The 72,089-nt window shown below is 35.1% G+C and overlaps 4 protein-coding genes across 9 annotated transcripts; 2 read left to right on the plus strand and 2 right to left on the minus strand.

Moving 5' to 3' along the window:
• Window positions 1-19,007: 19,007 nt before the first annotated feature.
• On the plus strand, window positions 19,008-24,836 carry LOC107816927 (interactor of constitutive active ROPs 2, chloroplastic-like). 6 transcript variants are annotated; one of them, XM_016642674.2, is made up of 5 exons: window positions 19,008-19,193; window positions 20,788-20,888; window positions 21,846-22,026; window positions 22,907-24,532; window positions 24,632-24,836. In XM_016642674.2, exons 2-4 carry the CDS (start codon window positions 20,869-20,871, stop codon window positions 24,509-24,511), a joined length of 1,806 nt encoding a protein of 601 aa, XP_016498160.1. In that variant the 5' UTR covers window positions 19,008-19,193; window positions 20,788-20,868; the 3' UTR covers window positions 24,512-24,532; window positions 24,632-24,836. The 6 variants fall into 6 exon arrangements, with proteins under 6 accessions (XP_016498160.1, XP_016498161.1, XP_016498164.1 ...); XM_016642675.2 differs by having other exon boundaries at window positions 19,037-19,220; XM_016642678.2 differs by lacking the exon at window positions 19,008-19,193 and adding an exon at window positions 19,419-19,557.
• Window positions 24,837-27,918: 3,082 nt separating this feature from the next.
• LOC107816928 (small ribosomal subunit protein uS12) lies at window positions 27,919-29,722 on the plus strand. The gene is made up of 4 exons (XM_016642679.2): window positions 27,919-28,057; window positions 28,896-29,051; window positions 29,147-29,273; window positions 29,422-29,722. The coding sequence occupies exons 1-4, from the start codon at window positions 28,053-28,055 to the stop codon at window positions 29,560-29,562; spliced, it is 429 nt and encodes a 142-aa protein (XP_016498165.1). The 5' UTR covers window positions 27,919-28,052; the 3' UTR covers window positions 29,563-29,722.
• Window positions 29,723-31,897: 2,175 nt separating this feature from the next.
• LOC107816926 (uncharacterized) lies at window positions 31,898-40,467 on the minus strand. Its single transcript, XM_075222634.1, has 9 exons — window positions 40,141-40,467; window positions 38,543-38,704; window positions 38,227-38,466; window positions 36,308-36,342; window positions 36,087-36,215; window positions 35,502-35,649; window positions 34,750-35,405; window positions 32,398-34,600; window positions 31,898-32,203 (listed from the first exon to the last, which is right to left on the minus strand). The coding sequence occupies exons 1-8, from the start codon at window positions 40,274-40,276 to the stop codon at window positions 32,426-32,428; spliced, it is 3,681 nt and encodes a 1,226-aa protein (XP_075078735.1). The 5' UTR covers window positions 40,277-40,467; the 3' UTR covers window positions 31,898-32,203; window positions 32,398-32,425.
• A 3,781-nt stretch (window positions 40,468-44,248) lies between these two features.
• On the minus strand, window positions 44,249-47,342 carry LOC107777668 (PWWP domain-containing protein 5-like). The gene is made up of 2 exons (XM_016597756.2): window positions 47,183-47,342; window positions 44,249-47,024 (listed from the first exon to the last, which is right to left on the minus strand). The coding sequence occupies exon 2, from the start codon at window positions 47,013-47,015 to the stop codon at window positions 44,505-44,507; it is 2,511 nt and encodes an 836-aa protein (XP_016453242.1). The 5' UTR covers window positions 47,016-47,024; window positions 47,183-47,342; the 3' UTR covers window positions 44,249-44,504.
• Between the last annotated feature and the right edge of the window lie 24,747 nt (window positions 47,343-72,089).

Here is a 72,089-nt window from a genome sequence, read left to right on the forward strand (position 1 = left end):
AAAACCGTTGAGAGTTTGACTTAGTTGGAAGTCATAGGTTCAAAGTAATAGCTCCTAAATAATGCTAATTGATTATGATTGTTCTTTATTCTTAGAGACCAATAAATAAAAAATCATATTCGCTTTAGGATATCCTTGAATAAAAGGAGATGAGCCTCGCCGAATAAAAAAATATAAAGTTGTGGGGCCCTCAATAAATATTTATTTTAAAATACTTAGACTTAGGGACGGGTCGTTTGGCGAATTTCACGGCCTTCCCCAAAAGATAATAACACGCTAGTCGTTTTAGGCGCGTATTTAATAAATGTTACCTTCTTAAACTCGGGTGCGCATTTATGTGACCCAAATCCAAATCTCAACGAAGTCGAAATATGTCGATAATCATGGGTACATTGATTGTGACGTGGTTCGAGATGCATTTTCATGACGTTGCAATTCTTTTTCTTAAATCATGAATGAGACGAGCCTCGACAAACGAAATACATAAGCTGCGGGGCCCTCTATAATTATTTGTAAAATTCCTTAGACTTCGGGATGGGTCGTTTAGCAAAAGTTTACGGCCTTCCCCAAAATGACGATACGCTAGTCGCTTTAGGCGCGCCTTTAATAATTTACTTTCTTAAACTCGGGTGTACATTTATGTGACCTAAATCCGAATCTCAACGGAGTCGAAATGTGTCGATAACCACGGGTACATTGATGTGACGTGGCTCGAGATACGTTTTCACAACGTTGCAATTCTCTGTTAAAATAATACTGATGATGATAAAAGCGGTTAAAAGTTAAAATTTGCACATAGGTTCATAATTGTATAAAAATCAGATAATTAAGTTGAATATGACAGTTGAGCGACCGTGCTAGAACCACGGAACTCGGGAATGCCTAACACCTTCTCCCGGGTTAACAGAATTCCTTATCCGGATTTCTGGTGCGCAGACTGTTAAACAGAGTTAATCTTTTCCTCGATTCGGGATTCAACCGGTGACTTGGGACACCATAAATCTCCCAAGTGGCGACTCTGAATTAAATAATAAATCTCGTTTCGATTGTCCTTTAATTGAAAAAACTCCCGTATATATTCCCTTCTCGGGGAGGTGTAGGAAAAAGGAGGTGTGACAGGAGGTAATTCATATAGGGCAAAAATCACGTGCTCACAATCACTTAATTATGATTCAATTAGTACTAGTATCAGTACTCGCGCGATGCACGGACAAATTATTTCAAATTGCGATGTAGGTTGTTTGAATCATGTACAAATAACCTTAAAATATAAACCTCTCAAATAAAAATTATATAACATGAGAATTTAATTATGAAACATGATATGAAATTATTGTTCAAATCTCATAGTGAACAACCAATCTTTTTAATATATATTTGTAGCAACCTAACCCCTTGATTTTGGTACTTCTATTTCGTTCCGCTGTCGATATTAAAGAATAATATACATGTCATATTGTGATCTATCTTGTTCAGGCACATTAGATCATATTATCTTAACAAAATTCTTATTATCACTTTATTTTTATTTGGAAGTCAAATATATCTTATTCATCATATTACTTTTACATAAATTCTTTTTTTTTGTTCTTTTCTTATAGTTATTGTATTATTTAATATTTAATATTGTTATACTATCATATAATTTGTTTATTAACTTATAATTAAATTAATGTCTTTCTTTTTATCCTTTTAATAGTATTTAATAAAAATAAATATTTTATTCTTGAAATTTATTATATTTTTATGCTTTTATCCTCTATTCATAATATTTTAATCATTTAAATTTATCAATAATATTTTTAAATATAATTTAATTATTTTATTTTATCTATTTTTAAATTAATTTAAAGTATAAGTATCCTCACATTACTTCTATTTTTTTTATGTACATTCTCTTCCCTACTACAAATGTTAATTAGTTTTTATATTAATTTTTTACCTAGAGCCAAAATAACGGTATATTTTATTTTAAATTATAATTTTTAATTAGTCTAAAATATTAATACATAAGTTATTTGATTATCATGTTCCAAATGTATTGAATTCTCTTATAATTAATTTTGTATTAGATGCAGTTAAATTTTCTTCCTTTTTTAGCTATAAGATACAATTTAATTTTTAATTTTCATTAGTAAGATTACCAATATTAGAAATTTATTTTGTATTTTTAAAATTTTGTTTAATCATAGAAAAAAATTTCTTAATTGTTTGAACACATTATTTCTAAATATTGTAGTAATATTTTTACTGTCATTTTAGTTCTTTACGTAATATTTTAAAAAATGAAAAAATAATCTCATCTCAAATTCAAATAATTCTTATCATTATATTTTCTAAAATGGACCGCATTTTTAAAAAATTATGCTACGCATTCAAACTCAAATTAACTGCACTCGATTCAGATATTAATCATAGAAAAATATTTTCTTAATTGTTTGAACATATTATATCTAAATGTTGTAATAATATTTTCACTGCCATTTTATTTCTTAACATAAATTTTCTTTCTTTTTTAGTTTTAAGATACAAATTTATTTTTTGTAAAATTACATATATTAGAAATTTATTTTGTAATTTAAAAATTTTATTTTTTATTATTGTTTTATTTTTCATAAGTAAGACTTCAATTTCGTGGTATTATCCATAATTTGAGCATTCACATTATAGTTTTAAGAACTTTCTAATCTCAAATTCAAATAGCCTTTTCTTTTAATTTCTAATAGTAAATTTCTAATAATTTAACATAATTTTGCTATTTTTTTAATCTAATATATAGTCTTATTACATTTTATGTGGCTTTTTATTAACTTGTAAATTTATTTAATATCATTATCAACTACTTTTATTTAATAATATAAGATAAATATATAATTTTTTAAATTATGAAATAAATATTGATTTTGTTTTCAAAACGTTGCTCGAAATTTTAAATTATTTAAAATTTAATAATATTTTTAAGTATTGTATATTTATTTTATTTTCTAAATTTATGATTTATAAACGTCTTTACATTATCTCTAATTTATTTTTATTGTTCAATTTTTTTAGTTTTTGATTTTAACTATTGGACTTGAGTTATGTGGACTTATATTATGACTTTTCTTAGTAATATAAAAAACTTTCTCATTTGAAAATTAAATAAGTTTTACCATTTTTCCTATGATAAAAAATCTAAATTTTTATTTTTTTTCTCTATTTATTCGTTATTTTTGATTTTATATTATTCAATACCTAATATTATTACATTGTCATGTGAATTTTTATTAGCATGTTTAAATTTAGTATTTATTTTTACCACACTCATTCTAATATAATATAGATAAAAATTTAAATACTTTCTCATCTCAAATTTAAATAATTTTTATCATTCTATTTTCAAAATTGGACCATATTTTTAAAAAATTATGTTATGCTTTCAAATTTAAACTTACTGAACTTAATTCAAATATAATCATTGAAAAATATTTTTCTTAATTGTTTGAACACATTATAACTAAATGTTGTAGTAATATTTACGTATAAAATATTTGTTTGCACGATTTATCAGTATTAATATGAATTTATTATTCTTGTTATTAAAATATCTTTTGTTGATTATTTAATTTTTCTATTACCTTATAAATAATTTGTATACTTTATGTAAGATTTATTTTGCTGCTTGAAATTATTTAATTTTTAAACTCAATAAATCCTTAATATCTTAAGTAAATTTTAGTTTTATTCTATATTTTAACTTACTCCAAAGTATAAATAATTATAGGTTATCTCAATTTACGTCTTTATATATTTTTATTTTTTCTATTATAGTTTTTAATTAATTTTTCACCTCCATATTTCTAGCTAATATAGAAAAACAATCTATTAGTAGATCAATATATAAATATAAATATAGATATAGATACAAATATACATATAAATTTAATTATAGATTAGATTTGTCTAAGATCTATTTAGATTCAACAACAACAACAACCCAGTATAATCCCACTTATTGGGGTCTGGGGAGGGTAGTGTGTACGCAGACCTTACCCCTACCCTGGGGTAGAGAGGCTGTTTCCAAATAGACCTCCGACATCCTTCCCTCCAAGAACTTCCCACCTTGCTCTTGGGGAGACTCGAACTCACAACCTCTTGGTTGGAAGTGGAGGTTGCTTACCATCAGAGCAACCCCTCTTGTCTCTTGTGGGACGAAAGAATATCATTAAACTACTTCTATTAATTATGTTTTCATTTATACTTTGTAATTATAGATATTGACTTAAGATTGCCAAGTGGCTTCATTTTAGCTTGCCACTTGGCTTAACCACAATGCATACTACTCTCCTTTACAAATATCAAATTAGAATTTGAGTTATTGGAATTACCTTAAAATTTAAAACTTCCAGATAACATGTTTCTTTTTATTTATATTTTTATTTTATATTTGTGACAATCTAACTCCTTGATTTAGTATTTGTATTTTATTTTGTGGTACTTATTTTGTCCTGAAAATTTAAACTAAAAATATAAATTTAGGATAATTCAGGACATTTGTGTCCCGAAAAATTAAACTGAAAAATTGAAATTTAGAATATATTGGCTAATTTCTAAATAGCAGCCTTTTAGACTGGCTATTTGGTGTCATTTCTACTAGTTTATGGGCTCTTTATACGAGTTCAAATGGGAGAAATTCAAAAATAGCCAGATTTACAAGTGGTCATTTAAAAATAGCCACAGTTTCAAAAGAATCAAAATTTAGCCACTTTCCATGTAAAAATAAAATCTGGACGAAAACACTATTCAAAATCCGAAAAAATACTCCAGTATATTATATTGGAATTCCAGCATAAGTACACTGAAACTCCAGTATATTAAACTGGAGTTCCAGTATAATATACTGGTACAACATAATATACTAGAGATTGGAGCACTAGTGCTCCAATATACAGTATATTATACTAGAACTTTTCGCGTGTTGGAGTTCCAGCATAATATGTTGGAAGTTCATACACAGGTGCACCGATCTCCAGTATATTATGCTGGAACCTTCCGTGTTGCAGCAAAACAGTGATTATTTTTTAATAACTTTATAACCGCTGACTATTTTTGAATGACTAGTCCGAAAACTGGCTAACCCGTGCTATTTTTATGTTCAAATGGCCTTATTGGGCCTTTAGGCTAAAAGACCACCCAGATGTCCTTGCATGCAATTCAATGATATAAACAAAATTATGATTTACTCTCATCTAATACAGTCAAACCTCTCTATAACATCATCCCTATATAACAACACTTTACTATAAAAGTCAAGCTTTTTCGGGACCAAATTTTATGTTATGTTATAATATATGTTCTCTATAACAGTGTTTCGCTATAACATCCAAAAATATTTGGAACAAACGAGACTGTTATAGATAGGTTTAACTGATAGGAATTTCAATTTTCAAGTATGGAATGTTATATACTCACTAATTTATTAAAAATATTTTATAAGGTTATAACAAGTTATTACCATCTAATATTTTGGACACGAGCTAGACAAAAATGAAAATACAATAAGATACAAGCATTGCTTGCAAAATAGTCACTTTCCATAAATCGTAACATATTAAAATTCTTTCAATTAGATTTTTTCTTAACCAATTAAAATTTTAATTTAAACTTATCTATGATGAAAATACGTTGAAAATATTTGCATATTGGTTAAATATTGCATTAGATAATAAGGATTCTAATTTAATGATCATTTATTAAAAGGAAAAAAAAATCATGGATGTTATAAATATATTATATTATGGATGTTCATTTAGCACTCCGTTGTAAATAATCTTCCTGAAGAAGCTTATCCATATGGGACTCCACCGTAAATATGTTCATCTATTTAGTACTCTATTGGAAATAAGCTTCGTGAAGAAGCTTATCACTTCGGTACCCGGTTATGGATAAACATTACCCTAGGTAGAAGATTATCCATACTGGGTATAATAAGCTTATCCATTCAGTACTCCGTTATGGATAAACATTACTCTCAGTAGAAGATTATCCATATCTGGTATAGTAGCAGCTTACACAGCAGCTTGCAGTAGCTTACACAGCAACTTGCAGTAGCAGCTTACACAGCAACTTGCGTAGCAGCTTACACAGCAGCTTGTAATAGCAGCTTATACAGCAGCTTATAGTAGCAGCTTACACAGCAGCTTGTAATATCTGGTATAGTAGCAGCTTACACAGCAGCTTCATTTCTTCTATAAATAGAAGAGATTTCTGTTCATTATGTATATCAGTTTGAATTCGAATAATATATCAGTTTCTCTCTATACTTGTCTTTACTTTATAGTCTTTATTTTATAACACGTTATCAGCACGAGACTCTGTCATCTCGAGCAAATATTTTGAAAGTATCTGAGGTAAGAACTTTCTTTTCCTAAATAATGTCAAATCTTTCTAAACTTGAAGTTGTAACCCTGGATATATCGGGCAAAGCTACATGTCTTGGGTGTTTGATGCTGAAATTCATCTTGATGCGATGGGTCTGACAGACACCATCAAAGACAAAAATCAGGCATCAAACCAAGACCGTGCCAAAGCAATGATATTCCTACGCCATCACCTTGATGAGGGCCTGAAAATGGAATATCTTACTGTTAAAGATCCAGTCATACTGTGGAATAATTTGAAAGATAGATATGACCACCTGAAGATGGTCGTTCTTCCACAGGCACGATATGATTGGACTCATCTAAGGCTACAAGATTTTAAATCTATCAGTGAGTATAATTCTGCTATGTTCAGAATTATTTCCCAATTGAAGTTATGTGGTGATAATATTACTGATCATGATATGTTGGAGAAAACTTTCACCACTTTTCATGCCTCGAATATGCTCCTGCAGCAGCAATATCGAGAGATGGAATTTAAAAAGTATTCTGAACTTATCTCACATCTTCTTATAGCCGAGCAACATAATGGGATATTAATGAAAAATCTTGAAAGCCGACCTACTGGTTCTTGTCCATTCCCTGAAGTGAATGAGACGAACTTCCACCAGGATAAACGTGGAAAAGGTCGTGGCCCCAGTCATGGTCATGGTCGTGGTCAGGAAAGAAACTCTAATCATGGTAATAATAATGCACCAAAGAACAATCCTCACCACTAGCAGTGGAAAAGGAAGGAACAAAAGCATGAAGCGGTGCAAGCACCAAATGCAGAAAATATATGCTATAGATGTGGAGAAAAAGGGCACTGGTCACGTACCTGTCGTACGCCAAAGCACCTGGTTGAGCTTTATCAAGCCTCCCTAAAGAAGACAGAGAAAAATGCTGAAGCAAATTTTATTTCTGAAGATAATTTAGACTTCATGCATTTGGATGTAACTGATTACCTTGCACTCCCAGAAGGAGAAACAAGTCATGTATTCGGTGGTGAATCTGTAGAAATGTAAATATTTTAATTTTTGTTATTTGTAATAGATAGTATGGTTATGTAATTGTTGTGCATAAAGAAAAATTATGATTTGATAATGATGTTTACTATAATATATCTTGTTTATGTCATTTTGAAGAATATGGATAACATTATTAGATCAACTTAAACTCTAGCAGAGTTTGCAAGAAATATACAACCACAAGAAGCGGTTATATTTTGTATATCTCATTGTAATTATATTTTGTTAACTACCATAAGTGGTATATGCCTATGATCACCAGAAGAGATAATTTAAGCTTTCTATGGTTACAATTGAAGATAAGCTACATAAATATTCTCTATATTAAATGCACGCCTCGATTTGCTCCTGAAGTAGTAAATATTTTAAAAGAGGTTGAGGCATCACAATTTGATGTGATTAATGCGCATTCAGATAATTATGTTCGATTTCCTGAAGGATGAGAACTTTTGATAATATTAATCCATTCCCTGAAGTGAATGTGACAATACTAATAAGTCGGGTAAATATGAATGCGCTCTTGATGTGAATACATTACAATTCACCTCCAGAAGAGTTAATATAATTGAGAGAATATATACTCAATATTTCGTATTTTAAATTTGCTCCTGAAGAAGTAACACAATTGAAATTACCTCCTGAAGAGGAAAAATATTATGAAGAGGAGTTTTCGTGTGCTTAAACAATTGTTTTACATTGTTTATTTGATTGTGATTTTCTCTCATGACACCAGTAGTGTCTGAGCAATATCTGATAGTACAAAATGTATCAACAACTCCTCAAGAGCTAAATGTTTGCCTAAAGAATACATGACACCAGTAGTGCCAGATAAATATTAGATTGTGGATAATAAATGAAGGCCCTCGAAGAGCTTATATACAAATATGTCATTCATATTATATGATTATGGTCAAAACATATGTTGTAGTAAACCTGAAGTTTACTAATACAAATGGTTATCATATTGAGACTATAAATGATTGGAAGATTGATAATCTTCATGTTTCCACAATCCTAGGGGCTAAAATAATATGTATATGAGAAGTTACCCACCTTATTCTTTAATTTGTACTATATCATGTATCACAGTAAACCAGAAGTTTACTAAAGCAAAAGTTTATGTCATAGTAAACCAGAAGTTTACTAAGAGATAACACATGACATAATAAACTTGAAGTTTTCATTTGCCATTTTTAAATGAGCTATTTGAGAATTCAGATAAGCATATACTAAAGAACTAGAAGATTCTTCAGGAATTCTCATGTGTTGCTTGTTCTCATAATGAATTGATTATACCAGCTAAAGTTGGGACTAAGACCCCTGATTCTGAAATATATAAAAGGTGAATATGGGCCCGTTCACCTATCATGTGAACCACTTATAGGTGCATATATGAGATGGTTACATGTGTAATTATTGTCAACCTACAGTTTGGCATTTGGAATTGCTTTTCTCGATTAAGAGCATAATTTTCAGATTATGAAATCAAGACAGTTCATCTTGATAATGCTGGTTTATATCCAAGCTGGTTTAGCATTGAATACCTCCTATTAATGGCTAAACCATTGCTTATGAGAACAAAGCTTCATGTGTTGGTCTAAGATTTTCTAAATTGCATATAGCAACACTTGTATGCATCAGATCAACAATATATGATAAGTCATCCCATCACAATTGGTTTAGGATCAGAAACCAAATATTTTTACTATCTTTTGTTGTGTGGTATATGATTAATTTCTCTACCATAATACACAAAGATATGTTTCCCAAAGATGATTGGGGATATATGTTAGTTTTTCTAACATTTGGGGGATGGAATAAACAATTGAAAAATATGCTATATGAATCGAATTATCATGATCCTCACTTAGAAGATAATTCAAGTCGAATGCCAGAAGCATTTGCTGATCCAAAATTAAATATCATATTTCAGCTGCAAATGCTCATATTAAAATTAAAGCCCCTGAAGGATAGAGTTTACTGTACGCATGAAGCGTGGTAGACCAATCGGTTCCAAAGGTAACAATCCTTGAAAAATAGTAGGAGCTAATGATCAAAATGAGCAGGAAATAAGCTCTAGAAGAGCCCACGACATAACATTTCATGAAACTCCCGAAAAAGTTCAGGTACCTGAAAATAAAGAAAGTGATGAGATCTCCACAAGTTATGTCGCTTCGGAACTGACACAAAATGATCGTCGACGATATATTTAATACAATATAGTGCACAATATTGTAAAAGATTGTGAGGATCGGACTAGCAGTCCAGACACTTGAAGATGTCATACCATTTAGATACAAGTCTTAACCTATATGACTTATTTGGCTAAATATATATGAAGATCCTTGAAGGATTGAAAATGCCCGAAGCATATAATTCAAAGTCTTGAGAAATGTACTCGATCAAATTATAAAGATCTTTGTACGGTTTAAAGCAATCTATGCGCGTGTGGTATAATCGCCTCAGTAAATATTTGCTGAAAGAAAGTTACATAAATTATGTCATTTGTCCATGTATTTTTATAAAGAAAATGTCATCAAAATTTGTTACACTTGTTGTTTATGTTGGTGACATAAATCTTATTGGAACTCCGGAAGAGCTCCAAGAGGGTCTTAAAAATACTTTTACATGGACAAAGTGTACCCATTAAGTACACCAATGAATATTCAATCACTTGAAGTGAATAAGGATCCGATCCAACCTCTAGAAAAGGATGAGGAGCTCCTTGGTCCTAAAATACTCTATCTCGGTGTAGATGGTGCACTTATTTATCTTGCTAATGCTAACAAAAGTGGTGCAGATCGTATTGGTAATGCAGATGCAGGTTATTTATCTGATACACATAAAACTCGATTTCAAACCGACAAGCAGGGAGTACATATGATTGAGATCAGTGATTCATTCGAGAAACATGTGGGTTGGAATGTGATAAAAGACCCACAATATTATACGGAGACAATGTTTCATGCATAGCACTATTAAAGGGAGGATTTATAAAAGGATATAGAACGAAGAACATTTCATCAGAATTATTCTACACACACGATCTTCAGAAAAATGGTGACATTGATGTGCAACAAATCCGTTCAAGTGATAATCCAGCAGATTTATTCACTAAATCTTTGCCAACTTCAACTTTTGAAAAGATGGTATACAAGATTGGAATGCGGAGACTCAAATATTTGAAACAAGGTTTTCATCATGGGGAGTAAAATACGCGATGCACTCTTTTTCCCTTACTAAGGTTTTTTCCCATGGGGTTTTCCTTATAAGGTTTTTAATGAGGCACCTAGCAATGTGTATTACTAAATATGTGTACTCTTTTTCTTTCACTAGGATTTTTTCCACGTGGTTTTTCCTAGTAAGGTTTTAATGAGACACATTATCTTTTAATGAACATCCAAGGGGGAGTGTTATAAATATATTATATTATGGATGTTCATGTAGTACTCCGTTGTAAATAATCTTCCTGAAGAAGCTTATCCATATGGGATTCCACCGTAAATATGTTTATCTATTTAGTACTCTATTGGAAATAAGCTTCCTGAAGAAGCTTATCACTTCGGTACCCGGTTATGGATAAACATTACCCTAGGTAGAAGATTATCCATACCTGGTATAATAAGCTTATCCATTCAGTACTCCGTTATGGATAAACATTGCTCTCAGTACAAGATTATCCATATCTGGTATAGTAGTAGCTTACACAGCAGCTTGCAGTAGCAGCTTACACAGCAGCTTGCGTAGCAGCTTACACAGCAGCTTCCTTTCTTCTATAAATAGAAGAGATTTCAGTTCATTATATATATCAGTTTGAATTCGAATAATATATCAGTTTCTCTCTATACTTGTCTTTACTTTATAGTCTTTATTTTATAACAATGGATAGTATATTTCTTATTGTTGTATTTTCTCTAGCTATTGAATACGCAAATTTTATATATCTGAACTTGAGCTCAATGAAAAGAATACGAGAGAAAGACCAAAAAGTAATGAATTAAAAATGTATTGCTGTATGGATGTATATATCTTGAATAGATTCTTGTTTCTTTTGATTTGGGAAATTTATTTTACCTGATCTCGCCCAACTATGCCTTATAAAAAGGACACGCGGACGTTGCAAATATAATCTGAGTATTTCGCCCAGAGTCGAACCCACAAGGAATTAACCTATCAATTACTCTCGTTAGACTTACGAAATTCTACGTAATCAACTTCCCAAACGTTTTGAATAACAATTGAGGATGTTTCTACTAACTAAGACTGGCTGTAAATAAGCAAATAAAGACTAACTATGATTAAGTTATAAACAATTAAGAGAAGGATCTAAGGTTATGATTTCCCCTATTGATGGAATCCCTTCCGGTTATGTTTCACATAGATCCACCTAATCTTCTCTATCAATCATGAGCACTCTTATTACCGTAAATCTCTCCCGAGTAATCACGATAATTTACTAGACGTACTCTCCCGAGTTACGCTAGCTGACTTTGTTTATTACAGCTCACTTTAGATTGCACCCAAGGCTTCGTTATCCCTAATCCCGCCTTTAAAGTTTCGGTTATTGTTCCCTCATATACTTTGAGAGTGGTGTTGTTCAACAATTACCTAAATATGCACTCTCTCGCGAGTTATGCACACTAAATAGGCAGAGCTAATTGAGGATCCTATCAATTAACTACAACAAGAACGTAGTTGAACAAATAGAGATTAAGCCGGGCAAACTATATTAACATAACAAGAAGTTCATCCTTCAATAGGTTTCATCAAAACGCTAGACTAAGGAATTAACTACTTATAATAAAACAACATAAAACTACTAAATTATTCATAATGTGTAATTGCAATAATAAAGAGAAGACAGAAAAACTCTAATACTTGGTTGCTCTTCTCACACTTGTTCTTGCCTCCAAAGTAGTCTAAAAACAAGCTTGATACTTTCTTGGGCGAGCTTCTTGAGTTTATAAGGGTTTGGAATAAGTTTTCTCCGAGTTACACTTTGGTCCCAAAAGTTCTGGGCAACTGCACAGTTCACCACGGTCGGGGCAGAATGCGGCGCGACCGCAGTGAGAGACAAACATTTTGCCTCGCGTCTTTGGCCTGCCGCGGTCCAACCGCGATCCACCGCGTTCGCGGTGGATTCCAACTCAGTCCACTTTTTGCTTCGTTCCGCTCGGGTGCTTCTTGATTGGACGTTTTCTTCACATTATTGACTCCAAAACACTCCATAGTTCTTCCTAACTTGGATTAGTCCCTGCGACGCAAAAGAACACCAATTAGAGCATTTTGTTATCATTTAACATTCAAAACAACAATAACGCATGGTACATTTAGGATGTAAATATCGTCTATATAGCCTAATATCATTGCCCAACATGCATAATTCTTATAAACATCTTTTTGAAAAGTCTTAGTTTTCTTACAACAACTGCGACGATGACCCAGTATAGTTCCACAAGTGGGGTCTGAGGAGGGCAGTGTGTACGCAGACCTTACCGCTATCCCGTTGGGGTAGAAAAGTCTTAATTTTCTTGATATGTTATATTTTTAAGAAAATATAACTTATTGTTATTATAATAATAATAATATGGTTCATGATCTCCAAAAATCCGCTATGATATTTGAAAATATTTCTATAGGGTAAGAAAGGTCGACTCAATATATTTCAATGGCAGTGAAATGCCTCTGCACCAGTTATTCCTTCGTAAAAATTGATACAAATTTAACATAAAAACATTTTGTGCTATACACACACACATGGAGTATATGTTATCAAGCTTCAAAACCAAAATATGTATTCTTCTTTTTCTCTATCATTTTTATTATCTTAAGCTATATATAGCCATCAGGGGCGGAGCGGCCAGCCTTTCGGCTATAGGTTCTGCTGAACTTAGTAATTTCCGTTTAAATTTTATATTTGTCTTAAGAAATTCATCGAATATGCACAAATTATAATTTTAAAGTCAATAACTTAAAAAACTAGAATTTTGAACACATAAGCTTCAAATCTGACTTCGCTTCTATCCTTGAACTTCCTTCTCTAAAATATTATATCCTAATTTAAAAAAGTGCTGATTTTTTTTTTCAATTTTTGCATAGCTGTTTGGATATATGGAAGTTGGCTTAGCTTACATCAACATAACCAAAGAAAGATCCTAAGACTTTTGCCTTTGATTCTAAGGTACTATTACCCCTAAAAACAAAAACAAATAGAAGGGGCCCTCTTAACAGACAATTCACTATCTGTAAACTGCCTAATCTAATCTGGAAATTGTATTATCTTAATAGAAATAGGTTGGTGAAGATGGGATTTCCTTATTTTTGAAATTATAGACCCTTTTCCTGTTATACAGTTAAACCTCTTTATAACAGTCTCGTTTGTTTCGATATATTTTGACTGTTAGAGTGAAGTGTAATTTTAGAAAATATATATTATAACATAATACAAAAAATTGATTCCAACGAAAATTTGGCCACTATAATGAAGTTCTATTATAGAGAATGATTGTTATATATAGGCTTGACTGTAATTAATGTTGAACAACTTTTTCTTATTATTTTCTTTAATTCATAATATTTCCATGCATGTGCCTAATGTATATCTTGTTAAGTTATGCTTCATTGTCAGTTAGTTGTCAAGATTTAAATAATGTAGTCTATGTCTATTCTTTCTAATAACGACTAGTTACCAACTAAATTTTGATCTATTTACTCGAAATAATAATTTTATTTACACTTTTAAACTATCTACACTTAAATTCGAGACGGAATTTTAAATCTTACCTTAATAATCATACCAAAACAAATTAAGACATTTTGAATATAATTAAGACATCTAAAGTATATAAGTTGAATATGCTTTCATTAATATTGGCTCTCACTGAATTCCCTTCTTCTTCTTTTTTGTTTTAGAAAAATCATATAGGTGCAACTATTAAATCTACTCATAATCTGGATATAGTCGGGTTTCAATGCGGGTACCGGACACCGAACACTGAATACCAGACGGAAAATCAAAAATAAATAAATAGTAATATGTACCAGTAATTTTTAAAGTTTTCAATTATTGTCATATGATTGCATAACCACTCCTGATTGATCTTTAACTGAATTGGGAAGAGGTCAAAATGACATTTTTCCTTTAGCTGGCCCTCTACTGTATCTATAGGCCAGCAGTTTAGCCATAAATATTAATTAGGCAATTTCTTTCCAAAAGTTAGCAGACAATGTCGTGGAGTCCGTTATTTAAATGGTCATTCAACTATTCGAAATTATCTTGTAAAGTCATTTTTCTTTCTATTGTAATGGAAAAGTCACTTAACTACGCCATAGCACTTAGAAGGTCACTCAACCAGATTTCTCAAACTTTTAATTGTGAAATAGCTATTTTACCCTCTAAATTATCAACTTTTATTTTCTTCTTTTTTTTCATTTTTTTAAACTTTTTTAAATAATGATTTTTTCTCTTTTTAATCAACATTATGGACTTACCTATAGAACAAATAAATTTTATTTAAAAATAAAAAAATTATTATTTTTCTAGCATATATAATATTAGAGTAATAATATAATTGAGCATAATTTTTAAGAATATATAATATATATTAAAAAAATACCTTTATTTTAAATAATTATTTTCTATAGTACATGCATGGAATATATATTTTAAACTTTTTATTTTCTTTCATTCTCAATTATGTAAATAAATTATTGAGTTTTGTTGTTAATATCAAAATTATTATTATAAACAAATTATTCTCATTAACTTTCTATTATGCTCATTATTTTATTATTCCAACATTATATATGGTTAAATACTATTTTTATTTTTTTAATTTATAAAAAAAATTATTTATTCTAAGGTAAGTCCATAATATAAATTAGAAAAAGAAAAAAATTATAATATTAAAAAGCTAAAAAAAAGTAAAAAGAAGATAAAAGTTGATAACTTAGAGGGTAAAATAGGTATTTGGCGATTAAAAGTTTGAGAAATCTAGTTGAGTGACTTTCTGAGTGCTATAGGCATAGTTAAGTAACTTTGCTGCTACAAACGAGAAGAAGATGACTTTGGTAGATAATTTCGGATAATTAAGTGACCATCTGAGTCCACTAGAACGAGGTACTTTACTTTAGTTTTATGCAATTTGTAAACAATTACTATATTACAATAATTTTAGCAGCTCACTCTTTAGTCAGAGTGATAAATCAAATAAATGCTTATACAAAATGATTGAAAATTCACAATTCGAAAACCTCTGTAGGGTCGAACAAAGTTTCACGTGGTAGCTGAAAATATTGTGAACATACGTATAATTGGTGTGAGGCTTTTCGAAGAAAATAATGCCGGTTTGACCCAAAACGGATAATATAACACCACATTAAAAATATTTTTGAGCGATTTTAGCCCAATAATCTCTAACTGAATAAAAGATAGGAGTCATTAGTTTATAATTTTCTGTCGATGTTCGTAAATATTTTGTTTTCAAGATAAACGTTAATCATGTTGGATCCAAATTCGTGAACTCGTGGAATATTCTTCGTCAATAATTTTGCAAGAATAAAGTGTAAAAGAAAAATAAAGATGGAAAGTAAACAAATAAGAGAAAAGTTGCTATCAAATCCTTAAACTTTACTTAGAGTGAAAGCAACAAGCAATTATGCGATTAATTTTTGAACAAATCAATTAGCTATTAATTATTGTGACATTAAAAAGCTATGCATAATTTAGCTAGCTATTTGTGAGTTGATAAGACATATTTACAAACGTTATTGTCGTTGACACATGCAAATGTTTCATTAATGTTTTTTTGACAGTCATTTTTATCCTAATTTGGTTGTTTGCCATAGTAGGACTGTTTGGTACCAAGTTGTCACATTTGCTTCAATGAACGAGAGCAAAGAAGTTGTCATTTAGAACTCTGAAAATGACTCTTTTTATGGCATAAATCTGAATTAATTTAATAAGTAGATTCTGACCTAGTTTTCAATATACATCGAAGGTTCGATTAATTATATTTACGCCACGTAAGGTCCATTAAAGAAAAAAATATTTTCTACCAAAATTCTTTCTATTTATAGGTTTGATACCTTTAGTCAAGAATGAAGGAATATTATCCATACATCACAATTTGTGAAGTCTTAAACCCAACTCACGTATAAATAATGTGATTTTTATATGGTCATATTCATTGTTTATATTTTTTAGCCATATGCATAAATTATATGGTAATTATATACAATTATACACATATAATACATAAATTATGCATATATTATACCTCCAGATCCTCCACTGGTTATTTTTAGTTTAAGTGATTGGGGGAGCGGCTATTTGGGTTAATTCTTCTAATTTATAATAATAGCATGATATCTACATATGCCTCATATTTATTACACCATTATGATTGTGCGAGTCCGGTGCATTAAACTCTCGCTATGTGCACGGTCCGGAAAAGGACCAAACCACAAGGGTCTATTGTACACAATCTTACCCTGTATTTCGGCAAGCGGCAAATGGGTGAAAGAAATAATCTTTTGTATCCACTTACAGTATGAATAGAAGAAATTGTCCTTATAAAAACTTTTTATTTTATTTTTATGAAATATTTTTTTTACTAATTTCCGATAAAATTGATAACTATAATTGAAAAAAGCATATATAATAAATTATAAAATCGAATCTTCAGTGTGTATGTTACTTAATTTAAATGGACTAATTTAAATGGACTAAAGAGAAGTTTTCTTGACCAACAAAGTACAAAATAAGCGAAAAAAATTGAAAGTAGAGTTACTGTCAAAAGGACTAGAAAACAAGAGGGAATCTATCCAATCTGTGTTTGGTTTGTGGTAAAAGACATTGGAAATTTCAGGAAACAGGAGCGGACTCATTAACTGACCCGTTCCTTCTTGTGGGGCCCATCACATCCAGTAGAGCGTTACCAAGCGCGTGTTTCTCGAGCGTGAGCATTAAATTTTTCCATATCAGCTCTTCCGATCTTTTAATTCCCCCCCCCCCCCCCTTATTTGAGAAATACAAAAAAAAATTGAAAAAGCAAAAAAAAAATTCAATTTATTATTTAAAATAAACCATAATATTTATACAATTATAAATTAATTTAGAATTAAATTATCTATCATTATATAATGCACTTTGACATTTGTGTGATTGTAAATACAATAATAACAACCTAGTATAAAATCTATATATAGACTTTACTTTTACCTTGTGAGGTTAATTGAGTTGTTTCCAATAGACCATCACCCGAAAGAAGCAAAAAGAAATTGTAACAACAGTAAGGTAAGATGGTAAGATAACTAAAGACCAAAGAAACAAAAACTAGTGGTAAAAATCTCCGAGTAAGAAAATATAAGAATATACAAATATCAATGGTATTTACAAAAGACTCGCTCGACTACTTAGTAACCTTCTATTCTAATTCTCGGCCTTCACACACTCCTAATTAAAAATAAAATAAAAGGCAAACGAGCAAACGGTGCACTAAGTTCTCGCTATGCGTGAGGTCCGAGAAAGAGCCTGACGACAAAGGTCTATTGTATGCAGCTTTACCCTGCATTTCTTCAAAAGATTATTTTATTTTTAATAAAAATAAAATAAGAAGTTTACATTTGAATTGAGACAAGAGACTATCATTTTTTAGTGAGACACAAAAAAATAAGTGCATGAAATAAATTGAGTTGAAAGAGTATTTCTTGTTTGGTTCCTAAATCCCAACTAGGGGTGTACAAAGGAAACCGACAAACCACACCAAATCGATAATCTGAATCATACCGAGAAAAAAAATCAGACTATGGTTTGGTATTGAAAAAAAAACTCGATCATAATTCGTTTGGTTTGGTTTTAACTAAATAAAGTCAAACCGAACCAAACCAACCCGACATTACATGTATAGAAGTCTAAGATATATTTAATACATAAAATTATTTTATTCCTGTGTAGTTTATAAATATTTCTTAAGCATTTTTATAATTTTATATTTTAATGTATTATTTTAGACTTGGACTTATAATTCTTTAATGCTACAATAAGTTTTATAGTCAGTATTAATGCTAACAAAAGACATTCAATTAAATTGTACTATGAATGACAATAGTGTTGGATATCTATATTTTTTTTTATTTTTTCTATGGTTTAGATAAAATGCACAACTTATTTTTTTTATAGTGTTTAGTCTTGTAAAAATAGTGTCGTACAATTATTTTAGTAATTTTAGATTATGTTTATTTTCATTATGGTATATTAATAATATTTATTTTATGCAATTTTAATATCTTTATTGCTGAATATTTTAGTACAATGACATAGCTCATCTCATATTTTATGTTATTTTCTTGAAAAACACCTTATATAGTTATGTCTTTCTAGGATCAAAAAAATATTTGGAGCAGAAATTTTATGTTTTGTGCTATGAAAACTTTATGAAAAAAAACCTGAAATAACCCGAAAATCCAAAATTAAAAAATTCGATTTTTATTGATTTGGTTTGATCTTTAAATTAAATAACACGATATAATTAATTTGGTTTAATAATTAAAAAACTCAACCAACCCGAGCGTAGTAGCTGACAAAAACAAAACTACATAGAGGAAGAGAAAGAAGAGAGGAAAAAATAAAGAGAGTTTTGTGTCTTGGGAAACAGCATAGAGCTGAGTTGAAGCTACTGCTCTCTTTCTCAGGGCTTATTGTATGCAAATAAAATAAGCTAACCCCTCGAGCTCTTCACCTCATTTTCTTTCTCCTCTTTCTAGGGTACTTCTTCTTCTTCTTGGAGCTTTAGTGAGTTTTTCTTTTCTTTTCTTAAAGAATATTATTAGCTGCTGGTTTGTATTTTCACAAGAAAACTTTAGTTTATCTTTCTGGTTTATCTAAAGAATGTTCAATATTTACATGTGTTATTGTTGTTGGGTCTTGTGTAGCTATATTTGCTTATACCATTGATTTCTCTTTTTTGGGTTGTTTTTTTTTTTGATAAAGTTTCTATCTTTGAGGAAATATTGGTTTTGTTTTACAATGTGGGTTGAGCTTTTGGCTTCAACAACAACAACAACAGACCCGTGTAATCGCACGAGTGAGGTTTGGAGAGCTGTATTTGCTTAGAGCATTGATTTCTCATGTGGGTTGTTTTCTTTTTTGATAAAGTTTCTAACTTTGAGGAAATATTGTTTTTTTTTTTTTACAATGTGGATTGAGTTTTTGGCTCCAACAAAAACAACAAACCAGTGTAATCCCACGAGTGATGACCCGAGAGGGTGGAATGTAGGCCACCTTACTCCGACCCTTCTTGAACGGCAGAGAGGCTGTTTCCGAAAACTCAAATGCTTTAAAATGAAGTGTTTGTAGTTTCTTTAGATCTATATAACCTCAGTCAAACATGAAAAGTTGAAGCTTAGTTTATGAAAATGATTAAGTACCCAAAGCCCAACTAACTCTTTTCTTCTTGAAAACATGAATTTTCTGTTTTGTAGTTGAGTTAAATGGTCCTGTTGCATCTGTTGTCTTTTTTAGTATCTTCACGGGTTCTCAGTTGTCTTTTCTGCTTTATCCTTGTACTAATGTTGTTTAGTTATAAAAGAAATTCTTCCCTTTACTTTTCCCTTGTTTGTGTTTTTTGGGTTTATTTTAATCATTTTGTCTAAATTTTGAAGTAGGTTTCTTTAGTTCAAGAAATATAAAATAAGAAAGTTTCCTAAGTTTGGAAATCATTTCATCTGATTATGTCTCAAAAAAGTCATTTGTGATTACTATGTTTTATGTTCACTTTTGAGATATTTGTTGAAATGTGGTTTCAAATGTCATATTCTTTATGCACAATGTTGTCCCAAAGATGTTATTTTTATACAGTGTGAGAACAGGAGTAAAGATAAAGAAAAAGAAAAAAAGTGGATATATGGCTTAAGTAATGATATTTGATTGCAACTTTTCTTTTTCTTTTTTTTTCCTTTTTTCCGAAGAAGAGTCTTGGCGTAATTAGTAAAGTTGTTGACATGGAAACAGTCTCTTGCAGAAATGCAGGTTAAGACCGCATAAAATAGACCCTTGTGGTCAGGTCCTTCCTCGAACCCAGCACATAATAGTAGCTTAGTGCATCTGGCTGCCTTTTTCCATTGTATTTTTTTTTGGTCCTTTTTTGGTTTCTTCTTTTTCCATTGTAGGTTTGGTTGGTGGAGTGGAGGTAGTTTATCTGGAGTTTCTTTGAAGGGACAGTGTTTTTTGTTTAGTTTTATTTCCAAATTTGAATGTGGATTAAAGTTTACAGATTAGTCATCTACCCTTATTTGTCTTTTGCATATGTACACACATAACAATTTCTTTCTCAGCTAAGGAATCCTCTGGATTATTTCAGGTGTTGTGGGTCAGCTGGTCTTTAGTACAAAGCTCATTCAGTTTTTCACATTTCTACATTTACTGCTGAGAGTAAGTTAATATGCAGACACCAAAAGCAAGGTATTACTATTTCTAATTCATTCATGTTGTTGTTTATGACCTCCTATTTTGCATCTCTTGATCTCTTGCTGATAATTCAAATGCCTTGCTTTTGTTTTCCTTCTTATTTTCCTCTCCCTTCATGAGACCGGAACGTTGGTTTTGTTAGTTTATCAACTATAGGTTTTCATGTTCAATTATTGCCTTCTAGTTTTTAGTGCATTCGTTCACAGTCCTTGACTACTAAGTCGGAGGATGCTCTTTGTCTAGAGCTCAGTGGTCCTTTAAGCAAGAGTTACTACAGTGGTTTATGATTCTTTTTTTTTGATTGTTAAGGTATAATGTCATTGACAGTTGTCTATAATTCTACATTCTAAGGTTAACTTATTCAAGAATTATATTATCGAAATGCTCATAACTGAATTGTGCTGTGAAATTCCCAAGCTATGAATGTTGAAGATCGGGAGATCAACTTTTTCTGTATGGGGAATGAAATTATGTGCAGTTACCCTGTACGAAGGAAGTTAAAACATTACGTTAGTATCTAATATCACATCTATCATCTTGCAGTTTTTTAGATATTTGATGGCTGATCATATTACAAAATTCACATTGAAACTTCTGTAACATATTGGTACAACAAATAGAACAGCTGTAAGGCTGATTGTGCTCTAAAAGAAGCCAGTGGTAAAGTTTTCGCGGAAACAACTGGCATACATTAAAAAAAAAGTGGTGCTAATCTGCGAGCCTGTATTGGTCCATGTCTTTTAAGAACTAGGTTATTATTTGCCATTATCCTTTGAGCCGAGGGTCTATTGGAAACAACTCTCTACCTTCACGAGATAGGGGTAAGGTCTGCACACACACTATACTCCCCATACCCCACTTGTGGGATTAAAATGAGTTTTATTTTTTTTGTTGTTGTTGTCTGCAATAGCTGTTTGACTATCTTGTTCATCTTCTCCCGTGTTGCTGAAGGACTGTTTCTGTGGAGGTGCCACAAAGGACATCTCCTGCTACACCAAAGACAACTCGAAAACTCAAGACTCCGGGTTCAGATGCTGATTCTGTTTCATCTCCAAATCCAGCAACCAGGACACCTAAAGATAGGAGTCCTAAAGTTGTTGGTCGCCGGTCGCCTCGGAGTCCAGTGATAGAGGTAATTGTGTTATGTGTTAAGCTTGGATATTCAGTACTTCTCAATTGGATTTAATGACTATGCTTGGAATGTCAAATTTTCTTAAATGGCTTTTCTGACTAATTGGTACAACTGAAATTATTTCTTTTCTGTCACAATATGTATGGTATTACTCTTGTTACCATCCCTAAAAAAAATGTTTGGTCTTACTCAAAGAGAAAAAAGCTTTTATTTGAAGGTCTACAAATAGTTATGTCTACTAGGATATATGTAAAGTTCCTTGAGTCAAGGGTCTCGCGGAAACAACATTTCTACTTGCACACGGTAGGGTTAAGGTCTGCGTACACACTATCCTTTCCAGACTCCACTTGTGGGTTATACTGGGTTTGTTGTTGTTGTACTAGGATATAGGTAAAATATGTCTACTCCCAATAAGCTTTTGATCCTTGCTCGCCATTCATGCTAAAAAGACTAGTCGTTATCATGTCCATTCTTGATTAAACATATTACATTGGTTAAAAGTGATTGGGGTTGTTATCTTCTTTCGGTACATGCACAACCCTTTGCTTCTGACGCATGATGCCCTCTCATATTTGATGGCCTTTGTATGTCACTGTTGTCAATGAAGAAACTCTCTTGCTCAGTTACTTGTTAGTCCAAGGCACTCACAGTATTTGCTAGCAACCAGGAGGTCACGGGTTCAAACCGTGGAAACAGTCTCTTGCAGAAATGCAGGGTAAGGCTGCCTATAATAGACCCTTGTGGTCCGGCCCTTCCGTGGACCCGCGCATAGCGGGAGCTTAGTACACCGGGCTTCACTTTTCTAATCTTTTGTTCTTTTCCTTCTTAAAGGTACCTAATTTTAGTGTGATGCCCATTGCTCTTATTTTGTGTAATACAGAAGAAGCGTCCAAGCAAAGTATCCGACTTGGAAGCCCAGCTTGCTCAACTCCAAGAGGAGCTGAAGAAGGCGAAAGACCAGCTTAATTCTTCTGAATCATTGAAGAAAAGGGCTCAACAGGATGCCGATGAAGCCAAAAAGCAGCTCGCCGTCATGTCAGAAAAGCTCGAGGATTCTAAGAAGCAGCTACTTGAGCTCTCAGATTCAGAGGAAGCTCGACTTCTGGAGTTGCGGAAGATCTCACAGGACCGAGACCGAGCATGGGAATCCGAGCTTGAAGCTATCCAGAAGCAGCATGAGTTGGACTCTGCTGCTTTGGCATCTGCCTTGAATGAAATTCAGAAACTTAAAATTCAGTTGGACCGAGTGGCCGATTCTGAAGCCACTCAAGCTCATCATGCTGAGTCTGCTCACGCTGAGATTCAAAGCTTAAGGGTTGAACTTATGGAGACCCTTACATTGGTTGAGAAATTGAGAAACCAGCTTAACGATAGCAAGGAATCCGAGGCTTGTTCGCTTGAAGAAGTTAGCAAAGCTCAAATGCAGCTTGAAATGTCCAAGATGACTGAGGATACTCTACGTTCTGAAGGTCTGAAAGCGATGGACGCCTGCAGAACCTTGTCTTTGGAGTTGGAAAAATCAAAGGATCGAGTGGCTTCTTTGGAGGAACTTGTCAGCAAACTCCAGTCTTCAGAAAGTTCTGTAGCTGCAGAAGGAAATGGCGTAACTGTGGAAGCTGATGAACTAAAAGCTGAGGTAAGTGAACTAAGAGCTGCTTTAGAGGCTTCCGAGAGAAAGTATCAGGAAGAATACATACAGAGCACCTTGCAGATAAGAAGTGCTTACGAGCTAGTGGAGCGCACAAAATCTGAATCGACTCAGAGGGAGGCCGAATGGGAGGCAAAATTAAATGAAACAAAATCTGAAGTGCAAGAGCTAAAAGAAAAACTGATGAACAAAGAAGCCGAACTGCAAAACATTTCAGATGAGAATAAGGGGCTAAGTCTGCATGTCGAGCAAATGCAGTCAGCTGATAAAGAGTTTGAACTATCTGCTCAACTGAAGCAATCTGAGTCAATTTCGGGAGATCTAAGAGGAAATTTATTAGACAAAGAGAATGAGCTGCAGAGTCTTATGGAGGAAAATGAGCTGCTGAAGTCAGAGATCGGAAAGAGGGAATCAGAGAGTACCAAAATGAGCGACGAGGCACTTGCCTTAGTAGAAGCGGCAAAAACTGCAGAAAGTGAGGCTCTAATAAAGCTGGGAGATTTGACTGAGGAAGCAGATAGGAGCAGTAGAAAGGTAGCACGGGTCACTGAGGAGTTGGATGCAGCACAGACTGCAAACTCAGAGATGGAAACCGAGCTGAGGAGGTTAAAAGTGCAATGCGATCAATGGAGAAAGGCTGCTGAAGCAGCTGCATCTATGCTTTCAGCTGGAAATAACGGGAAATATGTCGAGAGAACAGGTTCTTTAGACTACCACACTATAGGCGGAAAGCTTGGTTCTCCACTTTTGGACGACTTGGAAGATGACTCGCCAAAGAAGAAGAATAACAACATGTTGAAGAGAATTGGTGTTTTATTGAAAAAGGGGCAGAAGTAAATAATGCCTCGTATCATGCAGGTTGCTTTCGCATGATCATCGCTCCATTTCTCCAGTAATCTTAACCGCGCGTAAACATTTTTCAGTATTTGTTAATAAATCTTCTATTTTCCTTCTCAGGTTTGTCGCTCAGCTGATTGCTCCTGGAATGAATCTCTTTTGCAGATTTTTGTATAGCTGTTTGGAAATTGATGATCTTTGTATGATCTCACCTGCCTATATTGGTAGGTTTGCTTAGGAAATAGTAAGAGCTTAATCTCTTCTTTTGAAAATTCAGTTTGTATGGCAATTGGTATTTTCAGAGACAGACTGTTATATTTTCCAACTATTTCTTGCAAGTTTAATGAACCTAAGAGGGTTGATTAATGGTAGAACTTGCTCTATTGTTGCTTCAGGAAATTCACGTTAAAAATGACATTTTGATCTATGTTTATTATGTCAAAGTTTGGATCCATAAAAGAAAAGGATTGGGAAAAAAAGGTGGTAAACAAAGCCTTTTTGGTGGTTCATGTAGTATATATACAACGACGACGACCCAGTAAAGTCCCACTAAGTGGGGTCTGGGGAGGATAGTGTATACGCAGACCTTACCCCTACCCCGATAGGGCAGAGAGATTATTTCCGATAGACCCTCGGCTCAGGAAGATGGAAATAAAACAAAAAAAGACAATTCATCAGTATCGTCAACATAACTATCATGTAGTACATATACAACAATAACAAACCTAGTGCAATCCCACAAGTGGGGCCATGAGAGGTTAGTGTATATGCAGATTTTATCCCTATCTTGTGAAGGTAGAGAGAATGTTTCCGATAGTCGCTCGACTCGAAAAAGCATGAAAAGGAAAAGAAGCAACACACTAGTAAGATAGTGAAATAGCTGAAGCAAAAGAAACAATATATAGTACTATAAGTCCAAGAATAAGAGAATGCAAAATACTACTACTACTATTATGGAAAGGAGAGATATACGACTACCTACAACTCTGATTCTCGGCTTTCATTCCCCTCCTATCAAGGGTCATGTAGTGTGTGTGTGTGTGTGTGTGTGTATATATATATATATATATATATATATATATATATATATATATATATATATATATATATATATATATACACACACTTGCATAATGGAAGTAAGTATTTATAGGTCTACTTGATTGGATTTTTTCTTCAAATACTTTGGATTGAATAAGTTCTATGTGTGTTTATGACATGAGAGTTAAGTCAAATTGCTAATTGCTATTACTAATGCTGCAACTCAGGGCTAATTGCTATTACTAATAATTGGTTAAATCCTTGTTAACTAAGAAATTTTCAAGCATAAATCAATATTAAATATAGTGCCAATTACAAGGATCTTAAAAAATAAAAGAGAAATATTGACAATCTAAACAAATGACAAATCATTCAATTTATTTTAACAAAATCAGTGGCAAATGTAACATTATAGGAACGAGACTTTCGATACGAACCGTGGATATACTTTGCAGAATCATTAGAATATTTATATGAATTAACTTATTAATCCATAAACTAGATCTTGATCTCAAAAAGTTAAGTTCTTGGAACTGCTACGAACAAAATAAAATTAGAGAAATTTTCATAAACTACTATTGTTTAGTGGTTATTAGCTAGATGTAGCTATCATTTACTATATTACTTTCTATAGCTATGTTTTCAGGTTTTTTAAAGTGTATTCGATGTATTTAAGCTACTGTATTCATGAATACAATAGCATTTCTAGGCGTGAAACAGGGGATTACAACTAAACAGATTTTTGTATTCGACTGTATTCACGGCGTGAAACGAGGGATTACAGCTAGACAGATTATTGTATTCGACTGTATTCACGATATGTATTTGTGAATACAGTAACGTAATAGCACAATTCATGGTCTATTTAGTTGTTTTTAAACGGAAAGTGAATCAATTAACATAATAGACTCCTAATATAACTCAACAAACTCAATTATAACACACAAAATTTGTATTTTTAGTTATAAAAAAGATTCTCAACCAAAAAACACCCCAAAAACATAGCAATCTTCAGAGAAAATATACTAAATATTTTTCCCAGCCGATAAATACAACAAAAACAAAGCAATTTGAATACAAATATACATCTGAATACATAAACTATATTAATTAAAAAAATATATGAATACATTCATGCAATACAACGAGATACTGAATACAATGAAATACAACGAGATACATTGAAATATATTAATAAAAAATTCAAGTTGCTCGGTCCCAAACTCCGTCGTCTTTGTATCTAGTCCTCGCTCTCCATCACCGTTGCCTCCGGTTGTCGTTGTTACGCCGAAGAAAATTTCTATATCGGGTGATTGCTCGGCATCCCAAAAGTCTTCGCCAGAAAACTCTAATTCTGATGCTTTGCCGGAGAGTTCTGGTAGTAAGATGAAGGTGGAAGATGAGAGAGAGAGGGGGGAGAATAGATATGGGGTATGGGATGGATTTTAACGTATCCCTTCCTTCAACTAGATGGAGAATAGAGGGGGATACATTAAACGTATCAATTCCTTCAACTGGATGGATTTGATGCTTTGCCGAAGAGTTCTGGTAGTAAGATGAAGGTGGAAGATGAGAGAGAGGAAGAATAGATATGGGGTAGGGGATAAGAGAAATTTGAGGGGATGGGAGAAATTTGAGTGAAGAGAGAAAAATAATACAAAGCTTATTTTATGGCTTAAGGGTAGGAGGTCACCATAAATAGATATTTGGCTATAAAAAATCAAAAGGTAGCTATGGAATATAATTTTTTTAAAAGATATTTATTTAAGATAAATAAGATATCAACATTTGTTATAGGAGATAACTAATCCATAAAAATACAATGAAGAAAGAAAAAAGATAGAACAAAATATTTCAAACCTAGATTGCACCTAAATATACAACCCAATGAATCTAGGATTAAAATCAGAAATAGCCAGATTTACAACTGCTAATTAAAAATTAGCCATTAATATTAATCAAAATTTAGCCACTTTTTCATGCGAAAATAAAATCTAAACAAAAACACCATTAAAAATCTAGAAAAATTCCAGCATAATATGCTGGAGTTCAAACTTTTTACATATGAGATTCCAGCATAATGTGTTGGAATTCATATTACTGGAGTTCCAACATAATATACTGAAAATTTATACGCATGAGTTCCATAATCCAGTATAATGAAATTTCTGTATTTCAGCAGGGTACTTCATCCAGATTTTAGCTCCATATTAAATAGTGGATATTTTTCAATAATTTTACAAACGCGGACTATTTTTCAATAATCACATGTCCACATGTAAAAATGGCTACGCCATGCCATTTGGACAGGAATTTAACTAGCCCAATCAATACAACCCCACTTCAAGAAGCCCAAAATCCAGCCCTCTTGTATATAAACACCCAACGGCCCCTACAAAATGATTTTTCTTATATTAGGGTTTTGCTAGGCGGCTGAGTCCTATCTCCTTCAACCTCTCAAACCCTAGTCTGAAGTCGGAATCCTCTTCACTCTGCAATCATGGGGTATGAACTAAGCTCTATATTTCCTTTCCAATTTTTATCACTCTACATTGTTTCTCTTTGAAGCATTTAATTTTTTATTTTTAAAACCAAATTCCTAGTTCTGATATTTGTTTTGTCATGTCCAAATGATACTATTGTAGGAGTAGACTGAACGAAAAAGAACTTTTTATTTCTTCTTTGTTAGTTAAATCTTTGGAAATCATTTTATTTTAGAGCAAGTTGCTGGATTTTAAGAAATTGAGTTAATATGATAGCTAGAAGCAGATAGTAGTTGTAATTTGTAATGGCTGGAATGAGATAGACCTGATATAGAGGGGGAAATAGATACGATGAATTTATATAGGTAACTCTGACTAGTTTAGGATTGAGGTGTGGTTAATTGATTTGGGCATGGAAACTTTATGTATGATGGATCTGGTGGAGAGGGCGGAGGTAACCGGTGGAATAGTCGGGTGCCTCTCAAGCTTGCACGGACACAACCATTATCAAGAGATGTTTATGTGTGATGGATGTGTGCACGAATTCATGGCGGATAATTTCGCAGAAATTTGATGATTTACTTTCTTGTTGCTTAAATCAGCTTTTATGTGATTATACAAGATGAAAAATTAGGAACATCTTATAGTGCCATGAGTTAATTGATAGAGATTTGATGTGCTTCTCGAATTAAGGATCAAGTTCTAAGCTGCTCTCATGACTTTGGGTATAAGAAGAAGATAACTGTCTATGAATTTCATTTCTGGTATAGTTTCATACAATTGGTCATCCAAATGTTGTGTAACAACCTAGTGTGAAGCATAGGCATAGTGTATTTCTACTAAATGACTCCTGACTACAGGAAGACACGTGGAATGGGAGCTGGACGCAAGTTGAAGTCCCACCGCAGAAGACAAAGGTGGGCTGACAAGTCCTACAAGAAGTCGCATCTTGGTAATGAATGGAAGAAGCCATTTGCCGGATCTTCCCATGCCAAAGGAATTGTGCTTGAGAAGATGTAGGTTTATCTTCGACTCTAGTTTTTCTGCTTATGTCATCCTTCAATCATGAAAGTTGTATCTAACCTATCAAGTTGCTGAAATGCGTTCACAGAGGTATTGAGGCTAAGCAGCCCAACTCTGCTATTCGTAAATGTGCTAGGGTTCAGCTCATCAAAAATGGGAAGAAGATTGCTGCTTTTGTCCCCAACGATGGTTGTTTGAACTACATTGAAGAAAATGTAAGTCTTTTGCTTTCACGTATTTTGGATTCACTGAAGTGTTTTCCCAGACCCCGCTTGTGGGAGCTCACTGGTTTGTTGTTGTTGTTGAAGTGTGAAGAGTGTTTTCAGTTTCGTCGTGTCCTAACTTAAATCCTTGATATTCCAGGATGAAGTGTTGATTGCTGGATTTGGTCGGAAAGGTCATGCTGTGGGAGATATTCCCGGAGTCAGGTTCAAGGTGGTGAAGGTTTCTGGTGTCTCTCTCCTAGCTCTCTTCAAGGAGAAGAAGGAGAAGCCAAGATCCTAAATTGCCTCTTTTTTTGTCAAAATACTCTCCGAGTGTGTAATGGACTTTTAGCTATCTTGAGTTTACTTTGTGAACTACTATTAAGTAGCGCATTGTACTGGAATTTTGGTTCATTTCTGTTGAGTTCATATATTACATGCTTCCTCCTTTCCTAACAAAATTGTAGCCTCTATGTGTTTTTGCCTATGCACTTTGATCAGCGTCAGGTCATCTTGGTTAAATTTGGTTATTATTTTATGTGGAGGAATCGAAAACTGGTCCAATTTTTGGAGGAAAACATATACTATGTCAAAGGTAGTCTGAAGTGAATGTTTGATAAGATAAATATTTCATTTTCGGATGCGAAGTGAAGTTGATGTTTTGTTTCTTGAATTATAAGATAAATATGTTTTTGCCTCTCTACCTGCATTAGGTAGGGGTAAGGTCTGCGTACAGACTACCCTCCCAGACCCAACTTGTTGTTGCGTACAGGGAGCTAGAAGCTAGCAACATATTAGTGAAGAGAGTTAATGCATTACCTGCTTTTTACTTCTAAAAAATGTTCTATTTTGCTCATTATGATTTACAAAACAAAACGACCAAAAAGCAAGGGTTCGTTTAGTGGGTAGCAAACATTTTCTCATACATTTCCTAGAAAACAATTTCTAAGAATAATTTGTTTTTTCGCATATTTTCCGGTGTTTGGATGGCGAGTAAGAAAATATTTTTCAATAAATGAGAATGACACGAATAGGATACTTGAAGTCGTCTATCTTGGGTCTATTATTCAAGGCAACAGGGAGATTGACGAGGATGTTACTCATTGTATTTGAGCGGGGTGGATGAGATGGAGGCTCGCCTCGGGGGTTTTGTGTGATAAGAATGTGCCACCTGGACTTAAGGGCAAGTTCTATAGAGTGGTGGTTAGATCGACTATGTTGTATGGGGCTAGGTGTTGGCCCGTCAAAAAGTCTCATGTCCAGAAGATGAAAGTAGCTGAAATGAGGATGTTGGTACATATTAAGAAAGACAAAATTAGGAATTAAGTTATTAGGGACAAGGTAGGAGTGACATATGTTGAGGACAAGTTGCGAGAATCGAGGCTGAGATGGTTCGGGCATGTGAAGAGGAGAGACATAGATGCTTCGGTCAGTAGGTGTGAGAGGTTGTCCATGACGTGTCTGAGGAAGGGAAGGAGTAGGCCTAAAAGGTATTGGGGGAGGTAGTTAGGCAGGACATGTCATTGCCCAGCTTACCGAGGATATGATCCACGATAGAAAGATGTGGAAGTCGAGGATTAGGCTTGTAGGTTGAATGATAGTAGTGTGTTCTTCCTAGGCTTACCAGTAGTACTAGGACGATTTTGTATTATCTTATTCATAGTTCTTTACTATTACATGTTGTGTCATTCACGCCCGTTACCATAATACATTGTTGTTACTATTGTTTGCTACTTGTTGCTTTATCTTCACTGTTCCTTAAGTCGAGTGTCTATCGAAAATAGCCTCTCTATCTTTATAAGATAGGGGTAAGGTCTGCATACACACTGCCTTCCTCGGACCTCATTTATAGGAATACACTGCATTTTGTTATTCTTGTTATTTGCTATGTCTGTGTGTTTGCAAGAGATGAGATGCAGAGTCGTCCATTAAATTTGTAAATCCATATTTACCAAAACCAAAAAGAAAGACCTTTTAAATCTTATTATAAGATGCATGCTTCACAAAATCAATGCTTTTACTGACTTTAATTCTTTGATCCCTTATAAACTTGTTTGCATGAAAATTTTGAGTTCTCGGAAATGAAGTCAAGTGATAAAATGAAAACGGAACTAACGTAATGTGCTCTGGTAAATCCTTAACAGAGCATTCTAAAGGATTTTTCTTGTTTTATTTAAGTATAATTTAATTCAAAGGGGTATAGTTAATTTCTAATACAACATTGTTAAAACAAAACAAAATAATTTTGATTATGAATGAATTTTATTATATGTAGTGTGACTAAAAAAGCTAAATTAATTTATATTTAGTGTCAATAAAAACCTAATTTTTTTTTTTACTAATTATCCTAATTTGATTGATCGAGTACCTAGCTAGTTCAGAGTAACAAAAAGGAGATCTGAATTTTGACTTGGGGCTAATAGTATACACTGCTTCTATCCCAATTTATGTGGCATAGTTCAAATTTCTTGTGTCAAACTTCTTAATTTACCGTGAATTGAAACATAGAATTTTTAAATTTTTTGAAATAAAATTCACATATGTAAAAACTACGTAAAAAGTACTATACGTCGCTATAATTAACAATTCAAACTATTTATAAGGAAAATCTAAAAGAATAAGAAAATGCCAGCTTATTTCCTTTTGAAGTGGATAATGAAAACTTTAATTCTCTGAAACACTTCTTAATGCAAAGACAATTGCACCTTGTGAGATTGATTGAAAATCTTACTAGAAAAGATTTCTAGGTTTTACATCTATGTAAATGTATCTGTGACACAAATCAGTACTTGAACATCAAAAAAGATATGTTCTCAAAAACCTTGATCTTAGCTGAAAGCAGAAGAATCTTGCATCAGATAAGCCTTTCCTCAAATGCTATACAATACTGATGCCTTTGCCACCTGCTGAAACTAGCCTTCTTGTACTTGAAGCCTAACCACCTTTGAACATCAAAGTTTACACACAATTAGCACACATTAATACATCATTATAAGAAGCAGAATAGGTTAAAGATTCGGTTTTTCATGAATAAAGTTAGACCACATTTTGGGAGAAAAGAAAAGATCTTGATGATAAAGATGCACTTCTCAGACTAATGTAAAGTTGTAATATTAGGATCGACAGATCTTTTTACCTTGCAATGAAAGCATGCTTGGCCATTCTCATAAATTGTTGTTTTCTTTATGATCAATTTCTAAAGAAGGAAGATCTAAATCAGTCTTCCCAACTACCTGGACAGCTTCTTCAGAAAAATCAAGAAAATCAGTGGAAGAATTCTTGATAGCGAATGGCATCCTTGCTGCTGCGTCAGGGGTATGTAGTGACAAATAGGCCAACTTATTCATTAGAGATTCAACCTTATCGCTAAATGGGGTTGTGCTGACTTCTGCTGCCTGACTGTTTAGTTGGTAAACATTTTTCTTTGTATTTGTTTTCTCGAGAGTATTCAAATCATCCTTGACATCTACTCTGTCTTCATCCCCTGTTTGGCACGATGGCATTATTTCAGCACCCTTGATAGTTGAGTCCTCAACTTGATCAATCTTGGTATTTTTGAAGTCACCATTTAAACTATCCTCCAAGTTCATCTCATTCTTCTGGATGAGCACATCAGAATTATAGTTAAGATTGCACTGAACACCTACTCCATCTCCATCAACTGTTTCACACCGTCTATTGTTTTCAGTACTTGAATCCTTCTTATCTGAAACAACCTCCGCAGTCTTGATGTCAGTATTCCCAGTAGTGTCCCAGTTCATTTCATTTTCCATAACGCGTACGTTTTCACCTTTAGTAGCAATCAAACCAGCAACCATATCACTGTTCAAAACACTTTGGCTTTCACCTGTAATCACAACCAAACCATCACTTGGAACATGTTCAACTGAATCGGGTCCTTGGTTTTCACCTTTAGTTGCAATGAAACCAGCAATCATATCACTGTTCAAAACACTTAGGCTTTCACTCTTAACCGCAACCAAACCATCATCTGCAACGTGTTTAGCTGAATCAGGTCCTTCAGTCACAACTTCCTTATCTTTCGAAGAATTTGCTAATCTTTGGTTTTCACTCTTAATCACATCCACATCATTGTTCGCCATGACTTGGTCTTCACTCTTAATTGCAACCAAACCATCACCTGGAACGTGTTCAACTGAATCAGGTCCTTCAGCCGCAACTTCCTTATCATTCGAAGAATTTGCTAATCTTTGGTTTTCACTCTTAATCACATCCATATCATTGTTTGCAATGACTTGGTTTTCACCCTTAATTTCAACCAAATCATCACCTGCAACGTGTTCAAATGTATCAGGTCGTTCAGGCACAACTTCCTCATTGTTCAAGGTACTTGCTCTTTGGTTTCCACTCTCAATCACAACTGTATCATTGCTCACAATGACGTGGTTCTCACTCTTAATTCCAACCAAACCATCAGCTGCAGCGTGTTCAACTGTATCAGGTCCTTCGGCCAACACTTCCTTATTGTTCAAAGTGCTTGCTATGCCTTGGTTTTCACTCTTAATTGCAACCAAACTAGCACATGTGTCATTGCCCACCACGCCTTGGTTTTCACTCTTAGTTGCAACCAAACTAGCACCTGCATCATTGCCTGCCACACCTTCGTTTTCACTCTTAGTTGCAACCAGACTAGCACCTGCATCGTTGCCTGCCACGCCTTTGTTTTCACTCTTAGTTGCAACCAAACTAGCACCTGTATCATTGCTGGCCACGCCCTGGTTTTCACTCTTAGTTGCAACCAAACTAGCACCTGCATCATTGCCCACCGCGCCTTGGTTTTCACTCTCAGAAACAACCAAACCAGCACTTCGAATGTTTTCAAATGGATCAGCTTCTTCAGCCACCACATCCATATTTTTCAAAGTATTTGCTCCACTTATTTCATGATGAACTTCAAGAGATAACTCAGGAATAAGAGTAATATCACTTGGAGCACCAGGGTGATTATCTGAAACATTTGACTTGTCTGTAGAGGATACCGGAGAGAGGTGCTTCAGATTTTCAGGCCTTCTATTTGCCCTAAGTGGAACTTTTACACTCTTTGCTTTCGTGTTTGAGTTTCCTTTTGGGCTACAGATGGTAGCTACAGTCTTGGGCAGTGCAGTAGAGTGATTAACTGAAACATTTGACTTGTCTGAGGAAGACACAGGAGAGAGGTGCTTCAGAGATTCAGGCTTTCTGTTTGCCCTAAGTGGAACTTTTACACTCTTAGCTTTCATGTTTGAATTTCCGTTTGGGCTGCAGACCGTAACTTCAGTCTTGGGCAGCACAGTAGACAAACTGGGATGAGAACCATTAGGAGTATGGACTGCCTTCACCTGCATGACAATCAATTTAACTTGAGAAATTTTTCTTTCCACTTGGTAATGATCTTATCGTCATTTATACTAGATGTTGTCATCACGTAAATTATTTCTAATTGAAGGACATGAAAAGTAAAACTGTATAAATAGAAGACTGAACTAACCCCGTCAAAGTAACCCATCTTCGGAGATGGCATCCGCAGTCCCGTTGGTTTCATAGAGGCCGGACGAGATATTGTGCCTGCTTGCTTTAAACTTCCTCTAGTTAAAGGTGTTCCCACAATTTCGGGCTTATTTGAGGTCTGATCACTTAAATGATTCTTCAGATCCAAAGTTGAGGTGTCACTGTCAAATGATCTGCAGGAGCTGGTATCAAGGCTAATCCTTAAATTACTTGACCTTTGGTTCATGGCAGCAGAAGATGACGATGATGCTGAAGACCACTCGCTAATAGAACTAGCAGGCGATATGCTTGAGTTGATCTTAGTGGACATCAGATAAGCTGAGACGGCAGAATTCCCAGACGGTACTTTACTCTTCAATGCAGCTTTTGAAGGGGTTCTAAGTTTTGCACTTGCAGAAGGTTGAGCAGTAGGTTTGCTGCTATCCACCTTTCTCCTCGCTGCAGGAAGTGAAGATTTAGCTGTCTTGTCCGATGAAGTACTTCCAGAGCTATCACTTGAAGATCTTGTTGAAGGTATTCTCATCGCAGCTGAAGAGCCGACAGAAGGGGCCTTCATAGACATAGCAGGTCTCGGTAACACCCTACTAGCATTATTTGAGGCAGATGCTTTTGGCGTCTGAGCCCCTCTAACAGAAGCTGTAAATTCCCATTAAAACAACAAGGCCAGAAAAGTTGCTTAAAAATATTTTCATGCCATCAATGTAAATTTAAACAAATTCTTTTACCGCTTACCTGTACTAGTTTTCGTGCTGTTATTATCAATTTTGACTCGTGAGATATCCAAAGAAGCCCTTTTGGATACACCTGCAGAAACAGGTTGCGACTTTGTGCTAATTTTTGGAGGCTTTAATGATGCTCCATCTGTAGGTCTGGTGATAGGCTGCATTTAAACAAAATAAGACAATGTCAGTAAAATATCAAAATCCCAGTTCTTTCGCTAATCAAACAAATGAGAGATAGAACATCTACTCAGCCTTTTTGACCAATAATTCAAAAGCCTACTGCCACCAGACTCAAAAAAGGTTAATTTAGAGAAGAGTGATGATTTTTTCTCTAAATGTAAGGAATTTCTTTGAGCTGACTATAGAAATGAAAATATGAAAACAAACAATATTTCTAATCTAACAATCAATCAACACTGTAAGGAATTTGTTTGAACTGGCTAATAGAAATCAAAACTAGGAAGTTTTATAAGAGATGTAAACCTAACAAATAAATCAAATATCAGTACGAGCTGCAATTTCTCAATCAGATGTCGGCGCTAAAATATAACTGATGTAGGTAACAGAAATGAAATTTTAAAGACAAATTACATGCCTGTGTGACTTGTGTCTTATCCTGCTTCAACCCTCCCAATCTTTGTGTTCCAGTAATTTGTTTTGGCTGACTTTTTGGTATCCCGGCTTGTGCTCCAATGATTCTTTTTGGAGCAAGCTTTGGCTTCATCTAACATTTGAGAATATAGACAATATTAGATGAGAACTATAGAATTATGAATAAAATCTGCAGGTGTCACACCTCTACAAAATTAAACTTACCCTATCTTTTGAAGCAAGGTCCACTTTCTTCACAGCTGTAAAAAGGTAAACATTAGATTGGAATAATTTGCAGGCAATATGCATCTTTTTTAAATTTCTTAGCAATATGCATCTTTTCTTGAACAACTGAAAAAAGATCTTTAACCCCATAGAAAGTAACCCCCCACCACTCCCCCCTCCCAAATATGCATGTATCCTCCACTCTCATTGAGAAAATATTTAAAACAAACAAAAAAGACAAGGACATTAAGATGGAAAATAAAAGTGCACACAATTTTAACTATTTCTATGGCATCGTTTGAGCTGCATGACCTACAAACTCATGTACTTCTATTTTCTCCAATCCATTTGAAACAAATCAAACAATTAACAACATTATATGTAACAGCTTCGTGAAAATGAGCAAATTCATTGTTGATTTTTTATAAAATAAGCTTACACTACAACTCCCTGCATGTCCTATTGATTTTAACTCTAAGAAGCTAAGCCTAAAACTTCCCTCCTAATTTAGGGATGGAAATTGGGCGGGGCGGGTTCAGTCTTAACCCGCAAAAAAGCCAACCCGTCCCGCCCCGTCCCGCAAAGCAATTTTTTTGTTTTCAACCCACCCCACCGCACCCGCATAAACCCGCCACGCAACCGCCCCGCTTAAACTTTCTACAACTTTTTTTTGCTTCTTGCATTAATCAGTAGATATTTTTTATCGCATGAGAAGACATCTTACTTTTTAAAATGATATTTAAAAACAAACTGTAGGAAACTTATGGACTATGATTTGCAAACCTGCTATATACTGTAATTCTAGTAATTAGCATTGAAATTAAGTTATATTCTAATAATTATATACTAGAATATTCCATGTTGGTCAACTTTTCCTACGTTGTGTTACCACAAAATCTTAGAATGTCTTGGGCTGCTGGTCATAGGACTAACGATTTTCACCTACAGGTGTTGTTTGAATAATATTTTGAAATAACCTTTTAGAAATAAGCTTTTGCTAAGTTTTTTGGATTGTTATTGTTTTAAGAATTTTGCCCATAGGAAAAAAAAAACTTCTGATAAGTGTCTAGCTAAAGACCTTTTGGAAAGAACCATTCAACCATTCAAGTGATGAATCGACAGGATCTCCACAACCGCAACCTGGCCCGCCCCCGCATACATTTTGTTAAAAGATGTTTGAACCCACCCCGCACCCCACTGCACCCGCATATTCTATAACCTGCACCGCCCCCGATGCTCTCTAACCCGCACCGTCCCATTGCCACCCCTACTCCTAAACCTACTGCTCATCTTAACAAGTCCTTGTGTTTCTATGCCTCGAGGATCGTTGAAAACAAAGTACTCATTCGTCCCATTAACCTTTAACATCCTGCCCACATACATCCAAGAGTACTATCTGTGAGATATGAGGTTCCCTAAAGTGGTAGTTGGACTAGAAAATATTAAAAGTTAATAAATAATTCAACCATAGACGTCAGTATTGAGGTGAAACTATCTAATTTCATGGCAGCTCAAAGTAGATGTTGCGACTGAGGTGAAATTGGCAGTGAGTAGGAGGCTTCTTTGGAAGAATTGGTTAGCATGTATGATTTTACTGGATGTATCATTGAATACTGAAGAATCAAACCGGAAGGCCTTTAGATGCAATCTACTGCAGCGGTGCATACTGTAATATGGCAAAGGTGAAGTTCTAACTAAAGTTATGTTACTACAAAAAAATGGAAGGCAGTTTTACGTGAATAGACACATAATTTCACGGTTGGCACTAAAAAGGGGTTTAGGGGGGGGGGGGGGGGTACGTGACGGGAATTCGCAAAAATGAAGGGGAATATCACACTAGGTGTTTTTTTTTGTTTCTTCATGCAATATAATGAAGCAGTTCCATAAACATGACCAATTTTAAACAACTATTAACTTACAAGAATTAGCTCCACTATCTGTCTTTGTAGATACATCCCCACTACTTGAAATGGTTAGGTTCTGGATTGAAGCTCTTATATCTCCAAACAGCTCTGCTTCAATATGGTCTAGTGTCAAATTATCACTTTCCAATGTGGAGATTGAATCATCAGATTGCCGCACATCCTCCTCAATCATAGGTAAATTGTGTTTTTCACCTCCCTTCATAATGCTGGACAACTCCTCGGCATCAAGCACACCTGAATATGTTGTTTGTAAGTTTGAATTCACAATAGAATATTACATAAATAAAGCCCTTAATAGGAAGTATACTACCTGCATCTGTAAAGAAAGCACTATCCCAAGCTAAACTTTTGCGTAAATTGACCTTTCCTTTTCTGGCCTTTCCAGGCTCTTTTGACTCATGCAGCTGGGGGAACTGGTCATCACGGTTACCTTTACCAGCCATGTCCATTTCCTCTTGAATATTAGTAGCTCCTGAAAAACCAAGATTCTAGCCTCAGCATGATTTGCTGAACACAAAAATAAAATGATCTTTATACAAAGATACCACATTGGATATGCAGATGCAGCTTAGTACCTCTGTCAAATGAAAAAAGTAACATAAGCAAGAAAAATGCTTCTAGCTCTAATAAATTGTCATAGAAACCAAGGAGGAAACAGCAAAAATATCCACTCTTTAAGGTTTTACAGAAGAGAAAGTTTAGCCACTCTAAAATTTCTGTGGGGAAGCAATAACACTAACTATTCTTTAAGTTCTTTCAGTTACGGTCTCATATACGAGGAAAGGTCCAAATAGAGTTGAACCAAGTAATATTGCACGAGCATAATTATAGCAGGGTCGAGGATAGCCCCCCCCCCCCCCCCACACACACACCTAATTGAAGATGTAAGGGTTTCCCCTCATCCAGCTGCATGAGTGTTAGCTCATGCTCAAAACTCCTCCGAGGCTCCGACACGAGTCCTAGTCGTTGCGCTGCGACCGTTTCCCGGCTTCGCTGTGCGATTGGCACTTCTGATTGGTTTCAGCCATCCCCAACCTTAATGGATGGACTATGAAGGGGTCAGTCAAGTGGTTCAGGTTTTTCAGGAACAATCTCCACTCGCTGCTTCACAAAAGGTTGGCATCCTTTTCATTTATGAGTTAAATGAGCTGGTCAAGTCCAGGTCCAGCTTTAATTATAATTCTGAGATAAACCAAATACTGTAGCATTCTAAGAGCTCTTTAAAGCACAGGTTATCTTCCTCCAACAACACTACTTTAAACATCTTAGAAAAGCTATCTAAAGCTCTCTTCAGCCCTAGAACGGCCTCAAAAGTGAAAGGAATAAACATGCATGAAGCCCAAATATATGAACAACTACTACTAACGTCTCGGTCCCAAACAAGTTGGGGTCGGCTATATGAATCATGAATTCTCCATTTAAGCCCAAATATATGAACCCCAAGAAAATACATATCAGCTCAAGCTAATTAGTCAACTTTTTCGATTAGCTCATTTCTTCCTTCAATTTCATTTGGGGTGGGATGGAAAACCTTGAAATTCCTAAAATTGCACACATTCTTTCAACGGAGATCACATCAAACAGCCAAATAGTGTGAGAAAACTCAATTTTTTTATCAGATATTGTAACATAAAAAAACTAATCTTTTTAGTCAACAGTTACTAAATAAATCATCAGAAAGTGAAATAAGGTTTAGAAAAAAGCAAAAAAAAAAAAAAAATTGAATTCAATCTTTCCATGCAAAGCACATTAAACAGCCAAAAGGGTGTAAGAAAATCACATTTTCCCCAGATCTTGTCCAAAAAATAAACCAACTTTTTTATTCCACAGTTTCAAACTAAATAAAGAATCAGAAAGTAAAAATTACAGAAAAAATGGAAAATAAAATAAAATTGAAGGAACAAGAACCTGAAGATGGGTATTCTTCAAGACCCCAAGAAGGAAGAGGAGAAGAAGAATTTACAATGAGACTGTCATTTTCTGATGAAAAATCAATAAGACTATTTACTTCAAGATCCATTTTTTCACACTCTTCAGCTGACATTTACTTCAACAGATTCAGTGAAATAAAAGTAAAAAATCTATAGCTAAGAATAATGAGAGTATCGATTTGAAATTGGATTGTTCTTTGATAAAAGGGGTTCTGAGCAAAAGTGGCGATGATAGAATTGGAGCGGTAGAGCAAAAAGGGGGAATTTTATTTTTGAACTGCTAAGAGGCGGTTTTTCAAGAATTGGGAAATTATAAATGAAAATTGAAAATTTTGTTAGCCGTTTGGGCTTTAAATAAATAAATGGTATACTGATTTTGAATTATTGACTTGGGTTGGCCATGTGTACGAGTACAACTAAAGTGGAGTATACAATTTGATAATATAATTTATTTATTTATTACATTTCTTTTTATTCGAACTAATAAATTGAGCTTGGATCTTTTCTTTCTAACAACTAGACAGTAATTATTGTGATATTATTTGAAAAGTAACTATTTGCCGTAAGATTATCTTATTAGGACGAAGAAGTTAAATTACTTGAAAAGTTATATGTGTATTTTAAATGCATTAACAGTGCAAATATTTTTTTTACATTATTAGTGTAATTTAATTTGTTATTGATTACCATTGTATTCAAGATACTAAAATAATACTCTACTAATTATAAAGGTTTAAATGTAACTGCTTTTTAAATGTTTTTTATATAAATAATTTTTAGAGTAGAAGTTAAAACTCGCTAAACCTTTAAAGACAAGCAAACATAGAATCCGAAAATGCTATTTGTACAGCAGGTCCTGTACACTTTTAAAATTAAGAAAATGAATTTTTTGGATCTTTTATATGTAAAAGACAGATCATTTGTACATCATACCCCTTTACAATTTATAATAGGAAAAGGGACAAATATACCTCTATATTTCGAGATATTATCTACATTTAACCTCCTTTATATTATCAGGCCAAATTTATCCCTACCGTTATACTATCGGCCCGAATTTACCCCTACAATCAGCAAACTTTAATAAAAATACCCCTCAATCTATTATGTGACCCATAATCTCCGAAATCATTTTAATTAAGTTACTGATTCTTCTTCTTGGTCCACTATTTTGAAATAATTATCATTTACCTGCTTTCTGAATTGAAGAAAAAAATAAGAGAAAAAAATATTAAATAGTACAACCGTTAATAAATAAAACATAGTAAATTGAAAATCTAAATTAGGTAGCTTGTCTAAATTCTAAAATTATTTACAACATCTCAATTTTAATGAATTCGTTGCACCAACTGTATGGAGACTTTGCAAGTTCTTCGGAGACTTTACATTGTCGAATTCAACTTTGCTTTAATCAAATGCCTACACATATGCACTCTTAAGTTAGTCGATAGAACTTTATACTAACCAGACAAAATATATTGGAATATACATGTACATACATGATGATCAACTGTAGTAATACACAATAAATAGATCCACTGAATTCTATAGTGTGTAAATGGTTGAAAAATAAATAAAATTTTAAACCAATTCCAAACCCATTATTAAGAAGAGAAGTGGGTGCATTGGTAATTAAAAATATTTATGACTAATTTATATAGCCTAGTAACTTTAGCATTCACACTAATAGTAATTTCTGAAAATAGTGGAGCAAGAATAACAGCAAGTGATTTAAATAAAAGGAATTTGGAAGATTTTGGATTATTTAATAGATTAAGGGGTAATTTTTAAATGTTTGTTGATGATAGGGGTAATTTAGTCAGATAGTATCACGGTAGGGATAAATTTTGCCTGATAGTATAACGGAGGTTAAATGTAGATAATATTCAAAAGTAGAGGGATATAGTTGGCCCCTTTTCCATTTATAATTTAAGAAAATAACCTTTTTAGATATCTTATGTGTAAAAGAAAGATCTCTTACCTATAAAAGTAAATATTTCTAAAAAAAGAGGTAGAAACATAAAACTAAAAACAAATTTGTAAACAGACACAAAACCAATTGACCCGCTGATTTATATAGTGCGTTTAAATTTGATATTATAGTGTTCTAAATGGCAAAGGCATCGTCAGAATTTACATGTTAAACGAGTTATAGATTGCTGAAGACATGCGTATATATTAAGCAAAACTTTATTTAATACGCCAGATTTGTTAATAATAAAATGAAATCAAATGAGCTATTTTCATTTGAGAGTTAACAAATGAGCTATTTTCATTTGTTAACAAATTTAGTTTGGTTCATTAATTACCATTTACCAGATTGCGTTTATAGTTATTACAGAGTACCAAAATGGAAAAAACTTGTTAAACCTTGTGTCTATACTAAAAGAGTAAATGAATGAGATTTCTTTTATACATTATCTTTTTAACATTTAACCGTAAGTATAGTAGTAAGATTTACTATCACCTTAATCGTGACCATTGCTCCTGTAAAGTCCAAGTATTCTCCATGAGAAAATTCTCACGAGTATGTAGGTTATTTTAAAGAAAGTTAGGTTATTTTTTCCGAATTAAAAATTATTTTTTTATAAAGAAAAAAGGTCGACATAAACAGGGGCGAGGCCACCTTTTGCAAAAGGTGGTCATCTGACCACCCTTTGCCAAAATATTATAAAAACGTACATTGTGTATATAAGTAAAATATTGATTTTAGATGTATAAAACATATATTGAACACCCTTTGTCAGAAAATTTTATTTACTTCTTTCAGGTCTGAAATACCCTTGAAAATATTTCTGGTTTCGCCACTGGACATAAACAAGAAATCTGGTAATCCTTCTTTATTTGTACTTTCAAAAACAATATATGTTGCTTTATAATAGTATAATTTTACTTATAAATTTATACTTTGTATCAAAACTACTCGGTCAAATGAACCCAGTGCCCAAAGCCTTTTATGTGGGGCCTCTTTATGTGGTGCTTGAAATACCATGGAAGTTGACTTTTTTAAGGTAAGCTGACGATGTGTTCCAAGCATGATTTAATTTAAATAACACCATTTATGCCAATAACCAAGCTGCTAAGAGAAAAAACACTACTATATTCTAATAATGCAACGGAGAAATGATACTTTTTTGGAGCCATAGATTCGATATGAGATAACATTTCTTGGAGCCAAAGATTGAATGCGACACAATAAGTATCCCCCAAAATACGCTCTACTTGATACAAATTTCAGTGTCAATTACCTGCAATTTTCAGCAGCAATGACCAAGTATTTCGATTAATCACACCCTTGACTACTAAAAGAGGAAAACCAACAACAACTACTACCCAGTAAAATTCCACAAAGTGGGATCTGGGAAGGGTAATGTGTACGCAGACCTTACCCCTAGCCCGATAGGGCAGAGAAGTTGTTTCCGATAGACCCTCGGCTCAGAAAGACGAGAAAAAAAAACAAAAAAAGACAATTCATTAGTAACTCCTGTAGAAACCGTAATAGTAACAGAAGCATAACAACCAAAGATAAATGACATACAATAACAGTAACCAGTAACTAAGGCTCAGGGCTAAGATAAACAACAAGGATAGTGTGGATCCAACATAATCTGCAAGTCATCTAAGATCAACCCTAATCCAACCCCGCCTCACCCCGGTATGAAGTAAGAAAAGCTCTACTACCCCCTAACCTACAATCCTAATGCTTGACCTCCAAACCTTTCTATCAAGGGTCATGTCCTCAGAAATCTGCAGTCGTACCATGTCCTACCTGATCACCTTTCCCCAATACTTCTTAGGCCTCCCTCTACCTCTTCTCGTACCCACCACGGCCAACCGCTCACACCTCCTTACCGGAGGATCAAGGCTTCTCCGCACGTGCCCGAACCATCCGAGCCTCGCTTCCCGCATCTTGTCATCCACAGGGGCCACACCCACCTTCTTCCTAATATCTACATTCCTAACCTTGTCTATTACTTTAAATCTTTATAGCATCTTCTATACATCTCAACATTCAAAAATAAGAAGAAATTCGAACGGTACATCCATTACTCAACTGTCAAAACCAAAATATACTTTAAGAAGACTAGCTGCCAACATGTTTTGTATTTCTGAGTAGGAATACATAGATTCAACCAATGGATAGACATCTAATTCTCTTAGTCATCTTTCCCGGTTTACTTTCTACTATCCAAAACAGTTCTAAATGAGAAAAAAGGGGTCAGCAGTTAATTTCGACTATGTGCATCAAATTTTCATATTAACATAGCTACCAAGTTAACTATTTAATCAATACGGGAAAATCCTGCAAACACCTAATGACGAATTCATCTAACTTCAGTTTCAAACTCCATTCACTTCAAGAGACGCTGCATACTTCCTTTTACGCTTTGAGGTACAAGACGCTTTGCGTGGTGATGGAGAATATTGTAGGCGGTAACTGATGAGTGATGGACCAAAAATACTAAATTTCCCTGACTTGCTAAAAGCAGTTTCAGCATCAGCGCGCCTCTTGAAAACAACTTTCCCTCGTTTGCTCTTGTCAATAACTTCAGTCTCAGATTCACAAAGTGGACCGTACTGACTAAATATTCTGTTTAGATCTGCTATAGGAGGAATTGATTCTAGATCTGAAAAGTTAAGAACCAATGCAGTTGGGGAGTACTCAGAATTTCCATGCACAAGAACAGATAGATTTTCTCTTTCTGAATTCTCAAACGAGCCACCTACTTCTTGTTTATTGTTCAAGCTTGGACTCAGGCCTGGAGAAGTATCCCATTTAGCATTAGGAAAATCCTCTTGATTTTGGACCTCAAATAACACCTGATCCTCAGGGTAGCATTGAATAATCCTGTCAGTCCAATAGGAGTCTTCAATACCTTCTATTAACAATGTTTCAGGAGAGGCCGAGTTGGATGATTTCTTCTCTACATGCTTTTCTACCATATTTGTGTGGTCTCTTGACTCAGTAGTTTCCAAGCTAGTCATATTTCTGTAATCACAGAACAGACCAGCTAGTGATAACAAAATGCTATACCCATTCATGGGATCCCTGGCAGCCAAATAGAGCTTTGAGAGCATCTCTATTGGAGGAGGGAACTCTTTTGGAATCAACCGTTCTTCAGATTTCACGGGAGCAGGTACTGAATCTCCAAAACCAACATTTCTCGACTTTTCACTACGCTTACCAATTCTTCTTTGGGAACTTCCATCAGTAGACTTGAGAATTTTGTCTGCAGCTTTAGGTGGTGAAGACATCTTATTACCACTGCTTTGTAACACTACCTTTTTCCTTCTTTTTGCCTTGGAATCACTAGGCAAAGAGTCAAATGCTAGAATTCTCTTCTCAAAAGACATAGACTTCCACTCCCGCCCAGCTCTCCCTCTAGATTTCTTCTGATTATTTGATATGCCTGAACTGCTCCCATATATCAAGATGGACATTGATTTTTCTTTTCCACCATGGTGCTCGTCAACCCCCGAGTGTCGACGACGCTTTGTAGAGGAAGTACCTTGGAGATCTGAATTTTCCTCTGAAGCCACTCCTGCCACATCAATAGCATCTTTCTCCCCATGCAGTGGTTCAACATCATTATCATTCTCCAAATCACTATATTCTTCTATTACTGGGAGCTCGTAATAACCCTTCCAGCGATTAAAGGCTGCCAATTGAGCTTTTGCCAATATAAATGACAATCTATGAATCCTAGAACGTGGGGCTGCAGCTGCTGACTTCAGTGATCTAACAAGCTCGGCAGGGTTAAATGAGGTTTCATCTGAAAAGTAGTCACCTCCAACTCTCATGCTTGATTCTGCCCTGATACCAGCATTGATAACAATCTGGGATTTCATTTTTGCTCGGGTCTCCTCCTGCAAACATGGGCAGGCCAGCCCAAACTGAATCCGTTGAGAGACTTCATCTAGAGCACGGTCCACGGCATGAGAAAAGCGTTCTGAGTTGCTCTGTTTCTCCATTTGAGAGAAATACATCCTAAATGGCTTAATGCGAGATGCTTCATTCCATGCAAATGTCTGGTCACCAAAATATGCTATCAGATAGCTGTCCTTTTTTAAGTATTTCATTGCTCTGTCTGATGCAGCAGAAGGCTCAAATATCTGCCCAGGCCACCAAGGATGACTCCTCACCTTACCCCAAACTAAATCAGACACATAAAATTTACCTTCCTCTTCCATTCTGTCCTCATCCCCTCGTCTTTCGGGAACAAGAGCATCAGGCCGAACACCTATGCCATCTTCATTTTTCAACTCAGCTTCTATCAGTTGTTCTTCTTTTAATCCATCTTCATTCCCTTTCATATCCACCCCTTTAAAGTCACTATTAACTACTATACCATCAGGAACAAATTCATTCTTCCCACCTAATACGTCTTGCATGAAATTTCCTTCGACTACATTCCTGTTTCGGGCAAGGTGTGAAAACCCCCCTTGAGCATCACCCACATGGTTTTCGACAAACGACACACTTCTCAGGTCTTCGAATTGATCAAATTTTTGCCCTCTGCTCTCGTTCACACCAAGATCAGTAAAAGGTTCAACATCAACCTTATCATTTCCTAAAAACCCCATTTGACCATCGAGATCCCCCGAATCCAAATCAATTTCCACATCTAAATCTTCCATTTGCACTCTTAAACCCTCACCAGCGTCATTCCCTTCTCCAAAAACCCTAATCCCATCAACAACAGATTCACCAACTAAATGCTGATTACTTCGATTCTCAATTAGGGTTTCATTTCCTAACTGACCAACACTAACAACATTAATAGCCTCGTTTTTCACCTCAACATTAACAACTCCGGAATTTAGGTCAGCAGGATCGTATTTTGCCGACATGAAGAAACCCTAATCAATACATAACAACATAATTATACACATGCATGCATCGGGGGAAAAATCTTAAAGGAAATGAAAAAAAAAAAAAAAAAAGCAAAACAATAACTACATTGATTAAAGCTGTTCAATTCAAATTTAACACATGCAAAGAGATTTGTAGTGTTTACCTGGCGTAGATGCTTCTTCTGAAAGCTATGAAACCTCTGAATATTAATTTTCCTTTAGATGGAGAAATGGATATATAGTGAGAGAAACTTCCACAAAAATATGAGTGTAAATTTTGTTTTTATTTCAGTGAATCCTTTTAATTTTTTAATTTTAGACTGTATATATTTTTGGGGTTGGGGACTGGGATAAAAAGATGTAAAAGGGCTGCCGTTGAGTTGTTTGAAATAACACGTGTCACTACGATGTCGTTTTTCGGTATGACATGCAAAAAACAATCAAGTTATTTTTGAGTAAATCCGAAAAAATTCACTATATTGTTTGAAGCTACCTTAATTGTTAGTGGGCGTTTGGACATAAGAATTGTAAAATTTTAAAAAAAGTAAATTTTTTTAAGTGAAAATAGTATTTAAAAATTAGAGTTGTGTTTGGACATGAATAAAATTTGAGTAAAAATTTGAAAAGCAGTTTTTTTGGAGTTTTTAAATTTTTGAAAAAATCAAAAATTCATTTTCAAGTGAAAATTAAAAATTGTATGGCCAAATATTGATTTCGAGGAAAAAGTGAAAAAATTTCGAGAAAAAAATGAAGAAATTCTTATGTCCAAACTGGCTCTTATTTTCGTAAGGCTAAATGGCCTAATTGACTCTAAATTTGCACCGACGTTTAAAATCAGCTTATAAACTGTTTAATTTTTTCATTGTAATACAGATAGTTTATACTGGAAATAGTTGAATACCTAAAGACCCCCCACCCCAAAAAAAAAAAAAACTTGGCACGTTTAATTTAGGTCTCCTTACACTTTACTTAGTCCTAATTATCCCCTTATACTTGGTTTTTTCAGTCTTTACCCCCTCAAATGGCCACCTGGTAGAGTAAGTGATTTCACATGTTCTTTGACGCGTGAGAATGAAAAATAACAGCCACATTTATTGTTCAAATGGGAGAGTTCATATTAAAATACCATTCCCTTACTTTTTAACCATTTCAACGGCCATTTCTTTATATTCTTCAATATAATTTCTTTCATCCTCCACTAAAGTACCGAGTTTTCTACTTTTCTCATTTTTCTTTGTTCCATTTCTTTCTTTATTAGATACTTTTTAGTCTTATTTATTGATTGCCTATGTTAGTGGGTTACTATTATTCATATAGAGAGTTACACTGATGAATAGATTGAAAAATTTACTTTCGAGAGCAAGAAACTCAGATTTTTTTTACTCCCTAAACCCAAACAAAAGTCAACAGAGATGGGTCACAAGTACAAGTTTGGAAAATAATATGAGGAAAGCCCTAAAATTTCTCTAACTGATATAAGAGAGTGTCTCCTTTGTGACTTAGAAACTGAGAAAATATTGATGCTTTGTAATTTTTAATTTCGAATTTTTTTTTGTCCACATCAGCTATTATTCCAATATGGTAGGCGTGCGATTACACCCTTATAAGTTGATATGGATTAAGGAGATAGATATTATGAAAAACTAAGTATAAGGGGGTAACTAGGACTAGGTAAAGTTTAAGGGGAACTTGGATAAAGCACGCCGAGTTAGAAGGGTTTTTAGGTATTCTGTCTATTTTTTATTAATTAAGAAAATAAAAAAATATTTTATTCGTGGGAAAAAAATTATTATTTTCTGTCAGTTTATTAATATTGTTTGTGTCTTGTAAAATAAACTTGTGAATAGCTTTTCAGAAAAAAGTTTCTGGACAATACTTAAACCTTTGAGGGTTATGTGTGATTGCTGAAACTAAAAGGAAAATATGATAACTTGTGAAATTGAAGAACTTCTACAAGATAATTTCTCCTAATATTTAGTTAGGTATATACAATCGACACTAATAATTTCAAGAAACATATTTTTATTTATAACTCAAATATAATATTTTAATATAATATTTATATGAGATTTTAAAAAAAATTATGTATTAAAATAGTGTACACGAGCAATGCATACTTCAAGACATCTAATATATAATGTTAGTAATAGTTTTCAAGTTTTGAGGTAATTGTTTTAAACTTTCCAATTAGTACTATAAAAATTCAATATAACTTTTAGTTTTATATATTTTCTCATGATTTCCGCACTCGTACATATTACTAATTTTACTATAGTTAGTATATACCTAGCTTTTGTTGACAAAAAAAGAAAAGAAAAACTCAATACCAAGTAAATTCTAGCGGACTTTTAAACCTATAATTCTACTTTTTCCCCTAACATATAAATTTACGACAGAATAGCTTGAGAGAAAATTGTATTAGTTTGGTTTTTGTCGTCCCGGTCCCTCTACTTCACAAAGTTTCAATCGGATACTTGAACGCGATCAAAACATAAATTTTAAACACCTCTACTGCTCACTCGCTTGACATGAAAGACATATCATATCCACCTCAGCTAAATTAATGTCACATCATTATTTTTTACAAAATATTATTTATTTATAAAAATTCCAAATCCATCTCCTTTTTTACAAAAAATGAAATCCCAAACAACCCTCTCTCTTCTACTATTCCATTTCTCAATATTCTACCCGCCATCACCGCACATCACCACCCCTTCTTCCTTCGTCTGCAAATCCATAACCAAACTCACGTTTAGTTACAATTTTCAATCAGCCTCGTTTTCCCCGCTATGTCACTGTTACCGGTGAATCTCTCCAAAACCATCAATACACTCCTCTTTTTTTTAATTTTACTATCACTTCTCAAAATCCAAGCAGTCCCTTTGTCTACCGCATGTTTAGCAGAATACTACAGAAAGTACAATGCTTAACCACCACAATTTAAAACAACTTTAAAAAAAATTGGAAAAATCAAAGAAAGAAAAAATAAAACCAGATGAAAATTATGAGATTCTTTTACCGGCAGTAGCACCTTCACTGACACCATTGTCGAAATCGAGTTTTAGAAGGGGAACTAAAATTTAAGCTATTGGTGTTGGACCCGACCTTTGTTCCAGCTCGTCACTGCTTTCAATCTAAGGTTAGGTTTGTTACTTATTGAGTACATGGGGTTGGTAGTACTCATACTACATTTCTGCACCTTGCGTGCATATATTTGTAATGACCCAAAGGGTCATCTTCTGTTTTAGAATTCAAATCCGTATTCCGAGGCCTTAAAAACCTCATTTTATCTCTTCTCAATTTGTGTGCCCAGTCCGAACGTGATTCCGGAAAGCCCTTATTTGGAAAATTTATGAAATAATAATTTTTGACCTAAAAAAATTTGTTAACTTCGATCAACGTTTTGGGTAAACAGACCCGGACTTGTATTTTGACGATCTCGGTAGGTCCGTAATAAAATATGGGACCTCGGCATATTCTCGGAATCGAATTCCGAGGTTCCAAACCCGAGAAATGAATTTTTGATGAAAATTGTAAGACTGAAAATCTAAGGAATTAAAGAAATTGATTAATGTTTGATCTCGTTGGTATGGGACCCGTATTTTGGTTTCAGATCCGGTGCGAATTTAATATAATATTTAAGTTATATCTGTGAAATTTGATAAAAACGGAGTTTATTTGACGTGATTCGGACCTTTGGTTGAGAAAATAGAAGTTTTGAAAAGGTTGCATTTACGGAAGTCCATTGTTCGCATTTGCAACTGGGACTTCGCATGTACGAAGGCAGCAGAAATACGAGAGGTTCGCATTTGCGAAGGCAGCAAAAATGCGAGAGGTTCGCATTTGCGATACCTTTCTCGCATTTGCGAGCTTCGCATAGCTCGCAAATGCGAAGCTTAGGTCGCAAATGCGACATCTGCAACTGATAACTTTGGAATTAGAATGGATTTTTCATTCATTCTCCCATTTTTCAAAACCTAAACTTCAATAGGCGATTTTTCAAAGGCTGGTTCTTCCCAAATTATAGATATGAGTGGATTGGAGGTGGAATCGAGAGATAAAGCGGTAATTGAGCTTTGAATTACCCATTGGATCGAGGTAAGTATTTGGTCTAACTTTGACTCGAGGGATTAGGGATCCCAGACTTAATTGCTATGTGAAATTCCATGTGTGTGGCGTATAGGTGTGGTGGGGGTACCTATGCGCCGCCAAATTATTTGTTTAGCCTGTTCCCTTTCCCATTTCTAATATATTGTCTTCCTGTCTTAATTGTTACATGCTTATTGATGCTTCCATGTCTAATTGCTTCTTGTTAGATGTTGTTTTCTTTATTGAAGGTATTAATTATTTCGTAGTTTTATTTTATTACATTATTGGTTTAAGTTGGTTTATTGGTGTTTCATGATACATTTTGGTTGGTCTCGCTGTGTAGTAACAATTGATGAGAATTCATGATTTTATATTCTTCTGTTGACTTGGTTTGAGGTTTAAATATTGTGGAGGGTTTTTGAGCTAAACTATGAAATTTCTACTTTTATTGTGTTAGTGGTACTAATATGGTGGGATCGGGTTGCACGCTGCAACAGGAGGAATAAGGGTGAAATGTGATTTCTCTTGTGGGATCGGGCTGCGCGCCGCAACAAAGAGTAATAAGGGTGGACAGGTGGGATCGGGTTGCACGCTGCAACAAGAGGAATAAGGGTGATATATTGAGGAGTAATAAGGGTGGACTGGTGGGATCAGATTGCACGCTCGCAACAAGGAGTAGTAAGGGTGAATGTTCATATTGTTATTGATTATATGGTGGGATCGGGATGCGCGCCGCATCATTTTATTATTTATGTATTCTTTCTCTGTTGTGATTTTATCCTGTAGCATTGTAACTCTCTTAAGGATTGGTTGTAGCTGAGTACTAGCAAGACAATTGAATTCTGTATTTATTTTACTGCAAGTTACTATTTTATTTCGTCCTGTACTTCCTTTTTCTTTATTATAAACTGTATGCAGGTTATATTATAAATGTTTCGCCTTAACCTCGTCACTACCTCGTCGAGGTTAGGCTCGTCACTTATAAGTACATGGGGTCGGTTGTACTGATACTACACTCTGCTCTTTCTGTGCAGATTTAGGAGCTGGTAGTGGCTGATCGAGAGGTCGATTGCAGGCATTCATCTAGGAGACTCAAGGTAGTCCTGCTGGCATCTGCAGGCCCTGGCGTCCCCTCCTATGTTTCTATTTTTCTTTTTTCTTTTCTTTTGAGACATATGTAATTCTTTTGTAGTATGTTCGTGGATTGTGACACCAGTTTTTGGGTGGTAACAGTTTCAGAGTTGTTAATAGTATATAGATAACCGGTTTATTATGTACTTTCGTTTTATTTCCGTTGACCTAGTTTTGTTAAGTTTTAATTATAAAATGTATAGGAAAAAGGTGAATAGAACTCTAACGTTGGATCTCCTAGCAAGTGCGATGTTAGACACCACTACGGTCCCGACGGTGGAAAATTCGAGTCGTGACAATATTGGTTGATGATATTATTGTGATCAACGGGAGTTGGAGTTGAAGACGTACCTGTATTTTGGTCGTAGCTGCCTCTTGTTCATGGTAGCCTTAGATTTATAAAAATATGTTTATGTACATTTCGAACATATGATGTATTTATTTCATACCAGCTTTGTAAATTCTAATTTTAGAAGCTCATGATTTATACTACCAGTCCTTGTGGAATATACAAAATTCAGATAGTTCCTTTTATTTAATTGCCTTATCAATTTCATCAGAATTCACATTTTTTCGGAATTTTACAATTCTTATGCCCAAATGACCACTAAATCATTCTTATAGAACTTTTTTAACAATACCTGGAACTTCAATTAAAGTTCAGACTAAACACTCATCTCTATAAATGCAGCAACCTAGAAAGCTTTTAAAAAGTGTATCAGGCTCATCACCATTGGCACCTTAATTACGGTTACGGTCTTTTGTTCACCAGGGTGCTAGAAGCTGGTTTTATCCGTTTTTCTTAGTTATGTATATATATAATTTATACACATTATATATAAAGTTTCGATCAATATTTGCGGGTGGCGTGCTTTCGTACTTACTGAATAGATCCCCCTTGACCGTAAGAGTGGTAAATAAAAATTTTACTTACAAAGAAATTAATTCCGAATATACGCATGAAGATCAATATCAACTTTTGATCTTCCTTGATTATTCATCGTTTTAGTTTGGTGGTTCCACTATTTCCTGATTTTGGGTTTGTTGTTGGTATTGTGGGGATGAAGAATAATATAGAAGTCTCAATAAAAATTTACTGAGCTGGCTTTTCAATCGACGTCTTTCCAGTGAAGTAGAATCATCTTCATAGGGCCTCAACGATTCCAGTGGCGATGTCCAAGCGTGAAGGACCGGGTCAAATTGAAGAGGTTTTTGGTGTCAAGACTTGGAAATATCAGAAGTGAGAATATGCTGACATGAGTAACGAAAAATCCTATGAAAAATACTTAGGTCATTTTTTTTTAACTTAAAGAAAGGGAACTAAGGCAACTTTTAGGTGCAGAGAAAGAAAAAGGCTAGCGAACCTCTTTCTAGGCGGTACAATACAAAGGGCGAAGCTTGAGTAGGTTACTTTGAGTGACTTTCATTGTGGGTGTTCCGGTGTTAACGAGTCTGAAAGAAGATCAAGAATGAACAGTAGACAAAGACAAAGGAAAGAGCATTTGTAGCCTATTTAATTAATTTTCTAAACACCTGTCTGGCATATTTGAATTAGTTTTTCTTTTTTGGTAACACTCAAGACATTTCTGACTAACGAAACTAGTTCAAAACAAACATTTGAAATTTGCCAATGTATTTCAGCTATACTAGTCTCTCTTCACGTGCGTTGCACGTGTTTTTCATATAAATTTCTTACTAAATGCTAAATAATAGTTATAAATCTTTAATATGCGTACATATTTGAAAAATATAACTTTAAGACTCTTTATGAATTTTTGGTACATCTCTGTTCCTCTGTCATAACATTGTCATTAAGTTTTGGTATATCTCTCATTATGGATATTGATTGCTCCAATAGGTGATGCTAGAAGCAACATTTTTTGGCCAACTTTATCTTCCCTATATTCTTCCGCCATAATAGTATTAATTCCGCATTGGCATAATTTTCTTCTCAAGATTGATTGCTCTTTTATAAAATATTGAAGCCTTACTTTTTCTATTTCAGTACACATGTCATGCACACAATCTTCAATTTCCTCATGTACACCTACAAGTAATATGTGTTTAATATACTAATAAGTGTTAGACTTCAAATTTTATTGTTAAATATGAAGAATTGAATTGCCAAATGAGTCCAAGCAAGATAAATTAAAGAATACTCTTTAATGTTCAAGTTACTCAATTTTATATTTTTCAGTAAAATCTTTAAGCTTGATATATCATTATTGGAAAAGTACAATTTGAATTGTATAATGAATCCTCTTTTATCTACTGGCTGGAAATTAGATAATCAATAGCCCACAATATATAATGTACCCTTCAAAATTACTTCAATTTCATATTTTTCAATTAAATCTTTGAGTTGAGTCTTATTTGGGTGACTATAGTCCTTTTTCATATTAGCCTTATGCGAGGAGCTCTCCCAAATTAATTAAATGAGGCTTAGATAAAGACAATATAAGTTCAACATAGAAACAATAATAGGATGTAAAATAAACTGAAATAGCCCATAAATAAAGAGGAAAGTGTAGAAATTGGTACAAGGATTAAAATGATGGATTTTAATGTTGCTTTGTCGTTGTACTTTCCTAAAATGATCCTGATACAGTAAAAAAAAATTACCATCATTTGCAAGAATTATGTTTCGTGTAAATTAATTTCATGAATGCAACAAACTAAAAGCAGTAGAATGGGGGAAATTACAGAGTTATTCGTAAATCTGTGTGAATTCATCTTGCTCAAATATAGGATCCTGTCTGCAAGAGTAAGAAGCATAAAATAATATTATTATAAGTCATGTGGCAACATCTTTCATGGAATATCATATTCTAGATCTATTTATATTACGAAAGATTGTACTACAAAGCAATATTAGCAATTAAGATCATTACTTGCAATTTGACATAGGAATGATCCAATAGATCAAGAATTTGCTCGTTATAATTTACTCCACGGGTGCCTCCCATTCTTGTACCAAATCGATATCATCAGACTTGAAATAGAAAATAAAATCAATATTATAAGTAAAAATTTCATCCTAACTATTCTATTCCAATGAAGAAAGTCCCACATAAACTAAGACATAGATTTATGCGAAATTCCTTTGTATCTGTTATTATTATTCTCATATCTATGATGGCTCTTTCATAAATAATATTTATGACATATTTATATTTAATATAGACATACAATTATTTTCAATTTTTAAAAATAATCCGTAAATGAAATAATGGAGAACATAAATGCTGAACTAGGAATGATCCAATTTAACCAGGGAAAACTCCAAATCCTTATAAATTTCAAAACAAAATGTCAACCCTAAATACTGCTTACTTTCTCCACCAACATTTGAAAGCAACAACCAAATATATTAGAGAATAAATTAAAATTATAAGTAACAGCATAAAAGATTATCACTTTGAATCTAAAGCCTCATTCCTTTAACTGATTCTACTCTATGCCAGGTCTCAAGAAAATGACAATTTTTTTTAGTGTATGGGCACTTTTCAAGATTTAACATCTGGAATGTTGGAAAAGAGAAATACCATAACAGTGAAATAGGACTTGCCATAATTGTGCTTTTCAAGAAAGACCAAGTGTAAGGAATTAAATTAAATCCACAATTTTTAATTTACTTTCTCTCGTTGTAAACCCGAAGACAAGTAAATTGGGGCTCTAAGAAATTATAAAAGTAGATCTAGAAATTCATAGAAGTACCAGTAACTGAAAATAAGTTGAGAGACAAATACAATAATTTTAAAAAGGAAATAGCGAAAACTAAGCCTTGAAAAATTAGAACTCCATTAAACTCTAATCATCTCTAAAATAAAACCACTCCACAGAGTATATCCCAATTCAATAACAATTTGTAAAAGTAGATTTAGATGAAAATAAGTGGAGAATTAAACAAAAATAGAATTTTTAAAAAGGAGACAAACCCGGTGGAATCTTTAACAGGGGCAATCGATTAGTGAGAAAAAAGTGTCATGAGACTTTTTAATTTTTAAAGAGGATAATGGTGGCAACTCTTCTTCAAAAAAAATGTCTGTATGCTTGGCGTCTGTTCGTAGGGTGGCGTCTGTTGTAAGGGACTTTGCTGAAGTGACGCATGTTTTAGGTTCTCATATTTAAGTTGATTAAAAGGAAACTTTAATAAATAATAAAGGGGTAATTTAGTAATTTGACTTTTAGATTATGATGTTCCTGCTTTTAGTATATTGTAGAACAGAACTTCCAAAGTTCCTAATCAAACCAGTAAACTAAACATTGAAGCTGTGAGAAAAATCACGAAAAAGAGAAATCGTAAATATTAAAGATTTTTTCTCATTTGTAACTTTTTTAGTCTGTAAGTTGTAATTGCCAACTTTTAGGTAACTGCATTTGCTGGTATTATTATTCTTGGTTAGTATAGTTTGTGTTTGAGATAAATATTAAACACAAAAAGCAATTTAGTTGTTAGAAGAACACTACCAAGGTTCCCTCTTATATACACTTTCTCTTTTTTATTGTTTCCCTCTTATTATACTTTATATGATTCCTTTTATAGTAGAGATAATACATAATTTCCATCCTATACTTGTCCCCTATTTTAGAAGATCGAGCACTACGTACCAAGCTTAATTCTTAAACCTAATGCACAATGTAATTGACATGTGTAAATTAAGAACTTAAATATAAATAAGTTTGGAGCAAGATTTATCCTTAACATGTATATATATATACACACATATTAGTCAACGTGCGTACCCTAATATCAGTGAGTATAAAATTTTAAAAATTACACAAATATTATTAAATAATATGGTTTAGTTACTAAATATAAATTATAATATAGTACAAGTTCGTGAAATAATATATGCCAATTCTATTTATTTAACTCAATAAAAGAAGAAATCATGCCATATTTAAATCATCAAATGCATATTTATAACTTTTCCATATGGATTGAATAAACCTCTAGAGAGAAGCACAAGGTGTTGATGTATATTCATGTTACTCACAACAATATTTCAACTCTTTTATAACCTTTATGCTTCTCTAAGAAAATAATTTGAAAAGGCAAGCTAGAATATTGCAAGCTTATAAGAGAAATTATTGAGTTTGAGGACAATTCAAGCTTATAAACCCATGATGGTTATGAAAAAGTCCTAATTGAAGTAGGGTTTGATTAAAAGCTTGATTAATATTCATTTTTCTTCTTATAAGGTTTTACCTTAGCATGAAGATGGAGAGTACTGTCAGACCAGAGAATTCAATTCTATGTGATTTCTGGATTTGCCGCCAACTTACTGAAGTTGTGCGATTATCTTTTCTTAGATTGATTAGCATAATATATTTAATGTAAAGAAATTAATTTATAGAAGATTGTAATAATAATCTCTTCATCTACTCTGAAATTAGGTATTCGAACTTGATGTATTACGTTAAGTATCGCATCATAAGAATTTTTAAAATATAATATTTAATTGAAGAGTATGGTTATGGTGAAAAATTGGAGAAATTATATCTAATAATATCTATTAGAATGAGTATTTATAATTTTCACGCATAATATTATATGATTGAAGAGTAAAAAAAAATTATGTAACTTTAAGTTGCATTTTGAGCTATTAATTTTTTTACTTTGGTTCACCCCCCTTTTTATTTGGTAAATGCTTTGAGAAAGAAGTATGAAAATTTACCGTAAAGTATAGAATTTCTCAAATAATATGATTGTGTATTTTTCTTCAAAATTGATATGCATATAACAAACTATTTGATTCTGCCTTAACCAATTTTTATTTTATTTTTATAAATAATGTTTTTGATGTAATAAATTCTTTCTTTTTTTATTCTTTGCAGTCATGATTAATATATTAGTTTTTTGTCTAAATATATTCATATATAGTATAATCAATGTCGGTCACTTACCTCAGCAAAGCTTTCATTGCCTTCGACTTACTCATAATCTGGTGTGGCAGTATAAATAAATGCGATATCTATTTTTGGTTTCTTCGTTTTTCTTTATGTCCTCTTTGGCGACTCTTGAAACAAATAGTCAAATAAAAACTTAATCTTTTTTTTTTGTTGATATTTCTAGCTTTTCTCTATTTTTTTCCCAATAAATGATTATCAATTTCGTATTACAAACAGATGATTACTATCTTTTTTCAACAATGATTTCTATTCCTAAAGTTAATGATAGATACTAAATTTTAAAAATAGAAAAAATATATAATTTAATGACCAGGCTTTTAAACAAATATTTACTGTTTGAAATTTTTATTAAAATACAAAGGACAAAGAATACGAAAATTGTTGTGGAGTTTCCTTATATGAAAACAAAACTTTCCTTATACTTGTAATAGTTAGTAAATATATTATTCTTACGTATGTGCTTTGTGATTGTATGGCTTAGTTGATGAGCTTGGACTATTTGGTTTTTCTCTTTGTAGCGAACTTTAAAGTCCTTATAATTTTCAATATTAAAACTTCTTACTTAATTCAAATAAGAAATGATTTAAAAAAAAAGTTATAAGGGAAATGATTAAATGACTTTTCCTAAATAGTAGCAAATTAATTTAATGCTATCCCAAAATATTAGGAAAATTAATTAAATGACTATTTTGTCCAATGTGAACTCTATTTTAAAAGGGTAAAAAAGGCGAACGATGTTTCACTAAGGGCATTCGTGCTTTTAATATATATATATATATATATATACACACACACGTTAACCAACAATGGTTGTGGTGGAATGATAAGTATTTCTTCATCCTTAACCAGAGGTCTCAGGTTCGAGTCCCTGGATATGAAGTCGCATTTGTTAGGGAACGTTTTTCCCATTCAATGTGGGACTTCTCGGCGCGAATCCGGATTTAGTCGGGCTCCAATTACGCGCCTTGTATTTTTCTTCATTTGATCGTGTTTGTTACGTGCACTGCGCTCATGCAACTTTTTCAACACCAGTACTACAACTTTATAAACTTCTAACTTTTTAATTTCCAAACGTTTTGAAAGTTGGTCTTGCACCATTCTATCATGTTATTAGGCCCCAAAAAGAAAAAGATTAAAAGATAAAAAAGAAGGATCAAGACACAAGAAAGGGACACACGAAGTAGACATTTCAGATATTATACTAGTTTTGCTTTTCCTAACAGAACTAATTACTTTCAGGAAATTCATTAATTCATTCTCGAGGTCCGTCGAAAACAACTTTTTTATCGCTCGGGGTAAGGGGAAGGTCTGTATACTCTCCCTAATAGGGTTAATTGTAAATATAAATTTCGTACATAGTATTATATTGTTTAAGTTTTTCTTCCTTTATCCAGGAAAGCATAGATTAATTAAGAAACAAATTAAGAGTTTCTTTAAAGTTAATCCTTATCTTAGATACACATGCATACTAAGAAGTACACCTCATTTATTTTCATTCGGGAAATAATAACAAAAAGGAATTGCAAACAACTAAGCTTCTTTTTTCCAAAAAGGGTGGACGTCACCTCTATAATTTATCAAATAGATTTTCCTAATTAATACTCTCATCGGTCCATTTTAAGTAATTTTTTGCTTTTTTTTTCCACACATATTAAGGAATTCATCTTTTAGCATTAATTAACAAAATTAACCATATTAAACTTAATTTGCTCGTTAGAAATATAATTAACAAATTACTAGCTCTAGGCTCTTTATGGGCAACTTTGGAAAGAAAAAGTTAATTCATTCTTGATATATAGAAAAATCAAATATTATGGACCACAAAAAATAATGCAAAAAAATCACTTAAAGTGGACAAGAGGGAATAACAATTTTTGTTTTTTCCATTATTATTTATAATGTCTTTTGCCACTTAATGGTGATTAGTGCATAAAATATATTCTCTATTCTAATTTTTAACTCATAAAATCGGAGTACCTGGTTTAAGATAATTAAATACTGCTCCTATCAAACACACACGCACACACAAAAGCAATTTTACACATGCACAACTCAAGTAATACTATTCCCACTACTTCACTAAACCATCCATCCCCTCCCCATTACCTAGCTCTAGGGTTTTGGCTTGGATAGCGAGAGATATATAAAAGGGACACACATATGTTGTAGCTATTCTTTTCATCACATCATATTATCCTCTAGGATCTTCCTACATGTTCATCTTTGAGGTTTAATACACCTACTACTATTACTACTACTACTACTTCACAATATTATATTATTAGCTTTTCTATTTCAAACAAGTAGAGTTCTTTCAATGGCGGATGGGGGGACCCTAATGCGGCCGGGAATGTGCGAACACTGATTGCTTTCTACAATCAGTTGGCGGGGTAAGTGACCGTGATGACTCTTTATTTTTGATTAACTTGGAAAATGAGAATCATGATGAGGAGATAATACTGGGTGAGGATGAGGTACAACTACCGGTTGAAGAGAATCCAGTGGTGCAGATGGTGATAAATATTCCGGAGAGGTATCGTGATTCTAGTGATGTCGAAGAGCGTGAACGACATGGCCAAACTTGGATTGCTTACTTCACTGCCAAATATCTCGGGTCGGCCATGAGCCCTGATACTGATTTACTGATTGGTCGAACAACTTCGAGACGGCGGTAGTTCAAAATGAGATTCAGGAGGGACCGACTAATCAAGAGGTGGTCAATACTGAGAACGAGAATGCCATGGCCATGCGCCTCCATAGGTATATTGAGTAGTATCTGTTGTATATTTGTTTGTTTATTAAGTCTGGATGATCCATGATCAGTACTTAATAATTTTTTTATTTGTTTGTTTTTTCTTTCGTTTGGTGAGATTTTTGTGCCAAAAGAGGAGAAACGAAATTTTGTATATAGTAATTGTTATATTTAATTGTCATACAAGGATCAAGGGCAACTCTATAAAATTAGTGGCCTAAAGCTAAATTTTAATAAGAGGCATTATAATTTTTTTATTAGTATATATATACACATATATGCAAAAAAATTAATCTTGCCAATTTTTTATACTTGTTGTTTATAGTATATATTCTTAAATGACATAAGTCTTTAATTTAACATAGTAATATTATTATATTAGAAAAGAAAATTTTAAATAAATGAGATGTTAGACATGTATTTGCAATATGTTACCTTTGATATTGTTGTAAAAAATATATTTACTAATGTGAAGATTTAAGTAGTTTAATTCAAAGTTTTAAAATATTTTTAATGTTAAATAGTAGACACCTTTCTTTCTTTTATACAATTTCTACAAACATTAATATTGTCTGATTTGAAATGAAATTATAAAATCCATTGTTAAAAATTTTGGGGGACTAAATCAAGGCTTTATAAGTCTCCTGCTAGAGCCACTTGTCCACCCCTGACATTCTCAGTCAATTTATAGAGTCTCACTTAAGATAAGGCAACAATGACAATGCAATGAGTGTGTGTCACGACCCGAATTTTCCACCCTCGGGAGTCGTGATGGTGCATACTCGTGAAAGCTAGGCAAGCCGCGTATTGTAGAATTACTAACTCATTTATTAGCCCTTTTTAACAATTTAAACTAACATGTGATCAACAGTGAAGCATTAACGATAAATAAAACAAGTGGAAGACTTAATCTGATAAAATAACCAAATCCTACATGACAATGCCAACATATGTCTTTACCCGAAATCCAGTGTCATAATATCACGGATTGTCTATAAACACTACAATAAATGTCTGAAAAGAAAGTACAATCTGTCTCGGAAACAAATAAAAATAGAATACATAATAATATAGAAGAGAACGTCGGGCCTGCGAACGCCTGCAGGTCTACCTCGGGATCTGTAGATGGACTGAAGGCAACCACCCAAAGCTACGGTCCAAAAGCTACTCCGGGATCTGCACATAGTACAGAGTGTAGCATCAGCACAACCGACCCCATGTGCTGGTAAGTGTCTGGCCTAACCTCGGCGAAGTAGTGACAAGGCTAGGACCAGACTACCAAATAAACATGTGCAGTTATATAATATGCAGTGGACAAATAAAACAGGAATAACAAGTAAAGATGGGAGGGGGTATATGTTGTGGGGGAAATATCAGTACCAACAATAAGTTAAGAGAAAATCATAAGAACAATTTAGAATTTACAACAAAACAAAAAGGAACTCATAACCAATCTATAAACACTTTGTATTATCAATTATTGCGGCGCGCAACCCGATCCACATAATTTATCACTGTTGCAGCTTGTAACCCGATCCAATTATATTATTGTTGCGGCGTGCAACCCGATCCAAATATAGTATTGTTGTGGCGTGCAACCCGATCCAAATATAATATTGTTGCGGCGTGCAACCCGATCCAAATATAATATTGTTGTGGCGCGCAACCCGATCCACATATACGATTCAATACCAATCACAACAAGAGTTCCAGCAAGGGATCAATAAAGAAACAACACTATCCCGGCAAGGAATCGACAGTATAAGTAACTACGTCCCAGCAAGGGAGATCAACTATAACCAAACTTGTTCCAACATCTAACTACCTCAATTAGCACCAATACTCAATCATAAGTAATTCCCACGAGAATAATCATAATTCTTACTCAACACAGAGAAACAACAACTTAGGCATTCGTAGGATTTATCAAGAACACAACAATTTAAAATTAAGACTCACGGTCATGCTTGACACCAACGTATAGATACTCGTCACCATGCCTATACGTCATACTCGACAAATAACATGTAGCAAATAGGACACAACTCCTAATCTCTCAAACTAAGGTTAGACCAAATACTTACCTCGAACTTTCACGACCAACTCAAGCCTCAAACACCGCTTTTCCTTTAGAATTCGCCTCCAAACAACTCGTATCTAGTCCAAATTGATTTAACAACATAAATAAATGCCAAACAATCCAATTCCAATGCTCAATTATAGACTTCCCATCATTCTTCCCAGAAAATCAAAATCGACCCCGGGCCCGCTTGGCCAAAACACGAGGTTCAGACCAAAACCGATCACCCATTCACCCACGAGCCCGAATATGTATTTAGTTCCAAAATCCGACCCCAAAACGAGGTCTAAATCCCAATTATGCAAAAAATCCTAACTCTACCCAAATCCATAATTTTCTACCCTTAAGAACATGATTTAGGCCTAGAAATCTAATGGGTGTTAATGAAAATTGAAGAAAATGAGTCTAAGATTCCATACCTATGGGTTTGTAGTAAAATTCCCTTTCAAAAATTGCTCAATTTGGAGTTTGGAAGAAGAAGTTATAAAATTTTGGTTAAGTCCCATTTTGCTTCTGTTTTATAATCACTGGACAGACCTTCATTGCGTTTGTGATAGGCCTGTCGCGTTCGCAATGAGTTAGGCCTAGATGACCTTCGCGTTCGTGACCTTATTCTCGCGTTCGCGGAGATTTGACTCCTCGAGCCTTCGCGTTCGCGGGTTAGTGGCCGCGTTCGCGTAGAACAAGTGAGAACCCCCTCCCCCAGGCCGATTGCCTTACGCGTTCGCGAAGGGTCCCCCTCAGCCTTGTGTTCACATATCAGGCTTCGCGTTCGCGAAGAAGAAAACTGGCACCTGGGAAATTTGCCTTACGCGTTCGCGAGTGGGACCACACGAACGCGAAGAACAAAATCCATATGCATTGAACAGCAAAAACCTGCAACTTTCATAAGTTCAAAAACTTTCCGAAACCCATCCGAAACTTACCCGAGCCCTCGGGGCTCCAAGACAAACATACGAACTAACTCAAAAACATCGTATGAACTTATCTGTACGATCAAATCGCCAAAATAACCTTTTAAACAACGAATTTTAGCATAGAAATCTAAGAAAAATCTCAACACTTTCAAAATATGAATTTCCACAACTACGAGTCCGAATCACCTCAAACGACTTCCGTTTCTTACCAAATTTCACAGACTCATCTTATTTCACATATAAGACCTGTACCGGGCTTCAAAACCAAAATACGGGCCCGATACCATCAAATTTTAAATGCATTTCATTTTCAAAACTCATAAAAATTTTCAGAAAATAATTTTCTTTAAAAATTTATTTCTCGGGCTTGTGACCTCGGAATTCGATTCCGGACATACATCCAAGTCCCATATTTTTCTACGGACCCTTCGAGGCCGTCAAATTACGGGTCCAGATCCGTTTACCCAAAATATTGACCGAAGTCAACTTAAATGCATTTTAAGTCAATATTTCAACATTTTTCACAGATTTTCACATAATAGCTTTCCGGCTACGCGTCCGGACTGCGCATGTAAATCGAGGTGACGCTGAAAGAGGTTTTTAAAGCCTCGAAATGCAGAATTCATTTTAAAAACAAGTGATGACCCAAGGGTCATCACATTCTCCACTTCTAAAACACTCGTTCGTCCTCGAACGGACATAAGAAGAAAGTACCTGAGTCGGGAAAAATATGGGGATAACGGCTACGCATATTGGAATCGGACTCCCAGGTCGATGCCTCAGCATGCTGACCTCTCCACTGAACACAAACGGAAGGAAAACTCTTTGATCTCAACTGACAAACCTGCCGGTCTAGAATAGCTACGTGCTCCTCCTCATAAGACAAGTCCTTGTCTAATTGGATAGTGCTGAAATCTAACACGTGGGATGGATCGCCGTGATATTTCCGAAGCATGGACACATGAAACACTAGATGCACGGCTGATAAGCTCGGCGACAATGCAAGTCTATAAGCCACCTCTCCCACTCGATCAAGAATATCGAACGGGCCAATGAACCTAAGGATAAGCTTGCCCTTCTTCCCAAATCTCATCACGCCCTTCATAGGCGACAGTCGAAGCAATACCCACTCACCGACCATGAAAACCAAATCTCAAACCTTGCGGTCGGCATAGCTCTTTTGCCTGGACTGAGCTATACGAAGCCTATCCTGAATAATCCTGACCTTGTCCAAGGCATCTTGAACCAGATCCGTACCCAACAACCGAGCCTCTCCCGGCTCAAACCATCAAACCGGAGACCGACACCGCGTTACCATATAAAGCCTCATAAGGAGACATCTGGATACTCGATTGGTAGTTGTTGTTGTAGGAAAACTCCGCTAAAGGAAAAAACTAATCCCACAGACCTCCAAAATCAATGACACAAGCTCGGAGCATATCCTCCAAAATCTGAATGGTCTGCTCGGACTGTCCGTCCGTCTGAGGATGAAACGATGTACTCAACTCAACCCGTGTGCCCAACTCTCACTGAACTGCTCTCCAGAAATGGGAGGTAAACTGCGTACCTCGGTCCGAAATGATAGACTCAGGCACACCATGAAGGCGAACAATCTCCCGGATATAGATCTCGGCTAACCTCTCAGAAGAATAGGAGACTGCCACTGGAATGAAATATGCTGACTTGGTCAACCTATCAACAATAACCCACACTGCATCAAACTTCCTCTAAGTCCGTGGGAGTCTAACAACGAAGTCTATAGTGATCCGCTCCCACTTTCACTTGGGAATCTCAATCTTCTGGAACAAACCACCTGGCCTCTGATGCTCATACTTAACCTGCTGACAATTTAAACACCGAGCCACATTTGCAACGATATCCTTCTTCATTCTTCTCCGCCAATAATGCTGCCGCAAATCCTGATACATCTTAGCGGCGGCCGGATGAATAGAGTACCGTGAGCTATGGGCCTCCTCTAAAATCAACTCTCAAAGTCCATCCACATTAAGCACACAAACTCGACCCTGCAATCTCAAAACTCCATCATCACCTAAGGTGACCTGCTTGGCACCTCCGTGTTGCACCGTGTCTCTAAGGACACACAAATGGGGATTATCATATTGTCGATCATGGATATGCTCCAATAAAAAAGAATGAGTGACCGTGCAAGCTAACACACGACTGGGCTCAGAAACATCCAACCTCACGAATTGATTGGCCAAAGCCTGAACATTCAAAGCAAACAATCTCTCACCGACTGGAATATAAGCAAGACTGCTCATACTGGCTGACTTCCTACTCAAAGCATCGGCCACCACATTGGCCTTTCCCGGATGATATAAAATGGCGATATCATAATCTTTCAACAACTCCAACCACCTTCTCTGCCTCAAATTCAACTCCTTATGCTTGAACAAGTATTGTAGACTCTTGTGATCCGTGAACACCTCACAAGCCACACCATATAGATAATGCCTCCAAATCTTCAACGTGCGAACAATGGCTGCCAACTCCAAATCATGAACTAGATAGTTCTTCTCATAAATCTTCAACTGTCGCGAAACATAAGCAATGACCTTGCCATCTTGCATTAACACCGCACCAAGCCCAATACGAGATGCATCACAATAAACTGTATATGGCCCTGAACATGTGGGTAAAACTAACACCGATGCCATAGTCAAAGCTGTCTTGAGCTTTTGAAAGCTCGCCTAACACTCGTCTGACCACCTGAACTGGGCACCCTTCTGGGTCAACCTGGTCATCGAGGTTGCAATGGACGAAACCCCCTCCACAAACCGATAATAGTAGCCTGCCAACCCCAAGAAACTCCGGATCTCGGTAGTTGATGCTGGTCTAGGCCAGTTCTTGACTTCCCCAATCTTCTTCGGATCAACCTGAATACCCTCTGCTGATACAACATGACCCAGGAATGCAACTGAACTAAACCAGAACTCACACTTCGAAAACATAGCATACAACTGACTATCCCTTAGAGTCTGAAGAACCATTCTAAGATGCTGCTCGTGCTCCTCCCGGCTGCGGGAATATATCAAAATATCATCAATGAAGACTATCACGAACGAAAACAAGTAAGGCCTGAACACTCGGTTCATCAAATCCATAAAAGTTGCTGGGGCATTTGTCAACCCGAATGACATTACCAAGAAATCATAATGCCCGCACCGAGTGCGCAAAGTTGTCTTAGGGACACCAGATGCCCTAATCCTCGACTGATGGTAGCCAGATCTCAAGTCAATCTTCGAAAATATCTTGGCACCCTGAAGCTGATCAAGCAAATCATCAATCCTCGGAAACGAATACTTATTCTTGACTGTAACCTTGTTCAACTACCGGTAATCAATACACATTCTCATCGATCCATCCTTCTTCTTAACGAATAACACCGGTGCACCCTAAGGCGAAACACTGGGTCTAATGAAACCCTTCTCAAGCAAGTCTTGCAACTGCTCCTTCAACTCTTTCAACTCAGGCGGGGCCATACGATACAACAAGATAGAAATGGGCTGAGTGCTCCGAGCCAAATCAATGCAAAAGTCAATATCCCTATCGGGTGGCATACCCGGCAGTTCTGAAGGGAAAACCTCAGGGAACTCACGAACAACCGACACAGAATCAATAGGAGGAACCTCGACATTAGAATCACGGACATATGCCAAATATGCCAAACACCCCTTCTCGACCATACACCAAGCCTTCACATAAGAGATAACACTACAAGTAGAATGACCAGGAGTCCCCCTCCACTCTAAACGAGGTAAGCCCGGCAAGGCTAAGGTCACAGTCTTGGCATGACAGTCCAAGATAGCGTGGTAAGGTGATAACCAATCCATCCCCAATATGACATCAAAATCAACCATGTCCAGGAGTAATAGATCCGCATGAGTCTCAAGACCCTCGATCACAACTATACACGAGTGATGGACTTGATCTACCATAATAGAATCACCCACCGGTGTAGATACATATATAGGGACACTCAAGGAATTACTAGGCATGACCAGATACGGTGCAAAATAAGATGACACAAAGGAGTACATAGACCCTAGATCAAATAAAACTGAAGCATCTCTGCCACAAACCAGAATAGTACCTGTGATAACTGCATCGGAAGCCTCATACTTGGGCCTAGCTAGTAGAGCATAACATTGGGGCTGAGCCCCACCACCCTGAATGACATCTCTGGGACAGCCTACAACTGGTTGGCCTCCACCTCTAGCGGTCTGAGCTCCACTTCTAACACCTCTACCTCCACCTCTAGCACTTCTACCCCCACCCCTAGCTAGCGGACCAAGCGGTCTAACACCTGGTGCCTGAACCAAAGCACGGGAACCCTGCTGCTGCGATTGACTAGCTACCAATCTCGGACAAGCCCTCTAGATATGACCATACTCACCACGCTCATAGCATCCCCTGAATGCTGCGACTGAGAAAACTGAGACTGACCCTGGCAACCTGAATGACCTCCCCGAAAACTTTGGAGTGGTGATGCACCGATAGGAGCTGGTGGTGCACTATAGGGCTGCTAATCAGAATACTGCATATGAGCACCACGACCACCTGAAGCACCATGAGAAGCCTAAAGTGCTGACTGAGAGGGCCTAGAAGGATGACCTCTACCATACGAATCTCTACCTCCAGACGAGGCACCACTGAATCTGCCTGAATGATGAGGCCTCTTGTCCGACCCATGACCACCTCCCTGCGACAGAACCATCTCCACTCTCCTGGACACATTGGCCGCCTCCTGAAAGGAAATCTCACTCCTTGTCTCCCTAGCCATATGAAGATGAATCAGCTGAATAAATCCCTCAATAAACCTCCCCACCCTCTCTCTTTCAGTAGGAAGTATGATAAGAGCATGACGAGCCAAGTCGATGAATCTGGTCTCATACTGAGTAACAGTCATAGAACCCTGCTGGAGACGCTCAAACTGCCTCTGATAGATCTCTCACTGAGTAATAAGGAGAAACTTCTCCAGAAATAGCTGGGTAAACTGCTCCCAAGTCAAGACTGGTGATCCTGCTGGTCTAGCCAAGCAATAATCTCTTCACCAAGTCTTGGCGGATCTAGATAAGCAAAAAGTAACAAAATTGACCCCATTGATCTCCACTATCCCCATATTACTGAGAACCTCATGACAACTGTCTAGAAAATCCTAGGGATCCTCAGAAGATGCACCGCTGAAACTAGTACGTAAGATCTTGGTGAACCTGTCTAATCTCTAGAAAGCATCGACAGACATAGCTGCTCCGCCACCGGTTTGAGATACCACACCCGGCTGAACTGCTCCAACTGGCTGAGCTGCTGGAGTCTGAAACTAGGGAGCTACCTGATCCGGAGCGCGAGTAGTAGGAGTCTATGATCCTCCTCCAGCCTGAGAGACGGCTGGGGCTATGAGAAGTAAGCCTGCCCGAGTGATACTCTCCATAAGGCCCACTAGACGGACCAGAGCATCTTGGAGTACTGGGATAGCAATAAACCCCTCTAGGATCTGAGTTGGGCCCATCGGAACTGTCTGGGCCGGAACCTCATCATCAAAGTCAACCTGAGGCTCCGCCACTGGTGTTGCTGCTCTGGGCTGAGCTCTGCCCCTACCTCGGCCTCTAGCACGGCCTCGCCCTCGCCCTCTGCCCCTCATAGAAGCTGCTGCTGGGGGCTCGGGCTGCTGATCTGTGGATAAGGAAGCGCGTGTTCTCACCATCTGCGAAAGAACAAAGTAGAAATCAATTAGTATTAAGAAACCAAACCGTACGACAGGAAAGAATAAATGTGAAGTTTTTCCTAACTTTGTAGCCTCTAGGGGATAAATACAAACGTCTCCATACCGATCCCTCAGACTCTACTAAGCTTGTCCATGAATTGTGAGACCTATGTAACCTAGAGCTCTGATACCAACTTGTCATGACCCAGATTTCCCACCCTCAGGAGTCGCGATGGCACCTACTCGTGAAAGCTAGGCAAGCTGCATATTGTAGAATTACTAACTCATTTATTAGCCCTTTTTAACAATTTAAACTAACATGTGATCAACAGTGAAGCACTAACGATAAATAAAACAAGCAAAAGACTTAATATGATAAAATAACCAAAGCCTACATGACAATGCCAACGTATGTCTCTACCTGGAATCCGGTGTCACAATATCATGGACTATCTATGAATACTACAACAAAATGTCTGAAAAGACAGTACAATCTGTCTAGGAAATAAATGAAAACATAATACATAATAAGATAAAAGAGAACGCCGGGTCTGCGGACGCCTGCAGGTCTACCTCGTGATCTCTAGTTGGACTGAAGGCAGCCACCCAAAGCTACGTCGAAAAGCTGCTTCGGGATCTGCACATAGTGCAGAGTGTAGCATCAGCACAACTGACCCTATATGCTGGTAAATACCTGGCCTAACCTCGGCGGAGTAGTGACGAGATTAGGACCAGACTACCAAATAAACCTGTGCAATTATATAATATGCAGCGAACAAATAAAATAGGAATAACAAGTAAATATGGGAGGGGGTACATGTTGTAGGGGAAATATCAGTACCAACAGTAAGTTAAGAGAAAAACATAAGAACATTTTAGAATTTACAGCAAAATAAAAAGGAACTCGTAACCAATCTATAAACACTTCGTATTATTAATTGTTGCGGCGTGCAGGCCGATCCCAAAACATAATAAATCTGTTGCGGCGTGCACCTGATCCATATCATTTATCACTGTTGCGACGTGCAACTCGATCCAATTATATTATTGTTGCGGCGTGAAACCCGATCCAAATATAGTATTGTTGCGGTGTGTAACCCGATCCAAATATAATATTGTTGCGACGTGCAACCCGATCCAAATATCATATTGTTGCAGCGTGCAACCCGATCCAAATATAATATTATTGCGGTGCGCAATCCGATCCACATATACGGTTCAACATCAATCACAACAAGAGTCCCGACAAGGGATCAATAAAGAAATAATACTATCCCGGCAAGGGAATCGACAATATAAGTAACTACGTCCCAACAAGGGAAATTAGCTATAACCAAACTTGTTCCGACATCTAGCTACCTCAATTATCACCAATACTCAATCATAAGTAATTCCCACGAGAATAATCATAATCCTTGCTCAACACAGTAAATCAACAACTTAGGCATTCGTAGGATTTATCAAGAACACAACAATTTCAATTTAAGACTCACGGTCATGCTTGATTCAACGTATAGATACTCGTCACCATGCCTATACATCGTACTCGACAAATAACATGTAGCAAATAGGACACAACTCCTAATCTCTCAAGCTAAGGTTAGACCAAACACTTACCTCGAACTTCCACGGCCAATTCAAGCCTCAAACACTGCTTTTCCTTTAGAATTCGCCTCCAAACAACTCGTATCTAGTTCAAATTGATTTAACAACATCAATAAACGCTAAACAATCCAATTCCAATGCTCAATTATAAACTTCCCATCATTCTTCCCAAAAAGTCAAAAATCGACCCCGGGTCCGCTTGGCCAAAATACGAGGTTCGGACCAAAACCCGATCACTCATTCACCCATGAGCCCGAATATTATTTAGTTCTAAAATTTGACCCCAAAACGAGGTCTAAATCCCAATTATGCAAAAAAACCCAACTCTACCCAAATCCATAATTTTCTACCCTTAAGAACATGATTTAGGCCTAGAAATCTAACGGGTGTTAATGGAAATTGAAGAAAATGAGTATAAGATTACATACCTATGGGTTTGTAGTAAAATTCCCTTTCAAAAATCGCCCAATTTGGAGTTTGGAAGAAGAAGTTATGAAATTTTGGTTAAGTCCCGTTTTGCTTCTGTTTTAAAATCACTGGACAGGCCTTCATCGTGTTCGCGATAGGCCTGTCGCGTTCGCGATGAGTTAGGCCTAGGTGACCTTTGCATTCGCGATGAGTTAGGCCTAGGTGACCTTTGCGTTCGCAACCTTAGGCTCGTGTTCGCGGAGCTTTGACTCCTCGAGCCTTCACATTCGCGGGCCAGTGGCCGCGTTCGCATAGAACAAGTGAGAACCCCCTCCCCCGGGCCAATTGCCTTACGCGTTCGCGAAGGGTCCCCCTCAGTCTCGCGTTCGCGTCTCAGGCTTCGCGTTCACGAAGAAGAAAACTGGTACCTGGGAAATTTGCCTTA

This window comes from Nicotiana tabacum, chromosome 10, assembly GCF_000715075.1.
Source record: "Nicotiana tabacum cultivar K326 chromosome 10, ASM71507v2, whole genome shotgun sequence".
NCBI lineage: Eukaryota > Viridiplantae > Streptophyta > Magnoliopsida > Solanales > Solanaceae > Nicotiana > Nicotiana tabacum.

Bases quoted from the DNA above. Each gene is read 5' to 3' on its own strand.
- LOC107816927 (XM_016642674.2), top strand. From the start codon at position 20,869: ATGCAGACACCAAAAGCAAG. The intron at 20,889-21,845 runs GTATTACTATTT...GTGTTGCTGAAG, and splicing joins ATGCAGACACCAAAAGCAAG to GACTGTTTCTGTGGAGGTGC. The intron at 22,027-22,906 runs GTAATTGTGTTA...TGTGTAATACAG, and splicing joins CTCGGAGTCCAGTGATAGAG to AAGAAGCGTCCAAGCAAAGT.
- LOC107816928 (XM_016642679.2), top strand. The intron at 29,052-29,146 runs GTAGGTTTATCT...ATGCGTTCACAG, and splicing joins GGAATTGTGCTTGAGAAGAT to AGGTATTGAGGCTAAGCAGC. The intron at 29,274-29,421 runs GTAAGTCTTTTG...TTGATATTCCAG, and splicing joins TGAACTACATTGAAGAAAAT to GATGAAGTGTTGATTGCTGG.
- LOC107816926 (XM_075222634.1), bottom strand. From the start codon at position 40,276: ATGTCAGCTGAAGAGTGTGAAAAAATGGATCTTGAAGTAAATAGTCTT. The intron at 38,705-40,140 runs GTTCTTGTTCCT...TTGGTTTTTCAG, and splicing joins TGAAGAATACCCATCTTCAG to GAGCTACTAATATTCAAGAG. The intron at 34,601-34,749 runs GTTAGTTCAGTC...ATTGTCATGCAG, and splicing joins AGATGGGTTACTTTGACGGG to GTGAAGGCAGTCCATACTCC.
- LOC107777668 (XM_016597756.2), bottom strand. From the start codon at position 47,015: ATGTCGGCAAAATACGATCCTGCTGACCTAAATTCCGGAGTTGTTAAT.